This window comes from Bombus affinis, unplaced genomic scaffold (assembly GCF_024516045.1).
Source record: "Bombus affinis isolate iyBomAffi1 unplaced genomic scaffold, iyBomAffi1.2 ctg00000270.1, whole genome shotgun sequence".
Classification (NCBI taxonomy): Eukaryota; Metazoa; Arthropoda; class Insecta; order Hymenoptera; family Apidae; genus Bombus; species Bombus affinis.
The window spans coordinates 32,812-104,900 of NW_026108960.1; the positions used below are offsets into that span (position 1 = coordinate 32,812).

The following is a 72,089-nucleotide window of genomic DNA, read 5'->3' on the forward strand; positions in this document are numbered from 1 at the left end:
TTCGGGAGCCGAGCGTTCACTAATTAAAGAGTCCGTGACCTCGAGATTTCTGGCAAAAGAATGACTGACATATTAGTAATGCGAGGAGCAGGAAATACTTGTATTAAACATACGCCTCCCATTTGTTCATCGTGTGTATTAATGATTTTTACATCGAAGATAATTTCTCATGTCCTTGCTGATAGTTATCTAAAATATGATATCGCGATTAGTTGTGGAACTCTAAGTCTGGGTTTTGACGTAACATTACACAAAATAGCCTCGCTATGTGTAGAACAAAAATAATTAATGTCTGTAAGGAAACCACTGCAAACGAGATCGTCGTTAATGAAGCTGACATTGATGTACATGGTAATAATAAAAGTCGATCAATTTCTCTTCTCGACAAATTCAAAGATTCATTCGTTACGGATTCCCTACGTATTCGCGTAAATACAGGCCGGTTAGAAATACGATTAATTGATCCTAACATCACCGTACGAGGAAGTCCTTATAGATTTAGCGAGGAGGACCGAAGAGCGGTACGTGAGAAAATAAGCGTTTTAATTAAAGCAAAGATCATAAGGCCTAGTAATTCGCCATTCGCGAGCCCTACGTAACTCGTGAAGAAGAACACGGCTCAGATAGATTATGAGTGGATCCCCGAGAACTAAATCAAAGTACCGTCGCGGATCGGTACCCTTTACTCCTTATTGCGGATCAAGTCGCGAGATTGCAAGAGGCGAGATATTTTATTAGCCTGGATATGGCCAGCGGGTTTCACCAAATTCCTACTTATCCTAATTCAGCGGAGTATACAGCGTTCGTTACTCCCGACAGACAATATGAGTAGATAACGATGCCGTTTGAACTGAAAAATTGCGCCGTCCGTCTTTCGGAGGGCCATTCGCAAGGCCCTAGGCGACCTCGCTCATTCGTACGTTGTTATTTATTTCGATAACGTTCTAATTATTGCCGACTCGATAGATCAAGCTTTAGGAAGATTGAACACCGTATTAGATACCCTCGTAAAAGCAGGATTCTCTGTTAACATTGCGAACTGTTCTTTTCTAAAGACATCGGTGCTCTGTTTGAGATATGTAATTCATAACGAAGAAGTTCGTCCGAACCCGGGTAAAATACACACCTTAAGCTTTTTCCTGTGCCAACAGCCGTCACACAGTTCAGGCAGTTCATAGGGTTAGCTTCGTACTTCCGAAAGTTCATCCCTAAATTCTCACAGGTAATGAAACCCCTGTATGCGCTCATCTCGAATAACAGAAATATAACTTGGACAGATAGGCACGAGAAAATAAGACAACAGGCAGTTTCCGCCCTGACCGACGCGCCGGTGTTAATGATATTCGACCCCAATTACCCGATAGAACTACATACTGACGCTAGCTCGGAGAGAGTTACGGGGCGATTTTGACGCATCAAGTCGAAGGTAAAGGCAAAGTAATAGAGTATTACAGTAAAAGAACTACCCTCGCAGAATCTAGGTATAATTCCTACGAACTAGAGACGTTAGCAGTCGTAAACGCAGTCGAGCGTTTCCGTCACTATCTACATGGGCGGGAATTTCTTGTCGTCACGGATTGCGACTCGTCGAAAGCGTCGAGTAACAAAGTACATTTAAATGACAGGGACCATCGGTGATGGGCCTACTTGCAGACTTTTGTTTTTTGACATTATGTATCTGGAAAGTAAACGGACAGCCCACGTAGATTTCTTCTCGCGAAACCCCGTAGATTTAGACCACCGTAAAATTGATAAAATTGCGGAGAAAGAAATCAATCTGGCCGAAATATCGGAATACTGGCGATTAGCCGAACAACGTCGTGATTCTCAAACCTTGGGAATCGTCAAGAAATTGCAAAACGATGAGCTCGCGGAAGACATCGCGAATACATACGAATTACGGTCCGGTACTCTTTACCGTAGGATACAAAGAAAAGGCAGGACTCTCTGTTTACCTATAGTCCTAAGAGGTTTTAGATAGTCTGTTATTAACTATGTGCACCAGTCAATTATGCACTTAGGTTGGGAGAAAACGCTCGAGAGACTGTACGAGTATTACTGGTTCGAAGGGATGGCGAAGTACGTTCGCCGATTCATTGAGAACTGTCATGCTTGTCAAGTTTCGAAAGCTAGTTCAGGTAAGATACAAGCCGAACTACATCCTATACCTAAGACCAGCATACCCTGGCATACGGTCCACATGGACATAACAGGCAAGTTGAGTGGTAAAAGCGATTCAAAGGAGTACGTCATTGTTTTGATCGATGTGTTCACTAAATTCGTATACCTGCATCGTACTCGTAAGATAGATTTCCGTAACACCATTAAAGCGCTTAAACCCGCTATATTTTATTCGGAAGTCCCTGCCGGATAATAGCAGATCAGGAAAGATGTTCTAAAGGTAATGAATTTCGAGAATTCTGCGAAAGCAAACGAATTAAAGTTCACCCGACAGCGACCGATGATAGAGCCAATAGACAGGTAGAGCGTGTTATGCGTACATTGAAAATACGTTCACGACAGTAGAAACGACCGGGCGGCCGTGGCAAGACGCGATTGGGGAAATACAGCTAGCGTTGAACTGCACCACCAACCGCGTGACTAATTCGAGCCCTTTACAACTACTAATCGGTAGAACAGCGAGACCGTACGACCTATTACTACCCGACAATATCGAAGAAAAGGAAGTCGATATCCCTGATGTAAGACAGCAGGCTGTATAGAACATAGAGAGTAAAGCCCAGTACAACAAAGAAAGTTTTGATAGAAACAAAGCTAAAGTGGTTAGGTTTAACCTCGGCGATTTCGTACTACGCAAAAAATGAGAAAAGAAACCAAACCAAGCTAGAGCCAAAATTCAAGGGGTCCATTCGTAATAACCGAGATTTTGGAACGAGATAGATATATTTTAAAAACGCTAGACGGCAAACGATCGTATAAAAACAGTCACGACAGATTAAGAAAAATGCCGGACAGTCGCGTTCCCGCTGAGTTGGACGTCGGTAGTGACGGCAATAACAGTGACCACGACGACATGAGCACCTCGATCTCGGAAGATCCTTAGCACAAAGACCGTAGCACCTTACGGAGTACGTTATGAAGCTTGGTAAATGGGCAAGTGATGTGTTCACGCGCACCATGAGCTATAGAGTTATGAAGCTTGGTAAATGGGCAAGTGATGTGTTCACGCGCACCATGAGTTATAGAGTTATGAAGCTTGGTAAAGGGGCAAGTGATGTGTTCACGCGCACCATGAGCTATAGTGTTATGAAGCTCGACTAAGGGGCAAGTGATGTGTTCACGCGCACCATGAGCTATAGTGTTACGAAGTTTGGTGCGGTCGTGCGATCTAGAAAAACGAGATCCATTGGGGTGCGAAACCGAGACTGGTCCATTTCGCCGTTATGACCCGACTGATAACCCACAGGATGCAACTAGCACTTCCAATACTAATTACAACGTTACTAATTCATGTGCTCTTCTATTCCTTTTGTTGTCAAACCTCCGAACAAAATTTTGTTGTTACACCGGACCCTCAGCTTATTTAGACATTAAGTTAAATTGTAGACATGCTAATTGTACCGAACCTAATGTTAGAAAGACTCAATCTTGTAGCTGCACCCGAGGACGTGTGATAGTCAGAATGGCCGTGTCGGAGATGGAAAAACACCGGAACCTCTCCTTGGATTCTCGGGAATACCGTAATGTCGTAATTTAGATTAAACAAATGTCGCTCCGATTGTTCGAGGTTTATGATAGTGAGCTTGGGCTCGAGGCGACAACCAGTCGCCGAACGTAGCCGCGGTCAAGGGATGAACGTTTTATCTAACAAAGGCACAGAGTAACTCTATACCTCTCCTTTAAAGAAATAGCCGTAGCGACACGTGGCAGTAAATATTTCAAAGGTTTCTGTTCCGTGGCTCGCCACACGCAGATCCTATCCTTCGGGTAAGATGATCTCCAGATGTCAATATACCTCCGCAGTATGTTTAGCTAACTTGAGGACCCGCAATAAATCTTTGGGAAAAATTCATAATATATATATATATATATATATATATATATATATATATATATATATGTATGTATACGTTATTAAACCATTAAAACGCAAAGAAATAAATATATAGATTTACATTTCTACAAACCTAGAGAATTATATACGAAATCCACATTATGGAATATTCAACCAATTAACGATCCGAGAAACAATGAGAATAACAATACGCGCACATATACATATGCATATATATATTTTACATAATGGAAAATTACATTGTGAAATGTATATATATATATATACACATATTATTATATCGAACAACTACTCATCTAATATACAAAACCACCTTGTAAAAATTACATTACTGAACATTCAACTAAACCAACTGAAGATTTAGTATAATAATATATAATAATATAATAATATATATATATACATAGATATGTGAAATAGCGTTGTATATAACCGGAAACAATACAAATGTCACACGACTTCTTCAACAACTTCGACTCTTCGTTCCTGCCGACAACACCTCACACGATGACTGCGTCTTCTAGGGCCACTTACGGATTCTTTACAATTCTTCTTCTTCTTGCACTGAAATATCATATGCAGTGAATAAAACACGAAAGAAGCAGGATGAACTAAATAAAAGAAATCATAACAAGATACACACCGAGACAATCCGCATGGGAACCTCTGACAAAGTATCTATCATTAAATGCATAATAATCAAGATGCACAAACCTCATCTGGAAGTCGACACCACTCACAGCGTGCCAATGCAAGGGAGGAAAACGAATGAAATTGTATTTCGTGAAGACATTTCACCACTTTCCATAGATCAGAAACTGGAGTTACACAACTAATAACCTAATAACAAGAAGGTAATATAAAATATACACGATTTAATATATAGCAAATATGGACATATAAATCTACAAGGAGCAAAATATATCTCATATTGTCAAATAAAACCAAATTGTCAAAAGATCATCAGGACACGACGCCAACGAAGGTGCCACTGTGCCTATTTGGATGGAAAACCGCCACTTCAGCATCATCCCTCGCACATATTCACACACGCACGTCGATCACGTCATCTCGTACCATTCACATATCTTCTTCCTCTTGCGCTAAAACAAATTCACAAGTTTAAGGAAACAAACAACATGCGAAACGAGATAGAATACTAAAAACACATACTCATACAGTTCGCACAGGCGCGGACGCTTTTGTGTCCATCACTCAACATAACCTGTAATCATCAAAATCCACGTTCTCTCATGGAAACTCTAAAAACCTGCAGCATTGCGATTCCCACCGGAACGAACTGTCACGTGACTGTCATCCCATTGGGGATGTCATTATAAAAAGCGTAGCGACACAATTCAAATCGGAGTAATTGTTAGCGGGTCAGTTGAATAAAGGAATAGAAGAGAGTAATTGTTAGCGTTCGGGAGAATTTAGCGAAAAATAAAGAAGAGTCAGATTAATTGTTAGCGTTAGCGTTAGCGATTAATTGTTAGTGGTTCAGTTAGAACAATCAGAGTAATTGTGAAAAGAGAGTAACTGCCATTAGTTGGTTCAGTTAGAATATAGTCAGAGAAATTGTTAGCGTTCGGGAGAATTTAACGAAATTAAAGAAGAGTAATTCAGTTAGAATAAAGAAATAGGATAGAGCAATTGTGATTAGTTGGTTCAGGAGAATTTAGCGAAAATAAGGAGAGTAATTGTTAGTCGTTCAATTGAATTTGAGTGAGTCTGATATCAGTTCGTTCAGTTGATTTAATTAGAATTTAAGTTAGGATTAGAGAATAATTGTTCGTTCCAGTTCGAGTTTAAGAATTACGAGATTTAAATGTTATTAGTCAGTTCGAATTATAAAATAATTATTATTAGTCAGTTAGAATTAAAACAATAGTTGGCTCAAGTTTTTGTGTTAGAATTTCGAATTGTTAAACACGTCCGGACACACTGTTGTTTACACTGTTCAAATTAAATAAAGATTAAAACGAAAAATTATAGAAGTGTCGATCTTTGTAAAACCGGAATCACCCCAGCGGCCTGCCCGTTCATCAGCGGAGACCAACGTCAGGTGAGTTAACTTTAATTATTATTAATAACTAATAATTAAAATAATAAATAATATCAATGATTAGTATAATTCGTCATTAATTCCGCCTGTAATAATTATTTATAATATAATTGTTTATTCCAAACAATCCTCTCCCGTGCTAGTATTCCTGCGCATAGCAGGTTAGCCGAAACGTGGAGATTGTTGACCAGTGGCCTAAACTCCGATCAACGCTACATAATCTAACAAGAAATATCTAATTGAAACAGTCCTTAGACTGTTTCTGGTGGCAGCGACTACTACATTGTTTAAAATTTCAAAATTTGGATAGCGAAACGTAACAATATATATATATATAGATAAAAATTTTGGTGGCAGCGGTGGGATACGCTCCACGGAGGATTACAGTTGGTATAAACAATAACATACGCTGATAGGTTTAAAGTTTTTTCAATTTATTAACTGAAACATACACATAAACATATACAAAAAGAAAGGAAAGAAAAACATGGCGGTCGCACGAGACTCACTAAGCGAGGACACGATTACGTTGTTGTCGGAAAAATTGAAAGCGTGGGACGAGAATTTTCGCGTACTAACCGACATTAATGCAAGTCTAAGCAGAGTGGAAGAAGAGCTGCGTGCAAGTAGGGAATCGAGAGATACCGAAATTCCCACATCGACGCCGTTAATTCCGCGAGGAATAAGACCCATTAATGATAATTTTCAATCAATTAAACTAAAAGACGCGATCGAGTCAGTGCCAGTGTTCGACGGCCATCGACCACCGGTATTTCAATTTTTAAGGGCATGCGAACGAGCTCGAAGTATGGTGCCAAGAAGTCAAGAACCCTACCTAGTAAAATTATTGATGAACAAACTACGCGGACACGCGTTTCTCGCCGTAGAGGACGGTGTAGTATTAACCCTGAACGATTTCGGAAATAGATTAAAAAATATGTTCGGTCCGGGAAAAACAATTAACGAATACAGAGGTGAACTAGCGACGGTGTTTCAACGACGGGGGGAAGAGATCTTAGATTACATAGATCGCGTCAAAAATCTCAGGCTAGCAATAATGGACGAGGAAAGATGCGGATTTGATACCGTGTCCGCGGATGTCCAAGACACTATAGATTGGGACACGACAGAAGCCTTCGTTAAAGGACTCCCAAACGAGGTATTTATGCGGGTAAAATTAGCCGGATATCAATCCCTAGACGACGCGTTTTGCCAAGCCGTGAGAGCTACGCGAGAACTGAAACAAATAAATATCAGATCGCGATGTCAACGACTAGGAAACCCAAACAGTCTTAACTGGAACGCCTCTCGCCCTAGCAACGACAACAACAATCGCGATATCAACGGAAATAACCGCCAGGATCGAAGATTCGTGCCGCCGGCGCAAAATCGTCCGAACGTCCCTAGACAAAATTTTATAATGTGTAACTACTGTAAGAAGCCTGGGCATCTAGTAAGAGACTGCTACAAATTCAAAGCAAGGGTGGACGCTGGAATAATTGTGCCTTACGCGTCAGGGCAGTCGGGAAACGAGTCGAATCCTTCGAGGGGAGGGAGCGAACCTCGAAGGAGCAACGCCATAAACCGCTCAAGAGAACAAGCTACGACGAGAAGACCGGATCTCACGGTAGTCAACCGAACGCGACAAACGACTCCCGTAAAACCGACGAACATTCCGGTAAAACCATCATCCAGTCGTGCTCAAGAACAGTTAAGAAATCTGGAGAACCAACAATCAACGAAGAAAGAGGGTTACAAGAAAGCAAACAAGTATCACCGGGTGTTGGACTCAGATTCGGACGTCGACCTTTCCGGATGGTTTCAATAGAAATAAAAGAAACCTCAAATACTCCTACCGCGAGAATAGTCTCCCCGGATTTGAAAACGAAGGCGAATCTACTGCTAGACTCCGGATCAGAAATTAATATTATCAAGAAACCTGCCTTACCCGAGTCAGCGATCATCAACGAGCAAGAGATAATTGAAGTTCGAGGAATTACGGCAACGAGCCTGGTCACCCTAGGGCAGACAATAATACAGGTTGCGGGCCACCCCGTTACTTTCCATGTAGTTGATGATTCCCTGCTGATCAATCAAGACGGAATCTTAGGTTCCGAATTTTTTGCAAAATACAGAGCCCGTTTGGATTACGGGCAAAAACATATCAAATGGGGGGATATCTATATCCCGTTTGATACAAAAGAAAAGATAATTGTGCCGAAACGAAGTTCGGTACCCTGTATCATAAATATCGCAAATCCGGAGGAAAATGAGGGATTCATCCCCAAAATCGAACCGATTAAGGGAGTCTATTTCGGAAATGCGGTCGTGAAAAACCATAAGGGACGTGGTTATTTAAGAATAATTAATACCACCTCGAGGGATTACGAATTTACCGTACCCACAATAGTAATAAAAAAATTTACAACTCCTACTCCGCCCTCTCATACTACGTGCAACGCCGTTTCAGCATCTGAGGGAAATAGGTTCGACAAAATAATGGAATTATTGCGACTAGAGCATTTAAATGAAGAAGAAAAGAGGAACGTCGAAGCGCTAATACGGAAGAATCAAGATAGATTTCATCTCCCAGGGGAGACACTAGAAGGAACAGACGTTTTACAACACGAAATTGCTACCACAGATGAGATACCGATCAATGTTAAACAATACCGGTATCCTCCCGTACATCGGGAAGAAATAAACCGCCAGATTCAAGAACTACTAGAAACGGACGTTGTGGAATCATCGACATCTCCGTATAACTCCCCATTATGGATCGTGCCGAAGAAACCGGACTCTCAAGGTAACAAACGATGGAGAATGGTTATTGATTACAGGAAATTAAATGACAAAACAATAGGCGATGCCTATCCACTACCCAATATCACTGAAATATTGGACCAATTGGGAAGTGCGAAATACTTTTCCACGTTCGATCTAGCATCTGGGTTCCACCAAATCCGTATGTCATCGAAAGATGCCCACAAAACTGCATTCTCGACGCCATATGGTCATTTTCAGTTCAAACGAATGCCTTTCGGACTGAAAAATGCACCAGCAACGTTCCAGCGGTTGATGAATTCGATACTGTCAGGGTTGCAAGGAATAGAGCTGTTCGTTTATCTGGATGATATAGTAATTTATTCCACATCCATTCACGAACATGAGATTAAATTTAATCGACTTATGGACAGATTACGGAGAGCTAAATTGCAACTGCAACCGGACAAGTGCGAATTCTTACGGCACGAAGTAAAATATTTGGGACATGTAATCAGTGAGAATGGAGTTAAACCTGACCCAAAGAAAATCGAGGCAGTTTCAAATTTTCCACGGCCAAGGAAATCAAAAAATTTTAAACAATTTTTGGGATTAGCTGGATATTACCGAAGGTTCATACCCAATTTCTCCAAGGTTGCGAAACCATTGGCGCAATTACTAAAAAAGGACGTTGCGTTCAAGTGGACGGAAAACCAAGAAGATGCATTCAACACCTTGAAAACAGCCCTTATAACAGAACCCATTTTGCAGTACCCGGACTTCTCTCAACCATTCAATCTCACGACAGACGCATCTGGATATGCCGTGGGCGGCGTACTAAGCCAAGGACCTATCGGAAAAGACCTACCGATCGCATACGCCTCAAGATTATTGAACCCCGCCGAACAAAATTATTCCACGATAGAAAAGGAATGCCTAGCGATCGTTTACAGCGCAATGCACTTCCGACCGTATTTGTACGGGAGAAAATTCACCATTATAACCGATCATAAACCTCTGGTGTGGATGCATTCTATCAAAGATCCTACTTCAAGAATTTGGAAGTGGAAACTAAAATTGGCGGATTTCGAATTCGACATTATACACAAAGAAGGTAAGGCAAACGCGAATGCAGACGCCTTATCTAGAAACCCCCCTGAGGTTTGTTTGCCAATCAGGAAAAGAGAGGAAGATTCACCGAGTCGATATCCCGCACCCAAGAGATTTGAACTAGACACACTAACCGAAGACTCCCCCACGTTTGAAGTTAAACCACGCGAACTATCGCAACACAATAGACCAGGAAAACAAGAAAAAATTTCCATTCGAAAACACGTCACCATAGAAGAAACACCCACAAAACATTTTGACCACGCATTAGCCGAAATCGACGTAAACACAGACGAGGAAACAATCACTCAAGAGATAACCGACATCGATAAAACGAATGAAGAAGAACCCCCTATAACAATTTCCGAACCAATTCAGCAACAAGGAAAGGACGCAATGCCTGCGGTACTTTCAGAGCTAAGAATCTTGGAAACGCGAGACTCGATTACGAGAGTAAACGACCATAGAATAATATTCGTCGATATACATGGCACTCCGATAGATAAAGGGGCCTTAGAAATGAAGGAAGCAGGAAAACTGCCGTATTATAGAGATTTAATGTTGGGAAGAGTAATATTGAATCAAGATTCCGGAAAATACATCGTGTCCCTACCCGTAAAGGAAGATCGAAACTCTCCAATAACGCCAGAAAATATATCGAACTCATTGAAATCTTTACTGGATGTGGTAAAAGAAAACCAATTAACGTCCTTTAGCATCAGCAAAACAAACCTGGAAGAAATACCTTGGCGATATACAATCAGGAAACTGAAAGAAGTATTCATGGGAGAAACCATAGCTATTACCATCTGTACCGGGGAAATAATTATCCCACCGGTGGAAGCGCGAAGCAACATAATACGAGAAAAGCACGAATCACCTGTAGCAGGACATAAGGGAGTAACAAAAACTTACCAAAGAGTACGACAATACTACTATTGGAAAACCATGAAGAAAGAAATCCAGGAATACGTGAGAACATGCAAAGAATGCCAATTGAAAAAGTTAACCAGAATAAAAACAAGGCAACCCATGGTGCTCACAGACACACCAGGTAAAGCGTTCGATAAAATTAGTATGGATATCGTCGGTCCATTACCACAGACACAAAAGGGAAATAAATACATATTAACTATCCAAGACTTACTGACAAAATATTCAATCGGGATCCCGATGGCAGGAATCTCTTCGGCCGAGATAGCTGACGTTTTCGTAAAACAATTCATTTGCCGATTCGGTTCACCGAGGGCTATCCTTACTGATCAGGGAGCAAATTTTACATCCTCGCTGATGAAAAAGGTAGCAAAAAGATTTCGCATAAAAAGGTATACCACGTCAGCATACCATCCACAAAGCAACGGCTCCATCGAAAGATCTCACCACGTATTAACTGAATACCTCAATCTGTACATCGAAAATTCCAGAAACTGGGACGAATGGGTGGAATTAGCCATGTTCTCCTACAATACCTCCGTACACGAAGGAACAAAATTCTCCCCACACGAACTAGTCTTTGGACACTTAGCCAGAGAACCTACTGGCGAGATGATAACCGAGGAGAATATGGAACCAACATATGCAAAGTATCTCAGAGACCTGTTCGATAAAATCGTCACCGTTCAACAAATGGCAAGAGAAAATCTGATAAAATCCAAATTAAAGTCAAAAGAATACTATGACAGACGAATCAACCCGCAAAATTTCAAAATAGGAGATCTAGTATATCTATTAAAGGAACCCAGAAGAGGAAAATTTTCCGACCAATATTCGGGACCGCATAGAGTGTTAGAAATTTTAGAAAACCAAAACGTCATGATTGAAGTGAAAGGGATTCCGCGAACAGTGCACTTAAATAAGTTAAAATTAGCGCATAACCGAAATAAACAATAAACGAAACGTTTTCAGAAGGTAACACAGTACAGTAGTATGTAGTGCAGTGCTGCTCGTCGAATAATGCGGATAATGGAAACCTAAAAAGAAAAGGAAATTACTATGTACTTTCTAAACATTACTCAAATATAAAATGTATTAATTCAATAAAGTGATTAAAACGGTGAAAGTGAAAAGTACCTTGTGAACAATTAACTATTGTAAAAGGAAGTGTATATGCAAAGACATGCCATAAGCCCATATTCGTAAAACATAACGTATGACAGCCATCTGGAACAAATGGAAGAATTAACCTCAATTACCTTAATACAAAATATAATAGTACTAAACGATTATAACAATATCGTGGTTAAACCAAAGTAAGTGCGACACTGCTTGTCGAATAGTGCAGATAGTGGAAACCTAAAAACAAAAGAAAGATTACTATTTGCGTTCTATAAAACGTGTTAATTCAATAACATAATTAAAGGCAGTGAAAGTAAAAAGTACCTAGTCCACAACTAATCATTGTAGAAGGAAGTGTACATGCAGGAATTCCGCAGAGATAAATTATGGATCCACTCCGTAGAACATAGAATACGACTGCCAGCTGAAACGAATGCAAGAACTGGCCTCAATTGCCTTGACATATATGAAAAGAAATAATACTATTAAAACTTACAACAAGATTGCCAATTACGTCGGGTAGGTGTCTTGCGTGAGCGACGTAGCGTGTAGACTTGGAGAATAAAGACGAAGTAACTATGAACATTAATAATATAGTGTGCAAGTTCTAATCTATAATACATGAATTAGTCTCGACTTACATTACAGGATTATTATTATACCTCACATATAGAAACAGATTTGTAATGCACAATAGCGGTCGCTCACACAATGCACTACGTGCATATTGAATTAATTAACTAAATGATATGTTTATACTCACAAATATAGGATGAATAAAGGTATCTGTAGTAAGTATTTTGAATATAATGAAAACCGGATGATGCCTTACACACGGTAACGCAGCATCGAAGGAATAGGATTTGAGAAACTACAAATGGTAATAATTCAATAAACAAGTTTTAACCAATAATACATAGATTAGCTCAAAAAATTATACTATACAAATATGAAATAATAATAAATCACTAATAATAAATCACATAATTACTAAGTAACAACAGATTAATAGGGAAGATATAGAAATAGCTAATAAAATAGAAATAGGCTAGAAATTAATCAAGATAGATTAGCCGAGCATTAATAATCAAACATGATTAAAATTAGGAATTATCATATTGTGTTAAGCTATTACAGCATTACTATATTAAATTACGTATAAAGAAATAAGGTTATACTACACAGTGGTGACTGGTGACACTATGCACGCATTAGATTAAACCAATTAAACAAAAGCTACATAAATATAAACTACCTTATAATTAAACAGTGAAACGATTCTATTAGTAATTAATATTTTCGACAACGATATAATCCACACGCTATTACATTAAAATAACACACAGTATATATACACATATTACAACAAATACAAAACAATGTTAAATTAAACATACACATTACGACGAACACAAAACTAGACGTTGACACTTCACTAGAACGGAGTTGAAACTAAGTAACAAAACAATTATTACAATATCAAACAAATTTACAAAACACCACACTCTTATTTAAGACGTACACAAACATCCATTTTGGAAATCCGTCGCGAGCGTGAAGCAGTTCTCACGCATGCGCAATGAACTACATGCAATAATTATACATACTAAAATAAATACAGAATAATATTATTCCCACTTCAATTATACGTCAACTGCTAAAATAAAGTCACAAATAATTAACAAATAAATAACAAAACCGCATGAATAAAATTCACCATATACTAGAGACATTCATGAACGGCCATCTTAGATTGTCACGAATAGGGAATAGTCCTTACGCACGCGCAATGAAACACATATACATAAATAATATTAATTTTATTCGAATTACACGTCACCTACTAAAATAAAGTTAAAAACAATTAACAGATAGATAATTAATTCGATATTGGCAAAAGTCACCACATATTAGGGACATCCACCACCAATCAACGCATGTATGTAGTAACTTTAATACCTTACAAATAAATTATATTTCTAATAAAAAATAATAAAAAGACGGGTACGATAATCTAGACTTAGGCTATCGCGACCCATACGAAGACCCTCCAACACGTTTTTATGCACACAAATTCAAAGAGCGCGTTGTAGATTGTGTGAAATACAAATAACAAAACTCCAACCCGCGATATTTTGTCTGCAATGCATAAATGTCAATCTTAACACGACACAATAACCCCAAAGAAATCTTTTGATGTAAGGAATTGTAGTTCGCGCTGTTGCCCGTTAGGATGGACCAACAACCAATCGCAACTACATCTGCTACGATCAGTCAAATTTCCTTCGGAAATTTGAACACCAAGGGCGGGGGTGTCACGTCCCGCGTTCCGCACGTGACGCCACGAACCAATAACTTATGAATAATTAAACACGACCAACAATAATAAATTAACTAATAACTAACCAATCAAAATAAAAAGAATTATACGACAGACAATCAAAATGAAATAAATGAATCAATAAGAAGAAACACTACAACCAATCAGCAATGACATATAAAATACAAATAAAATGAAATAATTAAATGAACCAATAAATAAAACAAACCGCGATTCAAATGTATGAGATTTCTCTGCGAAAACACATGTATATACACACACGTGTATGCATATCTGTGTGTGTGACCCACTTCGTGAATCTGAATAATTGGTAATCTAATAAAATATAAAAGAAATAAAATATACTACATTACACCAGCATTCTAATAAAAGTGAAAATTGTATACAAGATTACTCTGCGACACACACATATATAGATATACACATGCGTACGCGTATCTTTGGGAAAAATTCATAATATATATATATATATATATATATATGTATGTATACGTTATTAAACCATTAAAACGCAAAGAAATAAATATATAGATTTACATTTCTACAAACCTAGAGAATTATATACGAAATCCACATTATGGAATATTCAACCAATTAACGATCCGAGAAACAATGAGAATAACAATACGCGCACATATACATATGCATATATATATTTTACATAATGGAAAATTACATTGTGAAATGTATATATATATATACACATATTATTATATCGAACAACTACTCATCTAATATACAAAACCACCTTGTAAAAATTACATTACTGAACATTCAACTAAACCAACTGAAGATTTAGTATAATAATATATAATAATATAATAATATATATATATACATAGATATGTGAAATAGCGTTGTATATAACCGGAAACAATACAAATGTCACACGACTTCTTCAACAACTTCGACTCTTCGTTCCTGCCGACAACACCTCACACGATGACTGCGTCTTCTAGGGCCACTTACGGATTCTTTACAATTCTTCTTCTTCTTGCACTGAAATATCATATGCAGTGAATAAAACACGAAAGAAGCAGGATGAACTAAATAAAAGAAATCATAACAAGATACACACCGAGACAATCCGCATGGGAACCTCTGACAAAGTATCTATCATTAAATGCATAATAATCAAGATGCACAAACCTCATCTGGAAGTCGACACCACTCACAGCGTGCCAATGCAAGGGAGGAAAACGAATGAAATTGTATTTCGTGAAGACATTTCACCACTTTCCATAGATCAGAAACTGGAGTTACACAACTAATAACCTAATAACAAGAAGGTAATATAAAATATACACGATTTAATATATAGCAAATATGGACATATAAATCTACAAGGAGCAAAATATATCTCATATTGTCAAATAAAACCAAATTGTCAAAAGATCATCAGGACACGACGCCAACGAAGGTGCCACTGTGCCTATTTGGATGGAAAACCGCCACTTCAGCATCATCCCTCGCACATATTCACACACGCACGTCGATCACGTCATCTCGTACCATTCACATATCTTCTTCCTCTTGCGCTAAAACAAATTCACAAGTTTAAGGAAACAAACAACATGCGAAACGAGATAGAATACTAAAAACACATACTCATACAGTTCGCACAGGCGCGGACGCTTTTGTGTCCATCACTCAACATAACCTGTAATCATCAAAATCCACGTTCTCTCATGGAAACTCTAAAAACCTGCAGCATTGCGATTCCCACCGGAACGAACTGTCACGTGACTGTCATCCCATTGGGGATGTCATTATAAAAAGCGTAGCGACACAATTCAAATCGGAGTAATTGTTAGCGGGTCAGTTGAATAAAGGAATAGAAGAGAGTAATTGTTAGCGTTCGGGAGAATTTAGCGAAAAATAAAGAAGAGTCAGATTAATTGTTAGCGTTAGCGTTAGCGATTAATTGTTAGTGGTTCAGTTAGAACAATCAGAGTAATTGTGAAAAGAGAGTAACTGCCATTAGTTGGTTCAGTTAGAATATAGTCAGAGAAATTGTTAGCGTTCGGGAGAATTTAACGAAATTAAAGAAGAGTAATTCAGTTAGAATAAAGAAATAGGATAGAGCAATTGTGATTAGTTGGTTCAGGAGAATTTAGCGAAAATAAGGAGAGTAATTGTTAGTCGTTCAATTGAATTTGAGTGAGTCTGATATCAGTTCGTTCAGTTGATTTAATTAGAATTTAAGTTAGGATTAGAGAATAATTGTTCGTTCCAGTTCGAGTTTAAGAATTACGAGATTTAAATGTTATTAGTCAGTTCGAATTATAAAATAATTATTATTAGTCAGTTAGAATTAAAACAATAGTTGGCTCAAGTTTTTGTGTTAGAATTTCGAATTGTTAAACACGTCCGGACACACTGTTGTTTACACTGTTCAAATTAAATAAAGATTAAAACGAAAAATTATAGAAGTGTCGATCTTTGTAAAACCGGAATCACCCCAGCGGCCTGCCCGTTCATCAGCGGAGACCAACGTCAGGTGAGTTAACTTTAATTATTATTAATAACTAATAATTAAAATAATAAATAATATCAATGATTAGTATAATTCGTCATTAATTCCGCCTGTAATAATTATTTATAATATAATTGTTTATTCCAAACAATCCTCTCCCGTGCTAGTATTCCTGCGCATAGCAGGTTAGCCGAAACGTGGAGATTGTTGACCAGTGGCCTAAACTCCGATCAACGCTACATAATCTAACAAGAAATATCTAATTGAAACAGTCCTTAGACTGTTTCTGGTGGCAGCGACTACTACATTGTTTAAAATTTCAAAATTTGGATAGCGAAACGTAACAGTATATAACGTTATACATCAAATAGTGATGCTATATAACGTTATACGTTATAACGTAATAGTATGAACGTTATACGTCATATAGTGATGAAATATAACGTTATAAGTGATATAATGATGCAGCATAACGTTATGCGTTATAACGTAATAGTATAAACGTTATACGTCATATAGTGATGCAATATAACGTTATGCGTTATAACGTAATAGTATAAACGTTTTAGGTCATATAGTGATGTAATATAACGTTATGCGTTATAACGTCATAGTATAAATCGTTATACGTTATAACGTAATACTCTATAACGTTATACGTTATAACCTAATAGCTCATAACCTTATACGTCATATAGGGATGCTATATGTCGTCATACGTCACATAGTGATGCAACATACCATTATACCTTGTAACGTAATAGTATATAACGTTATACGTCATATAGTGATGCAAATAGCGTTATACGTATTAACGTAATAGTATATAACGTTATACATCAAATAGTGATGCTATATAGCGTTATACGTTATAACGTAATAGTATGAACGTTACACGTCATATAGTGATGAAATATAACGTTATAAGTGATATAATGATGCAATATAACGTTATGCGTTATAACGTAATAGTATATAACGTTATACGTCGTATAGTGGTGCAATATAACGATGTATGAGCTATGGTGGTGCAATATAACGTTATTCCTTTATAATGTAATAGTATCTAACGTTATGCTTCATATAGTGATGCAATATAACGTTAGGCGTTATAACGTAATAGTCTATATCGTTATACGTCATATAGTGATCCAGTATAACGTTATAGGTTATAACGTAATTGTATATAACGTTATACGTCACATAGTGATGGAATATATAGTTGTACCTTATAACGTAATACTCCATAACGTTATACGTTATATAGTAATGCAATATAACGTTATAAGTGATATAGTGATGCAATATAACGTTATGCGTTATAACGTACTATTATATAACGTTATACCTTATAACGTTATAGGTTATAACGTAATAGTATATGACGTTATACGTCATATAGTGATGCAATATAACGTTATGAGTGATATAGTGATGCAATATAACGTTATGCGTTAAAACGTAATACTCCATAACATTATACGTCATATAGTAATGCAATATAACGTTATAAGTGATATAGTGATGCAATATAACGTTATGCGTTATAACGTACTATTATATAACGTTATACCTTATAACGTTATAGGTTATAACGTAATAGTATATGACGTTATACGTCATATAGTGATGCAACATAACGTTATAAGTGATATGGTGATGCAATATAACGTTATGCGTTAAAACGTAATACTCCATAACGTTATACGTCATATAGTGATGCAATATAACGTTATTTTGATATAGTGATGCAATATAACGTTATGTTGATATAGTGATGCAATATAACGTTATGCGTTATAACGTAATAGTAAATAAGCTTGTACTTCATATAGTGATGCAATATAACGTTATAAGTGATACAGTGATGCAGCATAACGTATGCGTTATAACGTAATAGTATAAGCGTTATACGTCATATAGTGATGCAATATAACTTTATGCGTTATAACGTAATAGTATAAACGTCATACGTCATATAGTGTTGCAATATAACGTTATGCGTTATAACGTAATAGTATAAACGTTATACGTCATATAGTGATGTTATATAACGTTATGCGTTATAACGTAATAGCATATAACGTTATACGTCATATAGTGATGCAATATAACGTTATAAGTGATATAGTGATGCAGCATAACGTTATGCGTTATAACGTAATAGCATAAACGTTATACGTCATATAGTGATGCAATATAACGTTATGCGTTATAACGTAATAGTATAAACGTTTTACGTCATATAGTGATGTAATATAACGTTATGCGTTATAACGTCATAGTATAAATCGTTATACGTTATAACGTAATACTCTATAACGTTATACGTTATAACGTAATAGCTCATAACCTTATACGTCATATAGGGATGCTATATGTCGTCATACGTCACATAGTGATGCAACATACCGTTATACCTTATAACGTAATAGTATATAACGTTATACGTCATATAGTGATGCAAATAGCGTTATACGTCATAACGTAATAGTATATAACGCTATACGTCATATTGTGATGCAATATAACGTTATCCGTTATAACGTAATAGTATATATGGTTATATTTCATATAGTGATGCAATATACCGTTATACCTTATAACGTAATAGTATATAACGTTATACGTCATATAGTGATGCAATATAACGTTATAAGTGATATAGTGATGCAATATAATGTTAGACGTTATAACGTAATAGTCTATATCGTTATACGTCATATAGTGATGCAATATATTGTTATAAGTTATAACGTAATAGTATATAACGTTATACGTCACACAATGATGCAGTATAACATTATACGTTATAACGTAATAGTGTATAACGCTATACGTCATATTGTGATGGAATATATAGTTGTGCCTTATAACGTAATACTCCATAATGTTATACGTCATATAGTAATGCAATATAACGTTATAAGTGATATAGTGATACAATATAAAGTTATGCGTTATAACGCACTATTATATAACGTTATACCTTATAACGTTATAGGTTATAACGTAATAGTATATGACGTTATACGTCATATAGTGATGCAATATAACGTTATAAGTGATATAGTGTTGCAATATATCGTTATGCGTTAGAACGTAATACTCCATAACGTTATACGTCATATAGTGATGCAATATAACGTTATGCGTTATAACGTAATAGTATATATGGTTATACTTCATATAGTGATGCAATATATTGTTATACGTTATAACGTAATAGTATATAACGTTATTCGTCATATAGTGGTGCAATATAACGTTATACATTATAACGTAATAGTATATAGCGTTATGCGTCATATAGTGATGCAATATAACGATATTCGTTATAACGTAAGAGTATATAACGTTATACGTCGTATAGTGGTGCAATATAACGATGTATGACCTATGGTGGTGCAATATAACGTTATTCCTTAATAATGTAATAGTATATAACGTTATGCTTCATATAGTGATGCAATATAACGTTATACGTCCTATAGTGATGCAATGTTACGTTATACGTCACATAGTGGTGCGATATAACCTTATACGTTATAACGTAGTAGTATATAACTTTATACGTCATATAGTGGTGCAATATAACGTTACATGTCCTACAGTGTTGCAATATAAAGTTATTCCGTCATACTGTAATAGTATATATCGCTATACTTTATATAGTGATGCAATATAACGTTATACGTCCTATGGTGATGCAATATAACGTTATAAGTCCAATAGTGATGCAATATAACGTTATACGATATAACGTAATAGTATCTAACGTTATACTTCTGATATTGGTGCAATATATCGTTATTCGATATAGCGTAATAGCATAAACGTTATACGTCATATAGTGATGAAATATAACGTTATAAGTGATATAAGGATGCAATATAACGTTATGCGTTATAACGTTATAGTATAAATCGTTATACCTTATAACGTAATACTTCATAACGTTATACGTTATATAGAGATGCAATATAACGTTATGCGTTATAACGTAATAGTATAAACGTTATACGTCATATTGTGATGCAATATAACGTTATGCGTTATAACGTAATAGTATAAACGTTTTACGTCATATAGTGATGTAATATAACGTTATGCGTTATAACGTCATAGTATAAATCGTTATACGTTATAACCTAATAGCTCATAACCTTATACGTCATATAGGGATGCTATATGTCGTCATACGTCACATAGTGATGCAACATACCGTTATACCTTGTAACGTAATAGTATATAACGTTATACGTCATATAGTGATGCAAATAGCGTTATACGTATTAACGTAATAGTATATAACGTTATACATCAAATAGTGATGCTATATAGCGTTATACGTTATAACGTAATAGTATGAACGTTACACGTCATATAGTGATGAAATATAACGTTATAAGTGATATAATGATGCAATATAACGTTATGCGTTATAACGTAAGAGTATAAATCGTTATACGTTATAACGTAATAGTTCATAACGTTATACGTCATATAGGGTTGCTAAATATCGTCATACGTCACATAGTGATGCAATATACCGTTATACCTTATAACGTAATAGTATATAATGTTATATGTCATATAGTGATGCAAATAGCGTTATACGTCATAACCTAATAGTATATAACGCTATACGTCATATTGTGATGCAATATAACGTTATCCGTTATATCGTAATAGTATATATGGTTATACTTCATTTAGTGATGCAATATACCGTTATACCTTATAACGTAATAGTATATAACGTTATACGTCCTATAGTGATGCAATGTTACGTTATACGTCACATAGTGGTGCGATATAACCTTATACTTTATAACGTAGTAGTATATAACTTTATACGTCATATAGTGGTGCAATATAACGTTACATGTCCTACAGTGGTGCAATATAAAGTTATTCCTTCATACTGTAATAGTATATATCGCTATACTTTATATAGTGATGCAATATAACGTTATACGTCCTATGGTGATGCAATATAACGTTATAAGTCCAATAGTGATGCAATATAACGTTATACGATATAACGTAATAGTATCTAACGTTATACTTCTGATATTGGTGCAATATATCGTTATTCGATATAGCGTAATAGCATAAACGTTATACGTCATATAGTGATGAAATATAACGTTATAAGTGATATAAGGATGCAATATAACGTTATGCGTTATAACGTTATAGTATAAATCGTTATACCTTATAACGTAATACTTCATAACGTTATACATTATATAGAGATGCAATATAACGTTATACGTAATAACGTAACAGAATATGACGTTATACTTCATATAGTGATGCAATATAACGTTATAAGTTATAACGTAATAGTATAAACGTTATACGTCATATAGTGATGCAATATAACGTTAGGCGTTATAACGTAATAGTCTATATCGTTATACGTCATATAGTGATCCAGTATAACGTTATAGGTTATAACGTAATTGTATATAACGTTATACGTCACATAGTGATGGAATATATAGTTGTACCTTATAACGTAATACTCCATAACGTTATACGTTATATAGTAATGCAATATAACGTTATAAGTGATATAGTGATGCAATATAACGTTATGCGTTATAACGTACTATTATATAACGTTATACCTTATAACGTTATAGGTTATAACGTAATAGTATATGACGTTATACGTCATATAGTGATGCAATATAACGTTATGAGTGATATAGTGATGCAATATAACGTTATGCGTTAAAACGTAATACTCCATAACATTATACGTCATATAGTAATGCAATATAACGTTATAAGTGATATAGTGATGCAATATAACGTTATGCGTTATAACGTACTACTATATAACGTTATACCTTATAACGTTATAGGTTATAACGTAATGGTATATGACGTTATACGTCATATAGTGATGCAACATAACGTTATAAGTGATATGGTGATGCAATATAACGTTATGCGTTAAAACGTAATACTCCATAACGTTATACGTCATATAGTGATGCAATATAACGTTATTTTGATATAGTGATGCAATATAACGTTATGTTGATATAGTGATGCAATATAACGTTATGCGTTATAACGTAATAGTAAATAAGCTTGTACTTCATATAGTGATGCAATATAACGTTATAAGTGATACAGTGATGCAGCATAACGTATGCGTTATAACGTAATAGTATAAGCGTTATACGTCATATAGTGATGCAATATAACTTTATGCGTTATAACGTAATAGTATAAACGTTATACGTCATATAGTGTTGCAATATAACGTTATGCGTTATAACGTAATAGTATAAACGTTATACGTCATATAGTGATGTTATATAACGTTATGCGTTATAACGTAATAGCATATAACGTTATGCTTCATATAGTGATGCAATATAACGTTATACGTCCTATAGTGATGCAATGTTACGTTATACGTCACATAGTGGTGCGATATAACCTTATACGTTATAACGTAGTAGTATATAACTTTATACGTCATATAGTGGTGCAATATAACGTTACATGTCCTACAGTGTTGCAATATAAAGTTATTCCGTCATACTGTAATAGTATATATCGCTATACTTTATATAGTGATGCAATATAACGTTATACGTCCTATGGTGATGCAATATAACGTTATAAGTCCAATAGTGATGCAATATAACGTTATACGATATAACGTAATAGTATCTAACGTTATACTTCTGATATTGGTGCAATATATCGTTATTCGATATAGCGTAATAGCATAAACGTTATACGTCATATAGTGATGAAATATAACGTTATAAGTGATATAAGGATGCAATATAACGTTATGCGTTATAACGTTATAGTATAAATCGTTATACCTTATAACGTAATACTTCATAACGTTATACGTTATATAGAGATGCAATATAACGTTATGCGTTATAACGTAATAGTATAAACGTTATACGTCATATAGTGATGCAATATAACGTTATGCGTTATAACGTAATAGTATAAACGTTTTACGTCATATAGTGATGTAATATAACGTTATGCGTTATAACGTCATAGTATAAATCGTTATACGTTATAACGTAATACTCTATAACGTTATACGTTATAACCTAATAGCTCATAACCTTATACGTCATATAGGGATGCTATATGTCGTCATACGTCACATAGTGATGCAACATACCGTTATACCTTGTAACGTAATAGTATATAACGTTATACGTCATATAGTGATGCAAATAGCGTTATACGTATTAACGTAATAGTATATAACGTTACATCAAATAGTGATGCTATATAGCGTTATACGTTATAACGTAATAGTATGAACGTCACACGTCATATAGTGATGAAATATAACGTTATAAGTGATATAATGATGCAATATAACGTTATGCGTTATAACGTAAGAGTATAAATCGTTATACGTTATAACGTAATAGTTCATAACGTTATACGTCATATAGGGTTGCTAAATATCGTCATACGTCACATAGTGATGCAATATACCGTTATACCTTATAACGTAATAGTATATAATGTTATATGTCATATAGTGATGCAAATAGCGTTATACGTCATAACCTAATAGTATATAACGCTATACGTCATATTGTGATGCAATATAACGTTATCCGTTATAACGTAATAGTATATATGGTTATACTTCATTTAGTGATGCAATATACCGTTATACCTTATAACGTAATAGTATATAACGTTATACGTCCTATAGTGATGCAATGTTACGTTATACGTCACATAGTGGTGCGATATAACCTTATACTTTATAACGTAGTAGTATATAACTTTATACGTCATATAGTGGTGCAATATAACGTTACATGTCCTACAGTGGTGCAATATAAAGTTATTCCTTCATACTGTAATAGTATATATCGCTATACTTTATATAGTGATGCAATATAACGTTATACGTCCTATGGTGATGCAATATAACGTTATAAGTCCAATAGTGATGCAATATAACGTTATACGATATAACGTAATAGTATCTAACGTTATACTTCTGATATTGGTGCAATATATCGTTATTCGATATAGCGTAATAGCATAAACGTTATACGTCATATAGTGATGAAATATAACGTTATAAGTGATATAAGGATGCAATATAACGTTATGCGTTATAACGTTATAGTATAAATCGTTATACCTTATAACGTAATACTTCATAACATTATACGTTATATAGAGATGCAATATAACGTTATACGTTATAACGTAACAGAATATGACGTTATACTTCATATAGTGATGCAATATAACGTTATAAGTTATAACATAATAGTATAAACGTTATACGTCATATAGTGATGCAATATAACGTTATAAGTGATATAGTAGTGCAATATAACGTTATGCGTTCTAACGTAATAGTATATAACGTTATACGTCACATAGTAATGCAATATGTCGTTACACGTTATAACGTAATAGTATATAAGGTTATACTTCATATAGTGATGCAATATAATGTTATAAGTTATAACCTAATAGTATAAACGTTATACATCATATAGTGATGGAATATAACATTATAAGTGATATAGTGATGCAATATAATGTTATAAGTTATAACCTAATAGTATAAACGTTATACATCATATAGTGATGCAATATAACATTATAAGTGATATAGTGATGCAATATAACGTTATACGTTATAACGTAATAGTATAAACGTTATACGTCATGATGCAATATAACGTTATAGGTGATATAGTGATGCAATATAACGTTATGCGTTATAACGTAATAGTATAAATCGTTATAAGATATGAGGTAATACTCTATAACGCTATACGTTATAACGTAATAGTATATAACGTTATACGTCATATAGTGATGCAATATAACGTTATAAGTGATATAGTGATGCAATATAATGTTAGACGTTATAACGTAATAGTCTATATCGTTATACGTCATATAGTGATGCAATATATTGTTATAAGTTATAACGTAATAGTATATAACGTTATACGTCACACAATGATGCAGTATAACATTATACGTTATAACGTAATAGTGTATAACGCTATACGTCATATTGTGATGGAATATATAGTTGTGCCTTATAACGTAATACTCCATAATGTTATACGTCATATAGTAATGCAATATAACGTTATAAGTGATATAGTGATGCAATATAAAGTTATGCGTTATAACGCACTATTATATAACGTTATACCTTATAACGTTATAGGTTATAACGTAATAGTATATGACGTTATACGTCATATAGTGATGCAATATAACGTTATAAGTGATATAGTGTTGCAATATATCGTTATGCGTTAGAACGTAATACTCCATAACGTTATACGTCATATAGTGATGCAATATAACGTTATGCGTTATAACGTAATAGTATATATGGTTATACTTCATATAGTGATGCAATATATTGTTATACGTTATAACGTAATAGTATATAACGTTATTCGTCATATAGTGGTGCAATATAACGTTATACATTATAACGTAATAGTATATAGCGTTATGCGTCATATAGTGATGCAATATAACGATATTCGTTATAACGTAATAGTATATAACGTTATACGTCGTATAGTGGTGCAATATAACGATGTATGACCTATGGTGGTGCAATATAACGTTATTCCTTAATAATGTAATAGTATATAACGTTATGCTTCATATAGTGATGCAATATAACGTTATACGTCCTATAGTGATGCAATGTTACGTTATACGTCACATAGTGGTGCGATATAACCTTATACGTTATAACGTAGTAGTATATAACTTTATACGTCATATAGTGGTGCAATATAACGTTACATGTCCTACAGTGTTGCAATATAAAGTTATTCCGTCATACTGTAATAGTATATATCGCTATACTTTATATAGTGATGCAATATAACGTTATACGTCCTATGGTGATGCAATATAACGTTATAAGTCCAATAGTGATGCAATATAACGTTATACGATATAACGTAATAGTATCTAACGTTATACTTCTGATATTGGTGCAATATATCGTTATTCGATATAGCGTAATAGCATAAACGTTATACGTCATATAGTGATGAAATATAACGTTATAAGTGATATAAGGATGCAATATAACGTTATGCGTTATAACGTTATAGTATAAATCGTTATACCTTATAACGTAATACTTCATAACGTTATACGTTATATAGAGATGCAATATAACGTTATGCGTTATAACGTAATAGTATAAACGTTATACGTCATATAGTGATGCAATATAACGTTATGCGTTATAACGTAATAGTATAAACGTTTTACGTCATATAGTGATGTAATATAACGTTATGCGTTATAACGTCATAGTATAAATCGTTATACGTTATAACGTAATACTCTATAACGTTATACGTTATAACCTAATAGCTCATAACCTTATACGTCATATAGGGATGCTATATGTCGTCATACGTCACATAGTGATGCAACATACCGTTATACCTTGTAACGTAATAGTATATAACGTTATACGTCATATAGTGATGCAAATAGCGTTATACGTATTAACGTAATAGTATATAACGTTACATCAAATAGTGATGCTATATAGCGTTATACGTTATAACGTAATAGTATGAACGTTACACGTCATATAGTGATGAAATATAACGTTATAAGTGATATAATGATGCAATATAACGTTATGCGTTATAACGTAAGAGTATAAATCGTTATACGTTATAACGTAATAGTTCATAACGTTATACGTCATATAGGGTTGCTAAATATCGTCATACGTCACATAGTGATGCAATATACCGTTATACCTTATAACGTAATAGTATATAATGTTATATGTCATATAGTGATGCAAATAGCGTTATACGTCATAACCTAATAGTATATAACGCTATACGTCATATTGTGATGCAATATAACGTTATCCGTTATAACGTAATAGTATATATGGTTATACTTCATTTAGTGATGCAATATACCGTTATACCTTATAACGTAATAGTATATAACGTTATACGTCATATAGTGATGCAATATAACGTTATAAGTGATACAGTGATGCAATATAATGTTAGACGTTATAACGTAATAGTCTATATCGTTATACGTCATATAGTGATGCAATATATTGTTATAAGTTATAACGTAATAGTATATAACGTTATACGTCACACAATGATGCAATATAACATTATACGTTATAACGTAATAGTGTATAACGCTATACGTCATATTGTGATGCAATATAACGTTATCCGTTATAACGTAATAGTATATAAGGTTATACTTTATATAGTGATGCAATATATCGTTATACCTTATAACGTAATAGTATATGACGTTATACGTCATATAGTGATGCAATATAACGTTATAAGTGATATAGTGTTGCAATATATCGTTATGCGTTAGAACGTAATACTCCATAGCGTTATGCGTCATATAGTGATGCAATATAACGATATTCGTTATAACGTAATAGTATATAACGTTATACGTCGTATAGTGGTGCAATATAACGATGTATGACCTATGGTGGTGCAATATAACGTTATTCCTTTATAATGTAATAGTATATAACGTTATGCTTCATATAGTGATGCAATATAACGTTATACGTCCTATAGTGATGCAATGTTACGTTATACGTCACATAGTGGTGCGATATAACCTTATACTTTATAACGTAGTAGTATATAACTTTATACGTCATATAGTGGTGCAATATAACGTTACATGTCCTACAGTGGTGCAATATAAAGTTATTCCTTCATACTGTAATAGTATATATCGCTATACTTTATATAGTGATGCAATATAACGTTATACGTCCTATGGTGATGCAATATAGCGTTATAAGTCCAATAGTGATGCAATATAACGTTATACGATATAACGTAATAGTATCTAACGTTATACTTCTGATATTGGTGCAATATATCGTTATTCGATATAGCGTAATAGCATAAACGTTATACGTCATATAGTGATGAAATATAACGTTATAAGTGATATAAGGATGCAATATAACGTTATGCGTTATAACGTTATAGTATAAATCGTTATACCTTATAACGTAATACTTCATAACATTATACGTTATATAGAGATGCAATATAACGTTATACGTTATAACGTAACAGAATATGACGTTATACTTCATATAGTGATGCAATATAACGTTATAAGTTATAACATAATAGTATAAACGTTATACGTCATATAGTGATGCAATATAACGTTATAAGTGATATAGTAGTGCAATATAACGTTATGCGTTCTAACGTAATAGTATATAACGTTATACGTCACATAGTAATGCAATATGTCGTTACACGTTATAACGTAATAGTATATAAGGTTATACTTCATATAGTGATGCAATATAATGTTATAAGTTATAACCTAATAGTATAAACGTTATACATCATATAGTGATGGAATATAACATTATAAGTGATATAGTGATGCAATATAATGTTATAAGCTATAACCTAATAGTATAAACGTTATACATCATATAGTGATGCAATATAACATTATAAGTGATATAGTGATGCAATATAACGTTATACGTTATAACGTAATAGTATAAACGTTATACGTCATGATGCAATATAACGTTATAGGTGATATAGTGATGCAATATAACGTTATGCGTTATAACGTAATAGTATAAATCGTTATACGATATGAGGTAATACTCTATAACGCTATACGTTATAACGTAATAGTATATAACGCTATGCGTCATATAGAGATGCAATATAACGTTATATGTTATAACGTAATAGTATAAACCTTATACGTCATGATGCAATATAACGTTATAAGTGATAAAGAGATGCAATATAACGTTATTAGATATAACGTAATAGTATAAATCGTTATGCGATATAAGGTATTACTCTATAACGCTGTACGTTATAACGTAATAGTATATAACGCTATACATCATATAGAGATGCAATATGACGTTATACGTTATAACGTAATAGTGTATATCGTTATACGTAATATTGTGATGAATTATATCGTTATCCGTTATAACGTAATAGTGTATCACGTTATACGTCATATAGTGATGCAATATAACGTTAGGCGTTATAACGTAATAGTCTATATCGTTATACGTCATATAGTGATCCAGTATAACGTTATAGGTTATAACGTAATTGTATATAACGTTATACGTCACATAGTGATGGAATATATAGTTGTACCTTATAACGTAATACTCCATAACGTTATACGTCATATGGTAATGCCATATAACGTTATAAGTGATATAGTGATGCAATATAACGTTATGCGTTATAACGTAATAGTATAAATCGTTATACGTTATAACGTAATACTCTATAACGTTATACGTTATAACGTAATACTCTATAACGTTATACGTTATAACGTAATAGTATATAACGTTATACGTCATACAGTGATGCAATATAACGATATACGTTATAGCGTAATAGAATATAACGTTATACGTCACATAGTAATGTAATATGTCGTTATACGTTAAATCGTGATACTTCATAACGTTATACGTCATATTGTGATGCAATATAACGTTATCCGTTATAACGTAATAGTATATAAGGTTATACTTCATATAGTGATGCAATATATCATTATACCTTATAACGTAATAGTATATAACGTTAGACGTCACATAGTAATGCAATATAACGTTATAAGTGATATAGTGATACAATATAACGTTATGCCTTGAAACGTAATATTCCATAACGTTATACGTCATACAGCGATGCAATATATCGTTACGCGTTATAACGTAATAGTATAAACGTTATACGTCATATAGTGATGCAATATAACGTTATGCGTTATAATTTAATAGTATAAATCGTTATACGTTATAACGTAATACTATGTAACGTTATACGTTATAACGTAATAGTTCATAACATTATACGTCATATAGGGATGCTATATAACGTCATACGTCGCATAGTGATGCATTATACCGTTATACCTTATAACGTAATAGTTCATAACGTTATACGTCATATGGGGTTGCTAAATAACGTCATACGTCACATAGTGATGCAGTATAACGTTATACCTTATAACGTAATAGTATATAATGTTATATGTCATATAGTGATGCAAATAGCGTTATACGTCATAACGTAATAGTATATATAGCTATACGTCATATTGTGATGCAATATAACGTTATCCGTTATAACGTAATAGTATATATGGTTATACTTCATATAGTGATGCAATATAAAGTTATACCTTATAACGTAATAGTATATAACGTTATACGTCATATAGTGATGCAATATAACGTTATAAGTGATATAGTGATGCAATATAACGTTATAAGTGATATAGTGTTGCAATATAACGTTATGCGTTAAAACGTAATACTCCATAACGTTATACGTCATATAGTGATGCAATATAACGTTATAAGTTATATAGTGATGCAATATAACCTTTTGCGTTATAACGTAATAGTATATAAGGTTATACTTCATATAGTGATGCAACGTAATGTTATAAGTTATAACGTAATAGTATAAACGTTATACGTCATATAGTGATACAATATAACATTATAAGTGATATAGTGATGCAATATAACGTTATACGTTATAACGTAACAGAATATGACGTTATACGTCATATAGTGATGCAATATAACGTTATATGTGATATAGTGATGCAATAAAACGCTATACGTTATAACGTAATAGTTCATAACGTTATACGTCATGTGGGGTTGCTAAATAACGTCATACGTCACATAGTGATGCAGTATACCGTTATACCTTATAACGTAATAGTATATAAGGTTATACTTCATATAGTGATGCAATATATCGTTATACCTTATAACGTAATAGTATATAACGTTATACGTCATATAGTGATCCAGTATAACGTTATAGGTTATAACGTAATAGTATATGACGTCATATAGTGATGCAATATAACGATATTCGTTATAACGTAATAGTATATAACTTTATACCTCATATAGAGGTGCAATATAACGTTACATGTCCTACAGTGTTGCAATATAAAGATATTCCTTCATACTGTAATAGTATATATCGCTATACTTTATATAGTGATGCAATATAACGTTATACGTCCTATGGTGATGCAATATAACGTTATAAGTCCAATAGTGATGCAATATAACGTTATACGATATAACGTAATAGTATCTAACGTTATACTTCTTATATTGGTGCAATATATCGTTATTCGATATAGCGTAATAGCATAAACGTTATACGTCATATAGTGGTGAAATATAACGTTATAAGTGATATAAGGATGCAATATAACGTTATGCGTTATAACGTAATAGTATAAATCGTTATACCTTATAACGTAATTCTTCATAACGTTATACGTTATATAGAGATGCAATATAACGTTATACGTTATAACGTAATAGAATATGACGTTATACTTCATATAGTGATGCAATATAACGTTATAAGTTATAACGTAATAGTATAAACGTTATACATCATATAGTGATGCAATATAACGTTATAAGTGATATAGTAGTGCAATATAACGTTATGCGTTATAACGTAATAGTATATAACGTTATACGACACATAGTAATGCAATATGTCGTTACACGTTATAACGTAATAGTATATAAGGTTATACTTCATATAGTGATGCAATATAATGTTATAAGTTATAACCTAATAGCATAAACGTTATACATCATATAGTGATGCAATATAACATTATAAGTGATATAGTGATGCAATATAATGTTATAAGTTATAACCTAATAGTATAAACGTTATACATCATATAGTGATGCAATATAACATTATAAGTGATATAGTGATGCAATATAATGTTATAAGTTATAACCTAATAGTATAAACGTTATACATCATATAGTGATGCAATATAACATTATAAGTGATATAGTGATGCAATATAACGTTATACGTTATAACGTAATAGTATAAACGTTATACGTCATGATGCAATATAACGTTATAGGTGATATAGTGATGCAATATAACGTTATGCGTTATAACGTAATAGTATAAATCGTTATACCATATGAGGTAATACTCTATAACGCTATACGTTATAACGTAATAGTATATAACGCTATACGTCATATAGAGATGCAATATAACGTTATATGTTATAACGTAATAGTATAAACCTTATACGTCATGATGCAATATAACGTTATAAGTGATAAAGTGATGCAATATAACGTTACTAGATATAACGTAATAGTATAAATCGTTATGCGATATAAGGTATTACTCCATAACGCTGTACGTTATAACGAAATAGTATATAACGCTATACGTCATATAGAGATGCAATATGACGTTATACGTTATAACGTAATAGTGTATATCGTTATACGTAATATTGTGATGAATTATATCGTTATCCGTTATAACGTAATAGTGTATCACGTTATACGTCATATAGTGATGCAATATAACGTTAGGCGTTATAACGTAATAGTATATAAGGTTATACTTCATATAGTGATGCAACATAATGTTATGAGTTATAACGTAATAGTGTAAACGTTATACGTCATATAGTTATGCAATATAACATTATAAGTGATATAGTGATGCAATATAACGTTATACGTTATAACGTAATAGTTCATAACGTTATACGTCATATGGGGTTGCTAAATAACGTCATACGTCACATAGTGATGCAGTATACCGTTATACCTTATAACGTAATAGTATATAATGTTATATGTCATATAGTGATGCAAATAGCGTTATACGTCATAACGTAATAGTATATAACGCTATACGTCATATTGTGATGCAATATAACGTTATCCGTTATAACGTAATAGTATAAACGTTATATGTCATATAGTGATGCAATATAACATTATAAGTGATATAGTGATGCAATATAACGTTATATGTTACAACGTAATAGTATAAACGTTATACGTCATGATGCCATATAACGTTATAAGTGATATAGTGATGCAATATATCGTTAAACTTTATAATGTAATAGTATATAAGGTTATACGTCATATAGTGATGCAATATAAAGTTATAAGTTATAACGTAATAGTATAAACGTTATACGTCATATAGTGATGCAATATAACATTATAAGTTATATAGTGATGCAATATAACGTTATAAGTTACAACGTAATAGTATAAACGTTATACGTCATGATGCAATATAACGTTATAAGTGATATAGTGATGCAATATATCGTTAAACTTTATAATGTAATAGTATATAAGGTTATACGTCAGATAGTGATGCAATATAACGTTATAAGCTATATCGTAATAGTATAAACGTTATACGTCATATAGTGATGCAATATAACATTATAAGTGATATAGTGATGCAATATAACGTTATAGGTTACAACGTAATAGTATAAACGTTATACGTCATGACGCAATATAACGATATAAGTGATATAGTGATGCAATATATCGTTAAACTTTATAATGTAATAGTATATAAGGTTATACGTCATATAGTGATGCAATATAACGTTATGCGTTATAACGTAATAGTATATTACGTAATACGTCATATAGTGATGCAGTATACCGTTATACCATATAACGCAATAGTATATAACGTTATACGTCATATAGTGATGCAATATAACGTTATAAGTGATATAGTGATGCAATATAACGTTATGCGTTAAAACGTAATACTCCATAACGTTATACGTCATATAGTGATGCAATATAACGTTATAAGTGATATAGTGATGCAAGATAACGTTATGCGTTAAAACGTAATACTCTATAACGTTATACATCATATAGTGATGCAATATAACGTTATAAGTGATATAGTGATGCAATAAAACGCTATACGTTACAACGTAATAGTTCATAACGTTATACGTCATATGGGGTTGCTAAATAACGTCATACGTCACATAGTGATGCAGTATAACGTTACACCTTATAACGTAATAGTATATAATGTTATATGTCATATAGTGATGCAAATAGCGTTATACGTCATAACGTAATAGTATATAACGCTATACGTCATATTGTGATGCAATATAACGTTATCCGTTATAACGTAATAGTATATATGGTTATACTTCATATAGTGATGCAATATACCGTTATACCTTATAACGCAATAGTATATAACGTTATACGTCATATAGTGATGCAATATAACGTTATAAGTGATATAGTGATGCAATATAACGTTATGCGTTAAAACGTAATACTCCATAACGTTATACGTCATATAGTGATGCAATATAACGTTATAAGTTATATAGTGATGCAATATAACGTTATGCGTTATAACGTAATAGTATATAAGGTTATACTTCATATAGTGATGCAACATAATGTTATAAGTTATAACGTAATAGTATAAACGTTATACGTCATATAGTGATGCAATATAACGTTATATGTGATGTAGTGATGCAATAAAACGCTATACGTTATAACGTAATAGTTCATAACGTTATACGTCATATGGGGTTGCTAAATAACGTCATACGTCACATAGTGATGCAGTATACCGTTATACCTTATAACGTAATAGTATATAATGTTATATGTCATATAGTGATGCAAATAGCGTTATACGTTATAACGTAATAGTATATAACGCTATACGTCATATTGTGATGCAATATAACGTTATCCGTTATAACGTAATAGTATATATGGTTATACTTCATATAGTGATGCAATATACCGTTATACCTTATAACGTAATAGTATATAACGTTATACGTCATATAGTGATGCAATATAACGTTATAAGTGATATAGTGATGCAATATAACGTTATGCGTTAAAACGTAATACTCCATAACGTTATACGTCATATAGTGATGCAATATAACGTTATAAGTGATATAGTGATGCAATATAACATTATAAGTTATATAGTGATGCAATATAACGTTATAAGTTACAACGTAATAGTATAAACGTTATACGTCATGATGCAATATAACGTTATAAGTGGTATAGTGATGCAATATATCGTTAAACTTTATAATGTAATAGTATATAAGGTTATACGTCAGATAGTGATGCAATATAACGTTATAAGCTATATCGTAATAGTATAAACGTTATACGTCATATAGTGATGCAATATAACATTATAAGTGATATAGTGATGCAATATAACGTTATAAGTTACAACGTAATAGTATAAACGTTATACGTCATGACGCAATATAACGATATAAGTGATATAGTGATGCAATATATCGTTAAACTTTATAATGTAATAGTATATAAGGTTATACGTCATATAGTGATGCAATATAACGTTATGCGTTATAACGTAATAGTATATTACGTAATACGTCATATAGTGATGCAGTATAACGTTATAGTTTATATCGTAATAGCATATAACGTTATACGTCATATAGTGATGCAATATAACGTTATAAGTGATATAGTGATGCAGCATAACGTTATGCGCTATAACGTAATAGTATAAACGTTATACGGCATACAGTGATGCAATATAACATTATAAGTGATATAGTGATGCAATATAACGTTATACGTTATAACGTAACAGAATATGACGTTATACGTCATATAGTGATGCAATATAACGTTATATGTGATATAGTGATGCAATAAAACGCTATACGTTACAACGTGATAGTTCATAACGTTATACGTCATATGGAGTTGCTAAATAACGTCATACGTCACATAGTGATGCAGTATAACGTTACACCTTATAACGTAATAGTATATAATGTTATATGTCATATAGTGATGCAAATAGCGTTATGCGTTATAACGTAATAGTATAAACGTTATACGTCATATAGTGATGCAATATAACGTTATGCGTTATAACGTAATAGTATATAACGTAATACGTCATATAGTGATGCAGTATAACGTTATGCGTTATAACGTCATATTATAAATCGTTATACGTTATAACGTAATACTCTATAACGATATACGTTATAACGTAATAGTTCATAACATTATACGTCATATAGGGATGCTATATAACGTCATACGTCACATAGTGATGCAACATACCGTTATACCTTATAACGTAATAGTATATAACGTTATACGTCATATAGTGATGCAAATAGCGTTATACGTATTAACGTAATAGTATATAACGTTATACATCAAATAGTGATGCTATATGACGTTATACGTTATAACGTAATAGTATATATCGTTATACTTCATATAGTGATGCAATATACCGTTATACCTTATAACGTAATAGTATATAACGTTATACGTCATATAGTGATGCAATATAACGTTATAAGTGATATAGTGATGCAATATAACGTTATGCGTTAAAACGTAATACTCCATAACGTTATACGTCATATAGTGATGCAATATAACGTTATAAGTGATATAGTGATGCAATATAACATTATAAGTTATATAGTGATGCAATATAACGTTATAAGTTACAACGTAATAGTATAAACGTTATACGTCATGATGCAATATAACGTTATAAGTGATATAGTGATGCAATATATCGTTAAACTTTATAATGTAATAGTATATAAGGTTATACGTCAGATAGTGATGCAATATAACGTTATAAGCTATATCGTAATAGTATAAACGTTATACGTCATATAGTGATGCAATATAACATTATAAGTGATATAGTGATGCAATATAACGTTATAAGTTACAACGTAATAGTATAAACGTTATACGTCATGACGCAATATAACGATATAAGTGATATAGTGATGCAATATATCGTTAAACTTTATAATGTAATAGTATATAAGGTTATACGTCATATAGTGATGCAATATAACGTTATGCGTTATAACGTAATAGTATATTACGTAATACGTCATATAGTGATGCAGTATAACGTTATAGTTTATATCGTAATAGCATATAACGTTATACGTCATATAGTGATGCAATATAACGTTATAAGTGATATAGTGATGCAGCATAACGTTATGCGCTATAACGTAATAGTATAAACGTTATACGGCATACAGTGATGCAATATAACATTATAAGTGATATAGTGATGCAATATAACGTTATACGTTATAACGTAACAGAATATGACGTTATACGTCATATAGTGATGCAATATAACGTTATATGTGATATAGTGATGCAATAAAACGCTATACGTTACAACGTAATAGTTCATAACGTTATACGTCATATGGAGTTGCTAAATAACGTCATACGTCACATAGTGATGCAGTATAACGTTACACCTTATAACGTAATAGTATATAATGTTATATGTCATATAGTGATGCAAATAGCGTTATGCGTTATAACGTAATAGTATAAACGTTATACGTCATATAGTGATGCAATATAACGTTATGCGTTATAACGTAATAGTATATAACGTAATACGTCATATAGTGATGCAGTATAACGTTATGCGTTATAACGTCATATTATAAATCGTTATACGTTATAACGTAATAGTTCATAACATTATACGTCATATAGGGATGCTATATAACGTCATACGTCACATAGTGATGCAACATACCGTTATACCTTATAACGTAATAGTATATAACGTTATACGTCATATAGTGATGCAAATAGCGTTATACGTATTAACGTAATAGTATATAACGTTATACATCAAATAGTGATGCTATATGACGTTATACGTTATAGCGTAATAGTATGAACGTTATACGTCATATAGTGATGAAATATAACGTTATAAGTGATATAATGATGCAATATAACGTTATCCGTTATAACGTAATAGTGTATGACGTTATACGTCATATAGTGATGCAATATAACGTTAGGCGTTATAACGTAATAGTCTATATCGTTATAGGTCATATAGTGATCCAGTATAATGTTATAGGTTATAACGTAATTGTATATAACGTTATACGTCACATCGTGATGGAATATATAGTTGTACCTTATAACGTAATACTCCATAACGTTATACGTCATACAGTAATGCAATATAACGTTATAAGTGATATAGTGATGCAATATAACGTTATATGTGATATAGTGATGCAATAAAACGCTATACGTTATAACGTAATAGTTCATAACGTTATACGTCATATGGGGTTGCTAAATAACGTCATACGTCATATGGGGTTGCTAAATAACGTCATACGTCACATAGTGATGCAGTATACCGTTATACCTTATAACGTAATAGTATATAATGTTATATGTCATATAGTGATGCAAATAGCGTTATACGTCATAACGTAATAGTATATAACGCTATACGTCATATTGTGATGCAATATAACGTTATCCGTTATAACGTAATAGTATATATCGTTATACTTCATATAGTGATGCAATATACCGTTATACCTTATAACGTAATAGTATATAACGTTATACGTCATATAGTGATGCAATATAACGTTATAAGTGATATAGTGATGCAATATAACGTTATGCGTTAAAACGTAATACTCCATAACGTTATACGTCATATAGTGATGCAATATAACGTTATAAGTGATATAGTGATGCAATATAACATTATAAGTGATATAGTGATGCAATATGACGTTATAAGTTACAACGTAATAGTATAAACGTTATACGTCATATAGTGATGCAATATAACATTATAAGTGATATAGTGATGCAATATATCGTTAAACTTTATAATGTAATAGTATATAAGGTTATACGTCATATAGTAATGCAATATAACGTTATAAGCTATAACGTAATAGTATAAACGTTATACGTCATATAGTGATGCAATATAACATTATAAGTGATATAGTGATACAACATAACGTTATAAGTTACAACGTAATAGTATAAACGTTATACGTCATGATGCAATATAACGATATAAGTGATATAGTGATGCAATATATCGTTAAACTTTATAATGTAATAGTATATAAGGTTATACGTCATATAGTGATGCAGTATAACGTTATGCGTTATATCGTAATAGTATATAACGTAATACGTCATATAGTGATGCAGTATAACGTTATAGTTTATAACGTAATAGCATATAACGTTATAGTTTATAACGTAATAGCATATAACGTTATAGTTTATAACGTAATAGCATATAACGTTATACGTCATATAGTGATGCAATATAACGTTATAAGTGATATAGTGATGCAGCATAACGTTATGCGTTATAACGTAATAGTATAAACGTTATACGTCATATAGTGATGCAAAAAAACGTTATGCGTTATAACGTAATAGTATATAACGTAATACGTCATATAGTGATGCAGTATAACGTTATGCGTTATAACGTCATATTATATATCGTTATACGTTATAACGTAATACTCTATAACGATATACGTTATAACGTAATAGTTCATAACATTATACGTCATATAGGGATGCTATATAACGTCATACGTCACATAGTGATGCAACATACCGTTATACCTTATAACGTAATAGTATATAACGTTATAAGTCATATAGTGATGCAAATAGCGTTATACGTATTAACGTAATAGTATATAACGTTATACATCAAATAGTGATGCTATATGACGTTATACGTTATAACGTAATAGTATGAACGTTATACGTCATATAGTGATGAAATATAACGTTATAAGTGATATAATGATGCAATATAACGTTATCCGTTATAACGTAATAGTGTATGACGTTATACGTCATATAGTGATGCAATATAACGTTAGGCGTTATAACGTAATAGTCTATATCGTTATAGGTCATATAGTGATCCAGTATAATGTTATAGGTTATAACGTAATTGTATATAAAGTTATACGTCACATCGTGATGGAATATATAGTTGTACCTTATAACGTAATACTCCATAACGTTATACGTCATACAGTAATGCAATATAACGTTATAAGTGATATAGTGATGCAATGTAACGTTATGCGTTATAACGTAATATTCCATAACGTTATACGTCATACAGTGATGCAATATATCGTTATGCGTTATAACGTAATAGTATAAATGTTATACGTCATATAGTGATGCAATATAACGTTATATGTGATATAGTGATGCAATAAAACGCTATACGTTATAACGTAATAGTTCATAACGTTATACGTCATATGGGGTTGCTAAATAACGGCATACGTCACATAGTGATGCAGTATACCGTTATACCTTATAACGTAATAGTATATAATGTTATATGTCATATAGTGATGCAAATAGCGTTATACGTCATAACGTAATAGTATATAACGCTATACGTCATATTGTGATGCAATATAACGTTATCCGTTATAACGTAATAGTATATATGGTTATACTTCATATAGTGATGCAATATACCGTTATACCTTATAACGTAATAGTATATAACGTGATACGTCATATAGTGATGCAATATAACGTTATAAGTTGTATAGTGATGCAATACAAAGTTATGCGTTAAAACGTAATACTCCATAACGTGATACGTCATATAGTGATGCAATATAACGTTATGAGTTATAACGTAATAGTATATAAGATTATACTTCATATAGTGATGCAACATAATGTTATAAGTTATAACGTAATAGTATAAACGTTATACGTCATATAGTGATGCAATATAACATTATAAGTGATATAGTGATGCAATATAACGTTATACGTTATAACATAACAGAATATGACGTAATACGTCATATAGTGATGCAATATAACGTTATATGTGATATAGTGATGCAATAAAACGCTATACGTTATAACGTCATAGTTCATAACGTTATACGTCATATGGGGTTGCTAAATAACGTCATACGTAACATAGTGATGCAGTATACCGTTATACCTTATAACGTAATAGTATATAATGTTATATGTCATATAGTGATGCAAATAGCGTTATACGTCATAACGTAATAGTATATAACGCTATACGTCATATTGTGATGCAATATAACGTTATCCGTTATAACGTAATAGTATATATGGTTATACTTCATATAGTGATGCAATATACCGTTATACCTTATAACGTAATAGTATATAACGTGATACGTCATATAGTGATGCAATATAACGTTATAAGTGATATAGTGATGCAATATAACGTTATGCGTTAAAACGTAATACTCCATAACGTTATACGTCATATAGTGATGCAATATAACGTTATAAGTGATATAGTGATGCAATATAACGTTATGCGTTAAAACGTAATACTCCATAACGTTATACATCATATAGTGATGCAATATAACGTTATAAGTGATATAGTGGTGCAATATAACGTTATGCGTTATAACGTAATATTATATAAGGTTTTACTTCACATAGTGACGCAATATAAGGTTATAAGTTATAACGTAATAGTATAAACGTTATACGTCATATAGTGATGCAATATAACATTATAAGTGATATAGTGATGCAATATAACGTTATAAGTTACAACGTAATAGTATAAACGTTATACGTCATGATGCAATATAACTTTATAAGTGATATAGTGATGCAATATATCGTTAAACTTTATAATGTAATAGTATATAACGTTATACGTCACATAGAGATGGAATATATAGTTATACCTTATAACGTAATACTCCATAACGTTATACGTCATATAGTGATGCAATATAACGTTATAAGCTATAACGTAATAGTATAAACGTTATACGTCATATTGTGATGCAATATAACATTATAAATGATATAGTGATGCAATATAACGTTATGCGTTATAACGTAATAGTATATAACGTTATACGTCACATAGTGATGGAATATATAGTTATACCTTATAACGTAATACTCCATAACGTTATACGTCATATAGTGATGCAATATAACGTTATAGGTTATAACGTAATAGATCATAACGTTATACGTCATGTAGGGATGCTATATAACGTCATACGTCACATAGTGATGCAATGAATCGTTATACCTTATAACGTAATAGTATATAACGTTATTCGTCTTACAATGATGCAATATAACGTTATCCGTTATAACGTAATAGTATATAAGGTTATACTTCATATCGTGATGCAATATATTGTTATACTTTAAAACATAATAGTATATAACGTTATACGTCATATAGTGATCCAGTATAACGTTATAGCTATAACGTAATAGTATATAACGTTATACGTCTTACAATGATGCAATATAACGTTATCCGTTATAACGTAATAGTATATAAGGTTATACTTCATATCGTGATGCAATATATTGTTATACTTTAAAACATAATAGTATATAACGTTATACGTCATATAGTGATCCAGTATAACGTTATAGCTATAACGTAATAGTATATAACGTTATACGTCACATAGTGATGGAATATATTGTTATACCTTATAACGTAATACTCCATAACGTTATACGTCATATAGTAATGCAATATAACGTTATACCTTATTACGTAATACTCCATAACGTTATATGTCATATAGTAATGCAATATAACGTTATAAGTGATATTGTGATGCAATATAACGTTATGCGTCATAAATTACTAGTATATAACGTTATACTTCATGTAGTGATGCTATATACCTTTATACCTTATAACGTAATTGTATATAACGTCATTGGTCATATAGTGATGCAGTATAACGTTATAGGTTATAACGTAATTGTTCATAACGTTATACATCATGTAGGGATGCTATATAACGTCATACGTCACATAGTGATGCAATATATCGTTATACCTTATAACGTAATAGTATATAACGTTATACGACATATAGTGATGAAATATAACGTTATGAGTGATATAATGATGCAATATAACGTTATCCGTTATAACGTAATAGTGTATGACGTCATATAGTGATGCAATATAACGTTATGCGTTATAACGTAATAGTATATAACTTTATACGACACATAGTGATGCAATATATCGTTATACGTCGTAACGTAATACTCCATAACGTTATACGTCATATAGTAATGCAATATAACGTTATTAGTTATAACGTAATAGTATAAACGCTATACATCATATAGTGATGCAATATAACGTTATAAGTGATATAGTGATGCAAGCTATCATTAAAAGTGATATAGTGATGCAATATATCGTTATGCGTTATAACGTAATAGTATAAAACGTTAAGCGATATAAGGTAAAACTCTATAACGCTATACGTTATAACGTAATAGTTCATAACATTATACGTCATATAGGGATGCTATAAAACGTTATAAGTGATATAGTGATGCAATATAACGTTATACCTTATAACGTAATTGTATATAACGTTATACGTTATATAGTGATGCAGTACCACGTTATAGGTTATAACGTAATAGTATATGACATTATACGTCATATAGTGGTGCAATATAACGTTATAAGTGCCATAGTGATGCAATATAACGTTATGCATTATAACGTAATAGTATATAAAGTTATACGAGACATAGTGATGGAATAGATAGTTATACCATATAACGTAATGCTCCATAACGTTATACGTCACATAGGGTTGCTATATAACGTTATAAGTGATATAGTGATGCAATATAACGTTGTACCTTATAACGTAATAGTATATAACGTTATACGTCATATAGTGATGCAGTACAATGTTATAGGTTATAACGTAATCGTATATGACGTTACACGTCATATAGTGGTGCAAAATAACGTTATAAGTGATATAGTGATGCAATAAAACGTTATGCGTTATAACGTAATAGTATATAACTTTATACGACACATGGTGATGCAATATATCGTTATACGTCGTAACGTAATACTCCATAACGTTATACGTCATATAGTAATGCAATATAACGTTATACGTTGTAACGTAATACGCCATAACGTTATACGTCATATAGTAATGCAATATATCGTTATACGTTAAAACGTAATACTCCATAACGTTATACGTCATATAGTGATGCAATATAACGTTATAAGAGATACAGTGATGCAATATAACGTTAAAAGTGATATAGTGATGCAATATAACGTTATGCGTTATAACGTAATAGTATAAATCGTTATGCGATATAAGGTAAAACTCTATAACGCTATACGTTATAACGTATTATTTCATAACGTTATACGTCATATAGGGATGCTATATAACGTTATAAGTGATATAGTGAGGCAATATAACGTTATACGTTGTAACGTAATACTCCATAACGTTATACGTCATATAGTAATGCAATATATCGTTATACGTTAATACGTAATACTCCATAACGTTATCCGTCATATAGTGATGCAATATATCGTTATGCGTTATAACGTAATAGTATAAAACGTTAAGCGATATAAGGTAAAACTCTATAACGCTATACGTTATAACGTAATAGTTCATAACGTTATACGTCATATAGGGATGCTATATAACGTTATAAGTGATATTGTGATAGAATATAACGTTATACCTTATAACCTAATAGTATATAACGTTATATGTCATATAGTGATGCAATATAACGTTATAAGTGATATAGTGATGCAATATAACGTTATAACTTATAGCGTAATAGTATATAACGTTATACGTCATATAGTGATGCAGTACAACGTTATAGGTTATAACGTAATAGTATATGACGTTATACTTCATATAGTGATGCAATATATCGTTATACCTTATAACGTATTAGTATATAACGTTATACGTCATATAGTGACGCAATATAACGTTATACGTTACAACGTAATAGTATATGACGTTATTCGTCATATACTGATGCAATATGTAGTCATAAGTTATAGCGCAATACTCTACAACGTTATACGTTATAATGAAATAGTATATGACGTTATGCGCCATATAGTGATGCAATATGACGTTATAGGGAGTAACGTAATAGTATATAACGTTATACGTCATATAGTGATGCAATATATCGTTATACCTTATAACGTAATAGTATATAACGTTATACTTCATATAGTGACGCAGTATAACGTTATAGGTTGTGACGTAATAGTATATGACGTTATACGTCAAATAGTGGTGCAATATATCGTTATACCTTATAACGTAATAGTATATAAGGTTACACTTCATATAGTGATGCAATATATCGTTATACCTTATAACGTAATAGTATATAAGGTTATACTTCATCTAGTGATGCAATATATCGTTATACCTTATAACGTAATAGTATATAACGTTATACGTCATATAGTGACGCATTATAACATTTTAGGTTGTAACGTAATACTCCATAACGGTATACGTCATATAGTAATGCAATATATCGTTATAAGTGATATAGTGATGCAATATAACGTTACACCTTATAACGTAATAGTATATAACGTTATACGTCATATAGTGATGCAGTACAACGTTATAGGTTATAACGTAATAGTATATAAGGTTATACTTCATATAGTGATGCAATATACCGTTATACACTATAACGTAATAGTATATAACGTTATACGTTAAAACGTAATACTCCATAACGTTATACGTTATATAGTGTTGCAATATAACGTTATAAGTGATATAGTGATGCAATATAACGTTATACCTTATAGCGTAATAGTATATAACGTTATAAGTCATATAGTGATGCAGTACAACGTTATAGGTTATAACGTAATAGTATATAACGTTATATACGTCATATAGTGATGCAATATATCGTTATGCCTTATAACGTAATAGTATATAACGTTATACGTCACATAGTGGTGCAGTATAACGTTATATGTAAGAACGTAATAGTATATAACGTTATACGTCACATGGTGATGCAGTATAACGTTATAGGTTATAAGGTAATAGTATATAACGTTATACGTCACATAGTGGTGCAGTATAACGTTATAGGTAAGAACGTAATAGTATATAACGTTATATACGTCATATAGTGATGCAATATATCGTTATACCTTATAACGTAATAGTATATAAGGTTACACTTCATACAGTGATGCAATATATCGTTATACCTTATAACGTAGTAGTATATAAGGTTATACTTCATATAGTGATGCAATATACCGCTATACACTATAACGTAAGAGTATATAACGTTATACGTCATATAGTGACGCAGTATAACGTTATAGGTTGTAACGTAATACTCCATAACGTTATACGTCATATAGTAATGCAATATAACGTTATAAGTGATATTGTGATGCAATATAACGTTATGCGTCATAAATTACTAGTATATAACGTTATACTTCATATAGTGATGCTATATACCTTTATACCTTATAACGTAATTGTATATAACGTCATAGGTCATATAGTGATGCAGTATAACGTTATAGGTTATAACGTAATTGTTCATGACGTTATACATCATGTAGGGATGCTATATAACGTCATACGTCACATAGTGATGCAATATATCGTTATACCTTATAACGTAATAGTATATAACGTTATACGTCATATAGTGATCCAGTATAACGTTATAGCTATAACGTAAGAGTATATAACGTTATACGTCACATAGTGATGGAATATATTGTTATACCTTCTAACGTAATACTCCATAACTTTATACGTCATATAGTAATGCAATATAACGTTATACGTTATATAGTGATGCAATTTAACGTTATGCGTTATAACGCACTATTATATAACGTTATACCTTATAACGTTATAGGTTATAACGTAATAGTATATGACGTTATACGTCATATAGTGATGCAATATAACGTTATAAGTGATATAGTGTTGCAATATATCGTTATGCGTTAGAACGTAATACTCCATAACGTTATACGTCATATAGTGATGCAATATAACGTTATGCGTGATAACGTAATAGTATATATGGTTATACTTGATATAGTGAAGCAATATAACGTTATAAGCGATATAGTGTTGCAATATATCGTTATGCGTTAGAACGTAATACTCCATAGCGTTATGCGTCATATAGTGATGCAATATAACGATATTCGTTATAACGTAATAGTATATAACGTTATACGTCGTATAGTGGTGCAATATAACGATGTATGACCTATGGTGGTGCAATATAACGTTATTCCTTTATAATGTAATAGTATATAACGTTATGCTTCATATAGTGATGCAATATAACGTTATATGTCCTATAGTGATGCAATGTTACGTTATACGTCACATAGTGGTGCGATATAACCTTATACGTTATAACGTAGTAGTATATAACTTTATACGTCATATAGTGGTGCAATATAACGTTACATGTCCTACAGTGGTGCAATATAAAGTTATTCCTTCATACTGTAATAGTATATATAGCTATACGTCATATAGTGATGCAATATAACGTTATAAGTGATATAGTGATGCAATATAACGTTATAAGTGATATAGTGTTGCAATATAACGTTATGCGTTAAAACGTAATACTCCATAACGTTATACGTCATATAGTGATGCAATAAAACGTTATAAGTGATATAGTAGTGCAATATAACGTTATGCGTTATAACGTAATAGTATATAACGTTATACGACACATAGTAATGCAATATGTCGTTACACGTTATAACGTAATAGTATATAAGGTTATACTTCATATAGTGATGCAATATAATGTTATAAGTTATAACCTAATAGCATAAACGTTATACATCATATAGTGATGCAATATAACATTATAAGTGATATAGTGATGCAATATAATGTTATAAGTTATAACCTAATAGTATAAACGTTATACATCATATAGTGATGCAATATAACATTATAAGTGATATAGTGATGCAATATAATGTTATAAGTTATAACCTAATAGTATAAACGTTATACATCATATAGTGATGCAATATAACGTTATGCGTTATAACGTAATAGTATAAATCGTTATACGATATGAGGTAATACTCTATAACGCTATACGTTATAACGTAATAGTATATAACGCTGTACGTCATATAGAGATGCAATATAACGTTATATGTTATAACGTAATAGTATAAACCTTATACGTCATGATGCAATATAACGTTATAAGTGATAAAGTGATGCAATATAACGTTATTAGATATAACGTAATAGTATAAATCGTTATGCGATATAAGGTATTACTCTATAACGCTGTACGTTATAAGGTAATAGTATATAACGCTATACGTCATATAGAGATGCAATATGACGTTATACGTTATAACGTAATAGTGTATATCGTTATACGTAATATTGTGATGAATTATATCGTTATCCGTTATAACGTAATAGTGTATCACGTTATACGTCATATAGTGATGTAATATAACGTTATGCGTTATAACGTCATAGTATAAATCGTTATACGTTATAACGTAATACTCTATAACGTTATACGTTATAACGTAATAGCTCATAACCTTATACGTCATATAGGGATGCTATATGTCGTCATACGTCACATAGTGATGCAACATACCGTCATACCTTATAACGTAATAGTATATAACGTTATACGTCATATAGTGATGCAAATAGCGTTATACGTATTAACGTAATAGTATATAACGTTATACATCAAATGGTGATGCTATATAGCGTTATACGTTATAACGTAATAGAATGAACGTTACACGTCATATAGTGATGAAATATAACGTTATAAGTGATATAAGGATGCAATATAACGTTATACGTTATAACGCAACAGAATATGACGTTATACTTCATATAGTGATGCAATATAACGTTATAAGTTATAACATAATAGTATAAACGTTATACATCATATAGTGATGCAATATAACGTTATAAGTGATATGGTAGTGCAATATAACGTTATGCGTTATAACGTAATAGTATATAACGTTATACGTCACATAGTAATGCAATATGTCGTTACACGTTATAACGTAATAGTATATAAGGTTATACTTCATATAGTGATGCAATGTAATGTTATAAGTTATAACCTAATAGTATAAACGTTATACATCATATAGTGATGCAATATAACATTATAAGTGATATAGTGATGCAATATAATGTTATAAGTTATAACCTAATGGTATAAACGTTATACATCATATAGTGATGCAATATAACATTATAAGTGATATAGTGATGCAATATAGCGTTATACGTTATAACGTAATAGTATAAACGTTATACGTCATGATGCAATATAACGTTATAGGTGATATAGTGATGCAATATAACGTTATGCGTTATAACGTAATAGTATAAATCGTTATACGATATGAGGTAATACTTTATAACGCTATACGTTATAACGTAGTAGTATATAACGCTATACGTCATATAGAGATGCAATATAACGTTATATGTTATAACGTAATAGTATAAACCTTATACGTCATGATGCAATATAACGTTATAAGTGATAAAGAGATGCAATATAACGTTATTAGATATAACGTAATAGTATAAATCGTTATGCGATATAAGGTATTACTCTATAACGCTGTACGTTATAACGTAATAGTATATAACGCTATACGTCATATAGAGATGCAATATGACGTTATACGTTATAACGTAATAGTGTATATCGTTATACGTAATATTGTGATGAATTATATCGTTATCCGTTATAACGTAATAGTGTATGACGTTATACGTCATATAGTGATGCAATATAACGTTAGGCGTTATAACGTAATAGTCTATATCGTTATACGTCATATAGTGATCCAGTATAACGTTATAGGTTATAACGTAATTGTATATAACGTTATACGTCACATAGTGATGGAATATATAGTTGTACCTTATATCGTAATACTCCATAACGTTATACGTCATATAGTAATGCCATATAACGTTATAAGTGATATAGTGATGCAATATAACGTTATGCGTTATAACGTAATAGTATAAATCGTTATACGTTATAACGTAATACTCTATAACGTTATACGTTATAACGTAATAGTTCATAACGTTATACGTCATATAGGGATGCTACATAACGTCATACGTCACATAGTGATGCAATATATCGTTATACCTTATAACGTAATAGTATATAACGTTATACGTCATACAGTGATGCAATATAACGATATACGTTATAGCGTAAAAGAATATAACGTTATACGTCACAGAGTATTGTAATATGTCGTTATACGTTAAATCGTGATACTTCATAACGTTATACGTCATATTGTGATGCAATATAACGTTATCCGTTATAACGTAATAGTATATAAGGTTATACTTCATATAGTGATGCAATATATCATTATACCTTATAACGTAATAGTATATAACGTTAGACGTCACATAGTAATGCAATATAACGTTATAAGTGATATAGTGATGCAATATAACGTTATGCCTTGAAACGTAATATTCCATAACGTTATACGTCATACAGTGATGCAATATATCGTTACGCGTTATAACGTAATAGTATAAACGTTATACGTCATATAGTGATGCAATATAACGTTATGCGTTATAACTTAATAGTATAAATCGTTATACGTTATAACGTAATACTCTGTAACGTTATACCTTATAACGTAATAGTTCATAACATTATACGTCATATAGGGATGCTATATAACGTCATACGTCGCATAGTGATGCATTATACCGTTATACCTTATAACGTAATAGTTCATAACGTTATACGTCATATGGGGTTGCTAAATAACGTCATACGTCACATAGTGATGCAGTATAACGTTATACCTTATAACGTAATAGTATATAATGTTATATGTCATATAGTGATGCAAATAGCGTTATACGTCATAACGTAATAGTATATATAGCTATACGTCATATTGTGATGCAATATAACGTTATCCGTTATAACATAATAGTATATATGGTTATACTTCATATAGTGATGCAATATACCGTTATACCTTATAACGTAATAGTATATAACGTTATACGTCATATAGTGATGCAATATAACGTTATAAGTGATATAGTGATGCAATATAACGTTATAAGTGATATAGTGTTGCAATATAACGTTATGCGTTAAAACGTAATACTCCATAACGTTATACGTCATATAGTGATGCAATATAACGTTATAAGTTATATAGTGATGCAATATAACGTTTTGCGTTATAACGTAATAGTATATAAGGTTATACTTCACATAGTGATGCAACATAATGTTATAAGTTATAACGTAATAGTATAAACGTTATACGTCATATAGTGATACAATATAACATTATAAGTGATATAGTGATGCAATATAACGTTATACGTTATAACGTAAAAGAATATGACGTTATACGTCATATAGTGATGCAATATAACGTTATATGTGATATAGTGATGCAATAAAACGCTATACGTTATAACGTAATAGTTCATAACGTTATACGTCATGTGGGGTTGCTAAATAACGTCATACGTCACATAGTGATGCAGTATACCGTTATACCTTATAACGTAATAGTATATAAGGTTATACTTCATATAGTGATGCAATATATCGTTATACCTTATAACGTAATAGTATATAACGTTATACGTCATATAGTGATGCAATATAACGATATTCGTTATAACGTAATAGTATATAACTTTATACGTCATATAGTGGTGCAATATAACGTCACATGTCCTACAGTGGTGCAATATAAAGTTATTCCTTCATACTGTAATAGTATATATCGCTATACTTTATATAGTGATGCAATATAACGTTATACATCCTATGGTGATGCAATATAACGTTATAAGTCCAATAGTGATGCAATATAACGTTATACGATATAACGTAATAGTATCTAACGTTATACTTCTTATGTTGGTGCAATATATCGTTATTCGATATAGCGTAATAGCATAAACGTTATACGTCATATAGTGATGAAATATAACGTTATAAGTGATATAAGGATGCAATATAACGTTATGCGTTATAACGTAATAGTATAAATCGTTATACCATATAACGTGATACTTCATAACGTTATACGTTATATAGAGATGCAATATAACGTTATACGTTATAACGTAATAGAATATGACGTTATACTTCATATAGTGATGCAATATAACGTTATAAGTTATAACGTAATAATATAAACGTTATACATCATATAGTGATGCAATATAACGTTATAAGTGATATGGTAGTGCAATATAACGTTATGCGTTATAACGTAATAGTATATAACGTTATACGACACATAGTAATGCAATATGTCGTTACACGTTATAACGTAATAGTATATAAGGTTATACTTCATATAGTGATGCAATATAATGTTATAAGTTATAACCTAATAGCATAAACGTTATACATCATATAGTGATGCAATATAACATTATAAGTGATATAGTGATGCAATATAATGTTATAAGTTATAACCTAATAGTATAAACGTTATACATCATATAGTGATGCAATATAACATTATAAGTGATATAGTGATGCAATATAATGTTATAAGTTATAACCTAATAGTATAAACGTTATACATCATATAGTGATGCAATATAACATTATAAGTGATATAGTGATGCAATATAACGTTATACGTTATAACGTAATAGTATAAACGTTATACGTCATGATGCAATATAACGTTATAGGTGATATAGTGATGCAATATAACGTTATGCGTTATAACGTAATAGTATAAATCGTTATACGATATGAGGTAATACTCTATAACGCTATACGTTATAACGTAATAGTATATAACGCTGTACGTCATATAGAGATGCAATATAACGTTATATGTTATAACGTAATAGTATAAACCTTATACGTCATGATGCAATATAACGTTATAAGTGATAAAGTGATGCAATATAACGTTATTAGATATAACGTAATAGTATAAATCGTTATGCGATATAAGGTATTACTCTATAACGCTGTACGTTATAAGGTAATAGTATATAACGCTATACGTCATATAGAGATGCAATATGACGTTATACGATATAACATAATAGTGTATATCGTTATACGTAATATTGTGATGAATTATATCGTTATCCGTTATAACGTAATAGTGTATCACGTTATACGTCATATAGTGATGTAATATAACGTTATGCGTTATAACGTCATAGTATAAATCGTTATACGTTATAACGTAATACTCTATAACGTTATACGTTATAACGTAATAGCTCATAACCTTATACGTCATATAGGGATGCTATATGTCGTCATACGTCACATAGTGATGCAACATACCGTTATACCTTATAACGTAATAGTATATAACGTTATACGTCATATAGTGATGCAAATAGCGTTATACGTATTAACGTAATAGTATATAACGTTATACATCAAATAGTGATGCTATATAGCGTTATACGTTATAACGTAATAGTATGAACGTTACACGTCATATAGTGATGAAATATAACGTTATAAGTGATATAATGATGCAATATAACGTTATGCGTTATAACGTAAGAGTATAAATCGTTATACGTTATAACGTAATAGTTCATAACGTTATACGTCATATAGGGTTGCTAAATATCGTCATACGTCACATAGTGATGCAATATACCGTTATACCTTATAACGTAATAGTATATAATGTTATATGTCATATAGTGATTCAAATAGCGTTATACGTCATAACGTAATAGTATATAACGCTATACGTCATATTGTGATGCAATATAACGTTATCTGTTATAACGTAATAGTATATATGGTTATACTTCATATAGTGATGCAATATACCGTTATACCTTATAACGTAATAGTATATAACGTTATACGTCATATAGTGATGCAATATAACGTTATAAGTGATACAGTGATGCAATATAATGTTAGACGTTAAAACGTAATAGTCTATATCGTTATACGTCATATAGTGATGCAATATATTGTTATAAGTTATAACGTAATAGTATATAACGTTATACGTCACACAATGATGCAATATAACATTATACGTTATAACGTAATAGTGTATAACGCTATACGTCATATTGTGATGCAATATAACGTTATCCGTTATAACGTAATAGTATATAAGGTTATACTTTATATAGTGATGCAATATATCGTTATACCTTATAACGTAATAGTATATAACGTTATACGTCATATAGTGATCCAGTATAACGTTATAGGTTATAACGTACTAGTATATAACGTTATACGTCACATAGTGATGGAATATATAGTTGTGCCTTATAACGTAACACTCCATAATGTTATACGTCATATAGTAATGCAATATAACGTTATAAGTGATATAGTGATGCAATATAAAGTTATGCGTTATAACGCACTATTATATAACGTTATACCTTATAACGTTATATGTTATAACGTAATAGTATATGACGTTATACGTCATATAGTGATGCAATATAACGTAATAAGTGATATAGTGTTGCAATATATCGTTATGCGTTAGAACGTAATACTCCATAGCGTTATGCGTCATATAGTGATGCAATATAACGATATTCGTTATAACGTAATAGTATATAACGTTATACGTCGTATAGTGGTGCAATATAACGATGTATGACCTATGGTGGTGCAATATAACGTTATTCCTTTATAATGTAATAGTATATAACGTTATGCTTCATATAGTGATGCAATATAACGTTATACGTCCTATAGTGATGCAATGTTACGTTATACGTCACATAGTGGTGCGATATAACCTTATACGTTATAACGTAGTAGTATATAACGTTATACGTCCTATGGTGATGCAATATAACGTTATAAGTCCAATAGTGATGCAATATAACGTTATACGATATAACGTAATAGTATCTAACGTTATACTTCTGATATTGGTGCAATATATCGTTATTCGATATAGCGTAATAGCATAAACGTTATACGTCATATAGTGATGAAATATGACGTTATAAGTGATATAAGGATGCAATATAACGTTATACGTTATAACGCAACAGAATATGACGTTATACTTCATATAGTGATGCAATATAACGTTATAAGTTATAACATAATAGTATAAACGTTATACATCATATAGTGATGCAATATAACGTTATAAGTGATATGGTAGTGCAATATAACGTTATGCGTTATAACGTAATAGTATATAACGTTATACGTCACATAGTAATGCAATATGTCGTTACACGTTATAACGTAATAGTATATAAGGTTATACTTCATATAGTGATGCAATGTAATGTTATAAGTTATAACCTAATAGTATAAACGTTATACATCATATAGTGATGCAATATAACATTATAAGTTATATAGTGATGCAATATAGCGTTTTGCGTTATAACGTAATAGTATATAAGGTTATACTTCATATAGTGATGCAACATAATGTTATAAGTTATAACGTAATAGTATAAACGTTATACGTCATATAGTGATACAATATAACATTATAAGTGATATAGTGATGCAATATAACGTTATACGTTATAACGTAGCAGAATATGACGTTATACGTCATATAGTGATGCAATATAACGTTATATGTGATATAGTGATGCAATAAAACGTTATAAGTTATAACATAATAGTATAAACGTTATACATCATATAGTGATGCAATATAACGTTATAAGTGATATGGTAGTGCAATATAACGTTATGCGTTATAACGTAATAGTATATAACGTTATACGTCACATAGTAATGCAATATGTCGTTACACGTTATAACGTAATAGTATATAAGGTTATACTTCATATAGTGATGCAATGTAATGTTATAAGTTATAACCTAATAGTATAAACGTTATACATCATATAGTGATGCAATATAACATTATAAGTGATATAGTGATGCAATATAATGTTATAAGTTATAACCTAATGGTATAAACGTTATACATCATATAGTGATGCAATATAACATTATAAGTGATATAGTGATGCAATATAGCGTTATACGTTATAACGTAATAGTATAAACGTTATACGTCATGATGCAATATAACGTTATAGGTGATATAGTGATGCAATATAACGTTATGCGTTATAACGTAATAGTATAAATCGTTATACGATATGAGGTAATACTTTATAACGCTATACGTTATAACGTAGTAGTATATAACGCTATACGTCATATAGAGATGCAATATAACGTTATATGTTATAACGTAATAGTATAAACCTTATACGTCATGATGCAATATAACGTTATAAGTGATAAAGAGATGCAATATAACGTTATTAGATATAACGTAATAGTATAAATCGTTATGCGATATAAGGTATTACTCTATAACGCTGTACGTTATAACGTAATAGTATATAACGCTATACGTCATATAGAGATGCAATATGACGTTATACGTTATAACGTAATAGTGTATATCGTTATACGTAATATTGTGATGAATTATATCGTTATCCGTTATAACGTAATAGTGTATGACGTTATACGTCATATAGTGATGCAATATAACGTTAGGCGTTATAACGTAATAGTCTATATCGTTATACGTCATATAGTGATCCAGTATAACGTTATAGGTTATAACGTAATTGTATATAACGTTATACGTCACATAGTGATGGAATATATAGTTGTACCTTATAACGTAATACTCCATAACGTTATACGTCATATAGTAATGCCATATAACGTTATAAGTGATATAGTGATGCAATATAACGTTATGCGTTATAACGTAATAGTATAAATCGTTATACGTTATAACGTAATACTCTATAACGTTATACGTTATAACGTAATAGTTCATAACGTTATACGTCATATAGGGATGCTACATAACGTCATACGTCACATAGTGATGCAATATATCGTTATACCTTATAACGTAATAGTATATAACGTTATACGTCATACAGTGATGCAATATAACGATATACGTTATAGCGTAATAGAATATAACGTTATACGTCACATAGTATTGTAATATGTCGTTATACGTTAAATCGTGATACTTCATAACGTTATACGTCATATTGTGATGCAATATAACGTTATCCGTTATAACGTAATAGTATATAAGGTTATACTTCATATAGTGATGCAATATATCATTATACCTTATAACGTAATAGTATATAACGTTAGACGTCACATAGTAATGCAATATAACGTTATAAGTGATATAGTGATGCAATATAACGTTATGCCTTGAAACGTAATATTCCATAACGTTATACGTCATACAGTGATGCAATATATCGTTACGCGTTATAACGTAATAGTATAAACGTTATACGTCATATAGTGATGCAATATAACGTTATGCGTTATAACTTAATAGTATAAATCGTTATACGTTATAACGTAATACTCTGTAACGTTATACCTTATAACGTAATAGTTCATAACATTATACGTCATATAGGGATGCTATATAACGTCATACGTCGCATAGTGATGCATTATACCGTTATACCTTATAACGTAATAGTTCATAACGTTATACGTCATATGGGGTTGCTAAATAACGTCATACGTCACATAGTGATGCAGTATAACGTTATACCTTATAACGTAATAGTATATAATGTTATATGTCATATAGTGATGCAAATAGCGTTATACGTCATAACGTAATAGTATATATAGCTATACGTCATATTGTGATGCTATATAACGTTATCCGTTATAACATAATAGTATATATGGTTATACTTCATATAGTGATGCAATATACCGTTATACCTTATAACGTAATAGTATATAACGTTATACGTCATATAGTGATGCAATATAACGTTATAAGTGATATAGTGATGCAATATAACGTTATAAGTGATATAGTGTTGCAATATAACGTTATGCGTTAAAACGTAATACTCCATAACGTTATACGTCATATAGTGATGCAATATAACGTTATAAGTTATATAGTGATGCAATATAACGTTTTGCGTTATAACGTAATAGTATATAAGGTTATACTTCATATAGTGATGCAACATAATGTTATAAGTTATAACGTAATAGTATAAACGTTATACGTCATATAGTGATACAATATAACATTATAAGTGATATAGTGATGCAATATAACGTTATACGTTATAACGTAAAAGAATATGACGTTATACGTCATATAGTGATGCAATATAACGTTATATGTGATATAGTGATGCAATAAAACGCTATACGTTATAACGTAATAGTTCATAACGTTATACGTCATGTGGGGTTGCTAAATAACGTCATACGTCACATAGTGATGCAGTATACCGTTATACCTTATAACGTAATAGTATATAAGGTTATACTTCATATAGTGATGCAATATATCGTTATACCTTATAACGTAATAGTATATAACGTTATACGTCATATAGTGATGCAATATAACGATATTCGTTATAACGTAATAGTATATAACTTTATACGTCATATAGTGGTGCAATATAACGTCACATGTCCTACAGTGGTGCAATATAAAGTTATTCCTTCATACTGTAATAGTATATATCGCTATACTTTATATAGTGATGCAATATAACGTTATACATCCTATGGTGATGCAATATAACGTTATAAGTCCAATAGTGATGCAATATAACGTTATACGATATAACGTAATAGTATCTAACGTTATACTTCTTATGTTGGTGCAATATATCGTTATTCGATATAGCGTAATAGCATAAACGTTATACGTCATATAGTGATGAAATATAACGTTATAAGTGATATAAGGATGCAATATAACGTTATGCGTTATAACGTAATAGTATAAATCGTTATACCTTATAACGTGATACTTCATAACGTTATACGTTATATAGAGATGCAATATAACGTTATACGTTATAACGTAATAGAATATGACGTTATACTTCATATAGTGATGCAATATAACGTTATAAGTTATAACGTAATAGTATAAACGTTATACATCATATAGTGATGCAATATAACGTTATAAGTGATATGGTAGTGCAATATAACGTTATGCGTTATAACGTAATAGTATATAACGTTATACGACACATAGTAATGCAATATGTCGTTACACGTTATAACGTAATAGTATATAAGGTTATACTTCATATAGTGATGCAATATAATGTTATAAGTTATAACCTAATAGCATAAACGTTATACATCATATAGTGATGCAATATAACATTATAAGTGATATAGTGATGCAATATAATGTTATAAGTTATAACCTAATAGTATAAACGTTATACATCATATAGTGATGCAATATAACATTATAAGTGATATAGTGATGCAATATAATGTTATAAGTTATAACCTAATAGTATAAACGTTATACATCATATAGTGATGCAATATAACATTATAAGTGATATAGTGATGCAATATAACGTTATACGTTATAACGTAATAGTATAAACGTTATACGTCATGATGCAATATAACGTTATAGGTGATATAGTGATGCAATATAACGTTATGCGTTATAACGTAATAGTATAAATCGTTATACGATATGAGGTAATACTCTATAACGCTATACGTTATAACGTAATAGTATATAACGCTGTACGTCATATAGAGATGCAATATAACGTTATATGTTATAACGTAATAGTATAAACCTTATACGTCATGATGCAATATAACGTTATAAGTGATAAAGTGATGCAATATAACGTTATTAGATATAACGTAATAGTATAAATCGTTATGCGATATAAGGTATTACTCTATAACGCTGTACGTTATAAGGTAATAGTATATAACGCTATACGTCATATAGAGATGCAATATGACGTTATACGATATAACGTAATAGTGTATATCGTTATACGTAATATTGTGATGAATTATATCGTTATCCGTTATAACGTAATAGTGTATCACGTTATACGTCATATAGTGATGTAATATAACGTTATGCGTTATAACGTCATAGTATAAATCGTTATACGTTATAACGTAATACTCTATAACGTTATACGTTATAACGTAATAGCTCATAACCTTATACGTCATATAGGGATGCTATATGTCGTCATACGTCACATAGTGATGCAACATACCGTTATACCTTATAACGTAATAGTATATAACGTTATACGTCATATAGTGATGCAAATAGCGTTATACGTATTAACGTAATAGTATATAACGTTATACATCAAATAGTGATGCTATATAGCGTTATACGTTATAACGTAATAGTATGAACGTTACACGTCATATAGTGATGAAATATAACGTTATAAGTGATATAATGATGCAATATAACGTTATGCGTTATAACGTAAGAGTATAAATCGTTATACGTTATAACGTAATAGTTCATAACGTTATACGTCATATAGGGTTGCTAAATATCGTCATACGTCACATAGTGATGCAATATACCGTTATACCTTATAACGTAATAGTATATAATGTTATATGTCATATAGTGATTCAAATAGCGTTATACGTCATAACGTAATAGTATATAACGCTATACGTCATATTGTGATGCAATATAACGTTATCTGTTATAACGTAATAGTATATATGGTTATACTTCATATAGTGATGCAATATACCGTTATACCTTATAACGTAATAGTATATAACGTTATACGTCATATAGTGATGCAATATAACGTTATAAGTGATACAGTGATGCAATATAATGTTAGACGTTAAAACGTAATAGTCTATATCGTTATACGTCATATAGTGATGCAATATATTGTTATAAGTTATAACGTAATAGTATATAACGTTATACGTCACACAATGATGCAATATAACATTATACGTTATAACGTAATAGTGTATAACGCTATACGTCATATTGTGATGCAATATAACGTTATCCGTTATAACGTAATAGTATATAAGGTTATACTTTATATAGTGATGCAATATATCGTTATACCTTATAACGTAATAGTATATAACGTTATACGTCATATAGTGATCCAGTATAACGTTATAGGTTATAACGTACTAGTATATAACGTTATACGTCACATAGTGATGGAATATATAGTTGTGCCTTATAACGTAACACTCCATAATGTTATACGTCATATAGTAATGCAATATAACGTTATAAGTGATATAGTGATGCAATATAAAGTTATGCGTTATAACGCACTATTATATAACGTTATACCTTATAACGTTATATGTTATAACGTAATAGTATATGACGTTATACGTCATATAGTGATGCAATATAACGTAATAAGTGATATAGTGTTGCAATATATCGTTATGCGTTAGAACGTAATACTCCATAGCGTTATGCGTCATATAGTGATGCAATATAACGATATTCGTTATAACGTAATAGTATATAACGTTATACGTCGTATAGTGGTGCAATATAACGATGTATGACCTATGGTGGTGCAATATAACGTTATTCCTTTATAATGTAATAGTATATAACGTTATGCTTCATATAGTGATGCAATATAACGTTATACGTCCTATAGTGATGCAATGTTACGTTATACGTCACATAGTGGTGCGATATAACCTTATACGTTATAACGTAGTAGTATATAACGTTATACGTCCTATGGTGATGCAATATAACGTTATAAGTCCAATAGTGATGCAATATAACGTTATACGATATAACGTAATAGTATCTAACGTTATACTTCTGATATTGGTGCAATATATCGTTATTCGATATAGCGTAATAGCATAAACGTTATACGTCATATAGTGATGAAATATGACGTTATAAGTGATATAAGGATGCAATATAACGTTATACGTTATAACGCAACAGAATATGACGTTATACTTCATATAGTGATGCAATATAACGTTATAAGTTATAACATAATAGTATAAACGTTATACATCATATAGTGATGCAATATAACGTTATAAGTGATATGGTAGTGCAATATAACGTTATGCGTTATAACGTAATAGTATATAACGTTATACGTCACATAGTAATGCAATATGTCGTTACACGTTATAACGTAATAGTATATAAGGTTATACTTCATATAGTGATGCAATGTAATGTTATAAGTTATAACCTAATAGTATAAACGTTATACATCATATAGTGATGCAATATAACATTATAAGTGATATAGTGATGCAATATAATGTTATAAGTTATAACCTAATGGTATAAACGTTATACATCATATAGTGATGCAATATAACATTATAAGTGATATAGTGATGCAATATAGCGTTATACGTTATAACGTAATAGTATAAACGTTATACGTCATGATGCAATATAACGTTATAGGTGATATAGTGATGCAATATAACGTTATGCGTTATAACGTAATAGTATAAATCGTTATACGATATGAGGTAATACTTTATAACGCTATACGTTATAACGTAGTAGTATATAACGCTATACGTCATATAGAGATGCAATATAACGTTATATGTTATAACGTAATAGTATAAACCTTATACGTCATGATGCAATATAACGTTATAAGTGATAAAGAGATGCAATATAACGTTATTAGATATAACGTAATAGTATAAATCGTTATGCGATATAAGGTATTACTCTATAACGCTGTACGTTATAACGTAATAGTATATAACGCTATACGTCATATAGAGATGCAATATGACGTTATACGTTATAACGTAATAGTGTATATCGTTATACGTAATATTGTGATGAATTATATCGTTATCCGTTATAACGTAATAGTGTATGACGTTATACGTCATATAGTGATGCAATATAACGTTAGGCGTTATAACGTAATAGTCTATATCGTTATACGTCATATAGTGATCCAGTATAACGTTATAGGTTATAACGTAATTGTATATAACGTTATACGTCACATAGTGATGGAATATATAGTTGTACCTTATAACGTAATACTCCATAACGTTATACGTCATATAGTAATGCCATATAACGTTATAAGTGATATAGTGATGCAATATAACGTTATGCGTTATAACGTAATAGTATAAATCGTTATACGTTATAACGTAATACTCTATAACGTTATACGTTATAACGTAATAGTTCATAACGTTATACGTCATATAGGGATGCTACATAACGTCATACGTCACATAGTGATGCAATATATCGTTATACCTTATAACGTAATAGTATATAACGTTATACGTCATACAGTGATGCAATATAACGATATACGTTATAGCGTAAAAGAATATAACGTTATACGTCACAGAGTATTGTAATATGTCGTTATACGTTAAATCGTGATACTTCATAACGTTATACGTCATATTGTGATGCAATATAACGTTATCCGTTATAACGTAATAGTATATAAGGTTATACTTCATATAGTGATGCAATATATCATTATACCTTATAACGTAATAGTATATAACGTTATACGTCATATAGTGATGCAATATAACGTTATAAGTGATATAGTGATGCAATATAACGTTATAAGTGATATAGTGTTGCAATATAACGTTATGCGTTAAAACGTAATACTCCATAACGTTATACGTCATATAGTGATGCAATATAACGTTATAAGTTATATAGTGATGCAATATAACGTTTTGCGTTATAACGTAATAGTATATAAGGTTATACTTCATATAGTGATGCAACATAATGTTATAAGTTATAACGTAATAGTATAAACGTTATACGCCATATAGTGATGCAATATAACATTATAAGTGATATAGTGATGCAATATAACGTTATACGTTATAACGTTACAGAATATGACGTTATACGTCATATAGTGATGCAATATAACGTTATATGTGATATAGTGTTGCAATAAAACGCTATACGTTACAACGTAATAGTTCATAACGTTATACGTCATATGGGGTTGCTAAATTACGTCATACGTCACATAGTGATGCAGTATAACGTTATACCTTATAACGTAATAGTATATAATGTTATATGTCATATAGTGATGCAATATAACATTATAAGTGATATAGTGATGCAATATAACGTTATAAGTTACAACGTAATAGTATAAACGTTATACGTCATGATGCAATATAACGTTATAAGTGATATAGTGATGCAATATATCGTTAAACTTTATAATGTAATAGTATATAAGGTTATATGTCATATAGTGATGCAATATAACGATATAAGTTATAACGTAATAGTATAAACGTTATACGTCATAGAGTGATGCAATATAACATTATAAGTGATATAGTGATGCAATATAACGTTATAAGTTACAACGTAATAGTATAAACGTTATACGTCATGATGCAATATAACGTTATAAGTGATATAGTGATGCAATATATCGTTAAACTTTATAATGTAATAGTATATAAGGTTATACGTCATATAGTGATGCAATATAACGTTATAAGTTATAACGTAATAGTATAAACGTTATACGTCATATAGTGATGCAATATAACGTTATAAGTGATATAGTGATGCAATATAACGTTATAAGTTACAACGTAATAGTATAAACGTTATACGTCATGATGCAATATAACGTTATAAGTGATATAGTGATGCAATATATCGTTAAACTTTATAATGTAATAGTATATAAGGTTATACGTCATATAGTAATGCAATATAACGTTATAAGCTATAACGTAATAGTATAAACGTTATACGTCATATAGTGATGCAATATAACATTATAAGTGATATAGTGATGCAATATAAAGTTATAACTTACAACGTAATAGTATAAACGTTATACGTCATGATGCAATATAACGATATAAGTGATATAGTGATGCAATATTTCGTTAAACTTTATAATGTAATAGTATATAAGGTTATACGTCATATAGTGATGCAGTATAACGTTATGCGTTATATCGTAATAGTATATAACGTAATACGTCATATAGTGATGCAGTATAACGTTATAGTTTATAACGTAATAGCATATAACGTTATAGTTTATAACGTAATAGCATATAACGTTATACGTCATATAGTGATGCAATATAACGTTATAAGTGATATAGTGATGCAGCATAACGTTATGCGTTATAACGTAATAGTATAAACGTTATACGTCATATAGTGATGCAATATAACGTTATACCTTATAACGTAATAGTATATAACGTTATACGTCATATAGTGATGCAATATAACGTTATAAGTGATATAGTGATGCAATATAACGTTATGCGTTAAAACGTAATACTCCATAACGTTATACGTCATATAGTGATGCAATATAACGTTATAAGTTATAACGTAATAGTATAAACGTTATACGTCATATAGTGATGCAATATAACATTATAAGTGATATAGTGATGCAATATAAAGTTATAAGTTACAACGTAATAGTATAAACGTTATACGTCATGATGCAATATAACGATATAAGTGATATAGTGATGCAATATATCGTTAAACTTTATAATGTAATAGTATATAAGGTAATACGTCATATAGTGATGCAGTATAACGTTATGCGTTATATCGTAATAGTATATAACGTCATACGTCACATAGTGATGCAGTATACCGTTATACCTTATAACGTAATAGTATATAATGTTATATGTCATATAGTGATGCAAATAGCGTTATACGTCATAACGTAATAGTATATAACGCTATACGTCATATTGTGATGCAATATAACGTTATCCGTTATAACGTAATAGTATATATGGTTATACTTCATATAGTGATGCAATATACCGTTATACCTTATAACGTAATAGTATATAACGTGATACGTCATATAGTGATGCAATATAACGTTATAAGTTATATAGTGATGCAATACAATGTTATGCGTTAAAACGTAATACTCCATAACGTGATACGTCATATAGTGATGCAATATAACGTTATAAGTTATATAGTGATGCAATATAACGTTATGAGTTATAACGTAATAGTATATAAGGTTATACTTCATATAGTGATGCAACATAATGTTATAAGTTATAACGTAATAGTATAAACGTTTTACGTCATATAGTGATGCAATATAACATTATAAGTGATATAGTGATGCAATATAACGTTATACGTTATAACATAACAGAATATGACGTCATACGTCATATAGTGATGCAATATAACGTTATATGTGATATAGTGATTCAATAAAACGCTATACGTTATAACGTCATAGTTCATAACGTTATACGTCATATGGGGTTGCTAAATAACGTCATACGTAACATAGTGATGCAGTATACCGTTATACCTTATAACATAATGGTATATAATGTTATATGTCATATAGTGATGCAAATAGCGTTATACGTCATAACGTAATAGTATATAACGCTATACGTCATATTGTGATGCAATCCGTTATCCGTTATAACGTAATAGTATATATGGTTATACTTCATATAGTGATGCAATATACCGTTATACCTTATAACGTAATAGTATATAACGTTATACGTCATATAGTGATGCAATATAACGTTATAAGTGATATAGTGATGCAATATAACGTTATGCGTTAAAACGTAATACTCCATAACGTTATACATCATATAGTGATGCAATATAACGTTATAAGTGATATAGTGGTGCAATATAACGTTATGCGTTATAACGTAATAATATATAAGGTTTTACTCCACATAGTGACGCAATATAACGTTATAAGTTATAACGTAATAGTATAAACGTTATACGTCATATAGTGATGCAATATAACATTATAAGTGATATAGTGATGCAATATAACGTTATAAGTTACAACGTAATAGTATAAACGTTATACGTCATGATGCAATATAACGTTATAAGTGATATAGTGATGCAATATATCGTTAAACAGTATAATGTAATAGTATATAAGGTTATACGTCATATAGTGATGCAATATAACGTTATAAGCTATAACGTAATAGTATAAACGTTATACGTCATATTGTGATGCAATATAACATTATAAATGATATAGTGATCCAGTATAACGTTATAGCTATAACGTAATAGTATATAACGTTATACGTCACATAGTGATGGAATATATTGTTATACCTTATAACGTAATACTCCATAACGTTATACGTCATATTGTGATGCAACATAACGTTATACGTTATAACAGTATATGACATTATACGTCATATAGTGATGCAGTATAACGTTATAGGTAATAACGTTATAATATATAACGTTATACGTCACATAGTGTTGAAATACATCGTTATCCCTTATAACGTAATAGTATATAACGTTATGCGTCATATAGGAATGCAATATAACGTTATACGCTATAACGTAACAGTTTATGACGTTATTCGTCATATAGTGATGCAATATGTAGTCATACGTTATAGCGTAATACTCTATAACGTTATACGTTATAATGTAATAGTATATGACGTTATGCGTCATATGGTGATGCAATATAACGTTATAAGTGATATAGTGATGCAATATAACGTTATACCTTATAACGTAATAGTATATAACGTTATACGTCTCATGGTGTTGCAGTATAACGTTATAGGTTATAACGTAATAGTATATAACGTTATACGTCACATCGTGTTGAAATACATCGTTATCCGTTATAACGTAATAGTATATAACGTTATTCGTCATATAGGAATGTAATATAACGTTATACGCTATAACGTAACATTTTATGACGTTATTCGTCATATAGTAATGCAATATGTCGTTATACGTTGTAACGTAATGCTCCATAACGTTATACGTCATATAGTAATGCAACATAACGTTATACGTTATAACGTAACAGTATATGACGTTATTCGTCATATAGTGTAGCAATATGTAGTCATACGTTATAGCGTAATACTCTATAACGTTATACGTTATAATGTAATAGTATATGACGTTATGCGTCATATAGTGATGCAATATAACGGTATAAGTGATATAGTGATGCAAGATAACATTAAAAGTGATATAGTGATGCAATATATCGTTATGCGTTATAACGTAATAGTATAAATCGTTAAGAGATATAAGGTAAAACTCTATAACGCTATACGTTATAACGTAATAGTTCATAACATTATACGTCATATAGGGATGCTATATAACGTTATAAGTGATATAGTCATGCAATACAACGTTATACCTTATAACGTAATAGTATATAACGTTATACGTCATATAGTGATGCAGTACAACGTTATAGGATATAACGTAATAGTATATGACGTTATACTTCATAAAGTGGTGCAAAATAACGTTATAAGTGATATAGTGATGCAATAAAACGTTATGCGTTATAACGTAATAGTATATAACTTTATACGACACATAGTGATGCAATATATCGTTATACGTCGTAACGTAATACTCCATAACGTTATACGTCATATAGTAATGCAATATAACTTTATTAGTTATAACGTAATAGTATAAACGCTATACATCATATAGTGATGCAATTTAACGTTATAAGTGATATAGTGATGCAAGATAACATTAAAAGTGATATAGTGGTGCAATATATCGTTATGCGTTATAACGTAATAGTATAAATCGTTAAGCGATATAAGGTAAAACTCTATAACGCTATACGTTATAACGTAATAGTTCATAACATTATACGTCATATAGGGATGCTATATAACGTTATAAGTGATATAGTGATGCAATACAACGTTATACCTTATAACGTAATTGTATATAACGTTATACGTTATATAGTGATGCAGTACAACGTTATAGGTTATATCCTAATAGTATATAAGGTTATACTTCATATAGTGATACAATATATCGTTATACGTTATAACGTAATAGTATATAACGTTATACGTCATATAGTGATGCAGTATAACGTTATAGGTTATAACGCAATAGTATATAACGTTATACGTCACATAGTCCTGCAATATGTCGTTATACGTTGCAACGTAATACTCCATAACGTTATACGTCATATAGTGATGCAGTACAACGTTATAGGTTATAACGTAATAGTATATGACATTATACGTCATATAGTGGTGCAATATAACGTTATAAGTGCCATAGTGATGCAATATAACGTTATGCTTTATAAAGTAATAGTATATAACGTTATACGGGACATAGTGATGGAATTGATAGTTATACCATATAACGTAATACTCCATAACGTTATACGTCATATAGTAATGCAATATATCGTTATACGTTAAAACGTAATACTCCATAACGTTATACGTCATATAGTGATGCAATATAACGTTATAAGAGATACAGTGATTCAATATAACGTTAAAAGTGATATAGTGATGCAATATAACGTTATGCGTTATAACGTAATAGTATAAATCGTTATGCGATATAAGGTAAAACTCTATAACGCTATACGTTATAACGTATTATTTCATAACGTTATACGTCATATAGGGATGCTATATAACGTTATAAGTGATATAGTGAGGCAATATAACGTTATACGTTGTAACGTAATACTCCATAACGTTATACGTCATATAGTAATGCAATATATCGTTATACGTTAATACGTAATACTCCATAACGTTATACGTCATATCGTGATGCAATATAACGTTATTAGTTATAACGTAATAGTATAAACGATATACATCATATAGTGAAGCAATATAACGTTATAAGTGATATAGTGATGAAATATAACATTAAAAGTGATATAGTGATGCAATATGTCGTTATGCGTTATAACGTAATAGTATAAATCGTTATGCGATATAAGGTAAAACTCTATAACGCTATACGTTATAACGTTATAGTTCATAACGTTATACGTCATATAGGGATGCTATATAACGTTATAAGTGATATAGTGATAGAATACAACGTTATACCTTATAACCTAATAGTATATAATGTTATACGTCATATAGTGATGCAGTACAACGTTATAGGTTATATCCTAATAGTATATAAGTTTATACTTCATATAGTGATACAATATATCGTTATACCTTATAACGTAATAGTATATAAGGTTACACTTCATATAGTGATGCAATATATCGTTATACCTTATAACGTAATAGTATATAACGTTATACGTTAAAACGTAATACTCCATAACGTTATACGTTATATAGTTTTGCAATATAACGTTATAAGTGATATAGTGATGCAATATAACGTTATAACTTATAGCGTAATAGTATATAACGTTATACGTAATATAGTGATGCAGTACAACGTTATAGGTTATAACGTAATAGTATATGACGTTATACTTCATATAGTGATGCAATATATCGTTATACCTTATAACGTATTAGTATATAACGTTATACGTCATATAGTGATGCAATATAATGTTATACGATACAACGTAACAGTATATGACGTTATTCGTCATATACTGATGCAATATGTAGTCAGAAGTTATAGCGTAATACTCTACAACGTTATACGTTATAATGTAATAGTATATGACGTTATGCGCCATATAGTGATGCAATATAACGTTATAGGGTGTAACGTAATAGTATATAACGTTATACGTCATATAGTGATGCAATATATCGTTATACCTTATAACGTAATAGTATATAACGTTATACGTCATATAGTGACGCAGTATAACGTTATAGGTTGTGACGTAATAGTATATGACGTTATACGTCAAATAGTGTTGCAATATATCGTTATACCTTATAACGTAATAGTATATAAGGTTACACTACATATAGTGATGCAATATATCGTTATACCTTATAACGTAATAGTATATAAGGTTATACTTCATCTAGTGATGCAGTACAACGTTATAGGTTATAACGTAATAGTATATAAGTTTGTACTTCATATAGTGATGCAATATACGTTATAGGTCATACCGCAATAGTATATAACGTTATACGTCACATAGTCCTGCAATATGACGTTATACGTTGTAACGTACTGCTCCATAACGTTATGCGTCATATAGTAATGCAATATAACGTTATACGTTATAACAGTATATGACGTTATACGTCATATAGTGATGCAGTATAAAGTTATAGGGAGTAACGTAATAGTATATAACGTTATACGTCATATAGTGATACAATATATCGTTATACCTTATAACGTAATAGTATATAACGTTATACGTCATATAGTGACGCAGTATAACGTTATAGGTTGTAACGTACTAGTATATGACGTTATACGTCATATAGTGACGCAGTATAACACTATAGGTTGTAACGTAATAGTATATGACGTTATACGTCATATAGTGGTGCAATATACCGTTATACCTTATAACGTCATAATATACAATGTTATACGTCATGTAGTAACGCAGGTATAACGTTATAGGTTGTAACGTAATAATCCATAACGTCATACGTCATATAGTAATGCAATATAATGTTATACGTTATAACAGTATATGACGTTATACGTCATATAGTGATGCAGTATAACGTTATAGGTTGTAACGTAATAATCCATAACGTCATACGTCATATAGTAATGCAATATAATGTTATACGTTATAACAGTATATGACGTTATACGTCATATAGTGATGCAGT

General features: G+C 31.0%; 2 long non-coding RNA genes across 2 annotated transcripts; both read right to left on the bottom strand.

The window, feature by feature from the left end:
- Positions 1-4,234: 4,234 nt before the first annotated feature.
- Positions 4,235-5,239, bottom strand: LOC126927832 (uncharacterized). Its single transcript, XR_007715961.1, has 2 exons — positions 4,751-5,239; positions 4,235-4,600 (listed from the first exon to the last, which is right to left on the bottom strand). It is a non-coding gene; the product is annotated as an uncharacterized LOC126927832 (long non-coding RNA).
- A 6,299-nt stretch (positions 5,240-11,538) lies between these two features.
- LOC126927833 (uncharacterized) lies at positions 11,539-15,824 on the bottom strand. The gene is made up of 5 exons (XR_007715962.1): positions 15,520-15,824; positions 15,209-15,369; positions 12,526-12,605; positions 12,167-12,453; positions 11,539-11,944 (listed from the first exon to the last, which is right to left on the bottom strand). It is a non-coding gene; the product is annotated as an uncharacterized LOC126927833 (long non-coding RNA).
- Between the last annotated feature and the right edge of the window lie 56,265 nt (positions 15,825-72,089).